Source organism: Leptosomus discolor, chromosome 5 (assembly GCF_034619465.1).
Source record: "Leptosomus discolor isolate bLepDis1 chromosome 5, bLepDis1.hap2, whole genome shotgun sequence".
Classification (NCBI taxonomy): domain Eukaryota; kingdom Metazoa; phylum Chordata; class Aves; order Leptosomiformes; family Leptosomidae; genus Leptosomus; species Leptosomus discolor.
The window spans coordinates 21,305,022-21,377,110 of record NC_141395.1 but is presented as its reverse complement, the minus strand read 5'-3'; the positions used below and the strand labels follow the sequence as shown (position 1 = coordinate 21,377,110).

The following is a 72,089-nucleotide window of genomic DNA, read 5'->3' as shown; positions in this document are numbered from 1 at the left end:
GAAGTTCCATTGTTCTGGCTTGTGATCACATGAATGTCTGAAAAAGACTGATAAATACTGAGAATTAACATTGTTTACAGAAGAGACTCGGTGGTCATAGGGAAAAATTTTCTTTTACACCAGAATTACGTCCCTTAACAAAACTAAGCAAAACAGATGGAGTGTAACAAACGCAGGGCTTATTTGATTGTGAAAGAGACCTGTGGTTATCATCCTAGTCTCATCGTGACATTTTCTAACACTTCAAATTCAAGCAACTGGTTTTCCCAGTTTCTTTCACAATCTTTTTTTGCTTTGTCTTTTACTTGTGATAGAAAGCAATTCCATAGTGAAATAGGCCTGACTGTTAGAAAGTGTAGGAAAACCAAAGGAAATGCTTCATATCCCTTTACTTCAGGCATTGGCTTAATAGTGGAAATAGTTTGGTTAACATTTGGGTTAGAAATGGTGATGATGGGAGTGCCTGTTTTTTTATAATAAATTTGGCATGAGGAAAAAGGCCAGTAATACTTCCTCTCATTCCATTACGTGCATTTGTTAACTGCTATGCTGTTTGTAATCTGTTACCATGTTCTGCATGTTCCTACATTGCGGTTCAGCTAACATGTATGTATTTGCTGTATATGTTTTCTGCTTCAGCCGCAGGAGTTTCTTTGAATCTCTAACACACTGGTTTATCTGTACCCTCCTGGCATCTTTGATGGACATTCCTGTGTGTATTCTATAGATGCAATGTCAAAGAGAAGGCACAATCTCACATTAGTGTTCATATTTATAAAACGTAGTGGTTTTTGTAAATTCATAGAAATGTACACAAATGTATGTGAATCTTCAGTGTTACTGTGCTGTAGTAATTGAATTGGTCAGGACAGAATATGCAGATGACAGGATTCATTCCTCTATGTTTACTGTAGTTTTGTTTGTAGATCATACTGCTTTTTGTTAGTGAAGCTGGTGTTAAATGTAACTGATGACATAGATATTAAAAGAAAAATCACAATAATAGTAAGATACTGCAGAAAGAGGAGGAAATAATCTAAATCTGAGTTTAATCAACAGTTCCAGCTTGATATAAAATTTTAGTGAAGTCAAAGGCTGTTCAATATGTTTTGATTCAAAATACTGATTTAAATTTAAACTAAAATGATAATGTTACAATATATGCAAATAGTTATTCCATCTATTCCATTTTGTCTTATATTTTAGGCTTTAAAAAAAGTTACTTGTTTTATAGACCTGCTAATTCAGAGTTGATAGTTTGTTTCCAGGCTTGGTCTGTTGCACATTCCTGCCTCTTGTATGTCAATTCATGTTCCTATACATCTGTGAATATCTATTTTCGTGTTCAACTATGGAACTGTTTTCGTTTTCTGTTTCAAAACCTATATATTTTTGTTTTATATCTAAATATAACATTTATATATAAATATGGACCCCCGTATAATTATATATATCAATATATAATTCAAAAATTATGTAATTACTAATTATAACTGAGGTCAGGTTGCAGTTTCTGGAGAAAAAGCTAGCTATCATTTTTAGCTTGGAATGAACTATCTGAATAGATCACCCAGGACTACATGTCAGATAATGTTCTTTTCAGATGTTACCAAAATCCCAGAAACTTCAAAGCCTAGGTCGTTTCAAGGCTTAAATGTGAATTCAAATATTTTAACTGTGCAGCCAGAACAAGATCTTTGTACTAATAGATTAGCAAGCACTTCTGTGTGTGTCTAATATGCTTACCATTTGACAGTTTTCGTATGAACTGCTTTACAAGCTAGGAAATTGCTGATACTTGTATTTCCTTATTTCAGAAATACATCTACTGATGCATGTTTATTTCAGGGTACAGTTTATTTAAACAGGCTTTATACTACCTTAGTGGGTGAGGGGAAAGAAAAAGGATAACTGAGATGGCCAAATAAGGGAGCTTTCCTTTCATTCTGTCCTTTCTAAGACCTTACATTGCCAAGAATCTACAGATTTTGGTGGCAATTGCTGTTCTGTTCCCATAACTCAGTTACCTCCAGGCAGGACATCAGGAAAACCAGCATCTTTGATAGACAACCATCCAGCTCCTGTGTTCTGACTTTAGTGAGGGGATACAGCTATTCTTAGGACACTCCTCTGTGAAGAACTGATCATGACTCTTAAAAGTGTGCTAGTATTTTCTTGCTGCTGGGTTATTGAAAAATGGAATTGAAAGCCACATTTGTTTGTTTTGTTTTGTGGTTGTTGTGTGTGGTTTTTTTGGTGGTTTGTTTTGGGGGTTTTTTGTTGTTGTTTTTTTTTTTAAGTGCAGATTCAAATATTTAGAAAGCAAAGCTTTCTACATACAGAGTGGATGCAGTATAAACAGTGGCATTAGTGTCACTCCAAAATGTCTCATTGCTGTGGACAGAACTTTCAGCTGGAGGTAGGTTAGCAAGGCTCTGGCATGAGGATTAAGTTTCTCTTACATGTGTGCCTTGGTCTTTATTGCCTGTGACCTCCCATCATGATGTCAAGTATTCTAGCATATTTTCTCTTTCCTTCTTATGCACTCATGCTCATTGGAAAGCAGATAGTGAACTTTGCCAATGTGGTTGACAGCTTCAAAATCTCTTGTAGCAACACAGCACTGCGTTTTAGGCTGTTGAACTGAAAGGGATTGTTGGTATTGAACTCTCATCTCAATTTTACAGGCTTATTCTGCTTCTGTGGCTTTTTAATGGATGCCATGAGTAAACAGGGTTTTTTTTCTGACGTGTATGAAATTCAGTAATATACTGGAGGTGCTAAATCCTTTTTGAACCTGACAGGTGAACCTTTTCAAGAAGGTATTCAAGGCAGGTATTCAAGAAGAATATCCTGCCATACGTTTCTGTGATGCTGTATGCTGATACAGTTTTCCATTTTCAGGATATTTGCACAAAGACACAGAATGGATTTGGAAATTTCGCCTCCATATCACTAACCCGAGCCAGGTTTTACCAATCACCCCCAGCCTGTATCCATTTGCAGAACAGCAGCTGAGCGTCACTAGGAAATTACACAGGCACAAAAGTGTACTCAGATTACCTAATGAGCCCATTAAGGGGTATAGGGAGCCTGTCTGGCCAGAATGAGGAACTGAAAAAGGTCTGGCTGTACTCCTTGCTTTGTCTTTTACATTACGTAGCCAGTTTTCACCTTCTGTATATGTAGGGGTGGGGGATGTAGGTGCTTTTTTCTCCTACTCCTTCTCTTCTGTATTCTCTTACTTGCAAAAAAAAAAGAAGTACCTTGTAATTTTCCAACCTTTGACAGAGAAAACTTGTCACAATTGGTGTTTTCAGGCTATAAAACTCATGACAAAGCACTAACAGAGCTCATTTGCTTTCTAAAATATTTCAAATGGTATGTCTGTTCAGTTATGTGCTCTCACCATTTTACAGAACTCCTTATTTACTGCATGGAAAATAAAAGTTCAACAAAACTACTAATTTTTGAAATACTCGTTAGAAACACCTAATAAAAATCCCATCATGTTTATTATGTCATAAAGTTATCCATAGCAGCAAATAGATGTAAAGATTGCTTCAGAATTTTAGCATTTTTCAGTTAATGGACAGATGGTTTTGTATTATAAGTAGACATGTGCTTTGCTGCCATGGCCTAAAGGAAACTGTAATGTTTTGAGCTTTCTGATAGATAAAAGGCAGGGTCTGTGCACATTTTAAGGATTTGAGAACATTATTTTTTACTGTTTCAAATCCAGTGAAACATAGGTTTGGATTCTGCAATGTGTTATTGACTTCTGTCTTGTTAGGTTTTGTCACCTTTTCTCCACCTTATTATTATTATTATTATTATTATTCAAGAGGGCTTTCCTAATGTTAAAGTCTTCTGGTTTTTAAACCTTGATTTGGGGTTCTAAAATGAACTCATTCTCTTTCAGTTTGTAATTAATTTTCATTGTTCAGGAGGGAAGCTTTCAGCTGCAGTTTTTTGGAAGCTGTGCAGATTTGACATTATTTATTACTGTTGCTTTGCGGTGGTGAATTGTGTTAGTGATGGCACAATACTTAAGCAGAAAAACAGAAGGGAGAATTTGATAACAGACCTGCAGCAAATACTCCAGAGCTCTACCTGGTAGAACAGAAGCCAGAAAGCTGGAGGTGCGGGTGGTGCTGAGGGCTAACAGACAGCTGCTTAAGGAAGCCTGCGCTTGCACGAGGAGCAGGTTGGAATATGGTGGGTGGAGGACAGACCGGTGGACGATCATGGGGAAGCAATGTGGAACAAACCCCTTGAGCGTACTGAGTTCTTAGTGTAGGTAATATAAGGTAGGTAATCTTGTCCTCATTTTGAGCTGGAGTTTGGACTACCTGACTTCCAAAGGTGCCTCCCAAACTATTTTTTTCTCTGATTTCTGTGATCTTATTTTACGTAATTGATTATAAATACAATACAAAAAATTTTATCAGAAACTGACTTTTTTTTTTTTCTGTAGCTGTAGTTGAAATAAACTAAATCTTCTTCACATGTGGCATACATGTTCCCTGTGTGGAAAAAACAATTTCAATGTTTTCTTCTAACTTTGATGAGATCAATCATAATTCACAATAATACTTTCTGCATTAATGAAATTTTTGATGATGTAAAGATGGTGTTGGTACAGTCAATCAGAAGGATCCAAATATTTTGACTTTAACTTGATAGAGGTAAGGCATTTAAGATAATTAATTTAATTTTAAAATTATTTTTATTTTAAAATCAATTTTGCAATAGTTATCAGAATGTTGATAACAAAACTGAACCATATAACAGTCTAAAGTCTACAAAATTTGTAGCAAGTGCTACACCTGCGTGAGTTGAAATAAATCACTTGGAGATGTTTCTGCAATGTCTGAGTATCATGTTCAAACTTTGAGAAATTTACATGGAGCATTCTGATGTACATGGCTCAACAGATGACTTTTTGATTCTATGCTTATAAGAGCCAAACTAATGAAAAATCCCATGTACGTGAATGTGTGCAATTTCTTTGCTGTGCACAGTGCTTATGTAGTTTATAATATTGTGTGCATGTAATTTATTTATTACTGTATTAATAATCCATTAATACTAAATTACAAAGTATGAACAAATTGTTGAACAGTTCTGATGCACTGCTGTGGCAGTCTGTCTGGATAGTAAATGAAATTTGAGAGGATATCTTCTAATGGATCAGCAGTGGATTCACTGTGAAAATTCCAGCACCTAGCTATAAAAAGGCAAAAGAAACTCTCAATTTCTTTCCTTCCTCCCAGCCCTAAATCGCTTAACTTGTAGTGAAAACACCTTTAAAGGTAGATTTATCTATTTATTTTTGTGAGAGAACTGAATCTGAAATTCTTGTTAGGTTGTGTAATTTTTCTATCAAAAGCTTGGTGTAAGTTATTTCTCTAGTAAACATTTTGTGTCTTTTGTAGCTATGACTGATTACAAGAATTATGCTCCTTCCTAAAAACTGATTTTCACAAAATCCAGTGAGTCACTTTCGAAAAAACAGAGGTTCGTCTTGGTGTATCCTAGTAACTACTGACAGCAGTTCTGTCAGATCTGAGGGTTCCCCCAGGCCGATGCAGACGCTCAGCCATGTGCCTTCAAGAATTCTTTTTCCAATAGTACCCTTAATGGAATAAGTAATTTATCTGAGGCATTTTGCTTCTATTCCAGCTCCTCCTGTTTAATGTCTTATTATCTAATGATTGGTAAGAACAACCAATCAGTAAATTTAGATTGTCTTCCAGAGTCACAGGCAGAGCTCTGTAGGTATTAGTATGATGATAATACATTGCTTACAGTATGAGGAATGTGACTTTTATAAACGAAACCAAGAGAAGTCATATTGTTGTTTTAGTCAGTACTGTGGACCCCAGTAAATGTTTGATGGTTAATGGAAAAATATATTTGATCATAAAAGTACATGGCTATTAGCAGTACCGCTGTATAACAAGGGGAAAGAAAAGTTAAACAACAAAATAAGTTATTGAAAACTCATACTATGTTTGATGTAACGGTCTTGCCAGGCTTTAGTTAGACTATTGTATCATATAGATTAACCTGAAATGCACTTTTGTTTAAGGAATGAATGCAGATAGTTGAGATAGGCTCACATTCTTTCATTTGCTACAACATGTTTGCTGACATGGTATGCAATATGACCTAACTCTTCCTCCTAAATGTACTTAATGTTGAGTTCTTCTCTCTCAGGGGAGATTCATTTAGAAGTTCAAGTACTTTAAAATTTCAGGTAAATCATATATTTGTCTAGAAAGATAACTAATTCTTTGCTTGCCTGCATTATATAGACATGAAGTCCCAACTGCCAGAGGCAAGAAATTCTGTGTTTTTCTCTTTGAAGGAAGGCAGAATATGAATAATTTAAAGAAGTGACTTGTTTCGGGAGGAATAGTATCTGTAAGTGGTAAATCATAAACCTCTTGTATAATAATTGTTTGCATGCAGATATCATTAGATTAATTATTTCAGATACTGCTGCTTTTTTCTATGAGGCCAGAAAATTCTTACCTGTAGAAATGTATAGAAATTCCTATATCCAATAAGAAATGCATGTTCATTTTGTCTAAGCTGTTTAAAATAATCGTATTGCCATTGTTTGTGGATTCCACAGAATTAAAGCTCTCGAAGTGGGGATAATTCAGAATTTCATTGGTTTGATTGACTGTTGTCTTCAGTTGCAGTATAACATGGGCCTTCTCTGGTTGACTGGTGCCTAGAGATTTCTGATGCTCAACTCTTTTCAGACAGTTTTTGGGAAAAACTTCTGACTATTCATTAGTGTTTCTGTCTTAAACAGCATGCTTTCAGTCCATCGCCTTTATTCACAGCCCTGAGTTTTGGGAGATTTAACTGAAACGTTCTCCTATAGTGTAGTGCTGGACATAGGACTGGTAGAATAGCTGTGGGTGTTTTTTTTTCTTCCTTTGGTTTTCATTTTACAAAGCAATAGTGAAAAAGATCTCTGACAACACTACAGTTTACACACAAGCTTAAAACTGTCTTGGATTTTGACCTAACATTAGTGTATTTAACAGAGAAGTGTCTGTGGTTTTGCAGTGAGACTTCTCATAACAGAATGTAGATGTTAGACCAAATGTTATGTACCTTGACTCCATGTCCATTTTATTTTGCAGGAAGTTTGCATTTTGTGCATGGAAAAATGCCTCTGCTTTTCATTTAACATGTCCTTCTCCAAGCATGTCACTTAATATGCTAAAATATTTTATCCTGGTTTTATGTGCAACTAATACAAAGCAAATTCACTTCTCATGAAAGTTATCATTCTCCCATTAATTCAGAAAAGAGATGTTGCTTATTGTCTCCGAGTTTATAATTTCCAAATGTAGTTTCTTTGTAATTGTTTGCTCTTGATAACAAAGACTATTTGGGAGACCTTAGCCACTTCAAACAAAATTCAGGATTTTTTAAATCTCCTTTCTGTGTTAATGGAAGTTGAGAGAGGCTTTGGACAAAACTAGTCATCCTGGTTTTGGCTGGGATAGAGCTATTTTTTCTTCATAGTAGCTAGAATAGTGCCATGTTTTGGATTCAGTATGGGAATTGGTATGAAAAGAATGTTGGTAATATACTGACATTTTTAGTTGTTGCTAGGAAATCAAGGACTTTTTGTTTTCGCATTCTCTGCCAGCGAGCAGGTGCACAAAAAGCTGGGAGGGAGCATGGCCAGGACAGCTGACCCGAACTAGCCAAAGGGATATTCCATACTGTGGAACGTCATGCTCAGTATATGAACTGGGGGGAGTTGGCCAGGCATGGGGCAGGTCACTGCTCGGGCATCAGTCAGCGGGTGGTGAGCAGTTGAGTTGTACATCACTTGTCTTTTGGGGCTTTATTTCTCTCTCTTTTCATTACATTCCTTTTAATTACAATTATTATTCTTATCATATTTTATTATTGTTATCAATATATTCTGTTTTAGTTATTTAACTGTTCTTATCTTGACCCACGAGGTTTACTTTTTTTTTTTTTTTTTTTTCTGGTTATTCTCCCCATCCCACTGGGAGGGGGGAGGAGTGAGAGGGTGGCTGCGTGGTGCTTAGCTGCTGGCTGGGATTAAACCACGACACTAATGTAACGTAACATAACGCTATATACAATTATGCTTATTCTTCTGCTGTGCAAGAGAGCAGAGTAGCTGAGCACCTTCCAATAAATGGTCCATTATGCAAGGAGGATCTACATAATCAGTTTTAGACACTATGTTAAAAGCTTTGGTTCTCATATATATGCTAAATCAAATAAGAATTCTTGATTTAAGAACTTGCACCAAATTCTGGGTGTTAAGTTTGTTGTAATGTAGCATTTGACAGATAATAAACAAACCTGTGAACTTGAAAGAAACATTTTTCCAGTTTCTGATAGTGTAATTTCTGAATTTGTTTGTACATGTATGTGAATGTTAAGCTCTTATTCTGTGGATCAGAGTCCTGCGAAGGACCATATAGCTTTGTCAGAATCCTATTTAGGAAAAAAAAACAAACCCAAACTAGTTTTTATTTACTTCTTTCCACTTCACCAAAAAAGAGGGATAAGTAGTTCCTGGAAAAAGATCCTTTTCAAGCAAAAAGGTAATTTTTTAAACTAATTTTAAAAATTGCATTCTGCAAGAAAATGTGAAGTAAGCACATATGCTGGTGATAGTCCCATGACTGCAATCCGTAAGAATTTCTTAAATGCTTGGATTTTATGTAGGCAGAACATTTTACAGCAAGGTTTCTGCCTGTTGTGGCAATTCCTTTCTTAATAATTTCATTTCAAGGATATATGCTTTTCTTTTTCAGCTGGCATTCATTCAGTGAAGGTGAAATCTGAGCCAGAGAGCTTCTGAAAATTTAATCTACAAGTACTGTAGTACTTTCTTCTTTTCTGAAAGTGTTATTTATTGACTTCTTGGAATCACTGAAGCAGATCTGTAATGTAAGAGAAATCTAACTCTGAAAACTAACTTGCAATGTTGTCATTGCCGTTCTTGTTTTTCTTGTACCTTTGAGGTCTTATTCTGTAGTGAGACCAGAGTAAGTAGTTCTGAAAAATCTGTTGGTGGGGTGCTTTTTTTATTTCTTGGAGTTTGTCGTCTTTTAAACATTTTTATTCCTTCTTTTAAATGAATGCTTAAGGAAACACACACCCTCCTGGAAACTGTTTTCAATTTCCTTTTAAACATCCTGCTAAACCTGCCTTTTCTAAACCTTTATTTTCTCTGTTGTACAAGAACAAAAACTCTGTTTCACTGTGTTTTCACTAACTTCTCTTTGTGCAAAAACTTAACAGGTTTTAAATGATACAAGATCAAGTCCATACAATTTCTGGATAAATTACATTTTGGATTATCATTTGGGGAATCTGGCAGTTAGATCCAAAAGAGTTCATATAGCTAAATCAAGTTTAAGTGGTGTATTCAGTTTTGTAATTGAATACAATAATTGGATAAGTACTCTGTGTGAAGAAAATAAATTTATCTTGTATGATGGTTGCCCTTCTTTCATACTCTTTTTCAGCTAATGAATACAAGGAAACTAAAGATTGTGCAAGTACCATAATTATCTGAAAATACATACAGAGTGTATTGTTTTATATCTTAATCTCTAAGCAGCTACAGTGTGTTATTATGTGGAATTCATGGAGATAATTTTTCTATTTATCTTTTAAGCATCAAAAAAAGGAGTTAGGTATATGGTTGTCTAAATCTACAGATAGTAATTGTATTTAAAAGCTTTGACCATTGTCTTTGCTATGAATTTGTACAGAAAAATTATCCAAACTTATAACGGTAATAATGTAATTAACTTGATGTCCTCATCTTTGGTGTCATAAAAATGTTTTGGAGCAAAGGTCACCCAGCACACACTATCAGTGCTTTGTGTTGGAAACTATAGAAAGTCTTATTTTGCCATAAACTGGTCTAATGACACATAAGTACAGCAGCAAATTGAAGGCGGAATCTGGAGAACTGAGGAGAAAAAAACCCCAACAACCTTGCAAGACCGAACACCAGGATTTACAAAAGCAAATCTGTCCCATAAAGTAACATAAACACAAAAAATATAAAAGTTAGGTTGCAGTGACTGGTATTATTTATTTGACTCAAATAAAGGTTCACTGAACTCCTATCACCAGATGAAAATTTAAGAGATGAGAATTTTTACAGTAAATACATGAAAGTCGGGAGCACCAGTGGCTGACAGGCTATTAAAGTGAAGTATAGTCATAGTGTGGGAGCAAATCTGATATAAACTTGTCTAGATTGTAAAAGGAATTAACAGTTTGAGGAAGCTTTAAATTAGGATTATTATCCAAGGACTTGCCTACATGACTTATTTGGACCTAACTTGAAGCAGGGTCTTGAAATTTTACTTCTGTGGTCTGGAAAAATGTCATTGTAGTCACTCCTGTGGATGACAGAAATATCATACTTGCTGGAATAAAAATATGTGTGTCACATTTCTGACAATGTAAATCATGTTTTCCACTGATTTTCATTGCGCTGCCAACAATAAAAAAACTTTCAGAGTTTTATATTTGCTATGTGTTAGCTCTATTCCAGATTTTCTGTTTGATACATCAGTGATTGGATTGTTTGTTTGTGAGGACTGAATTTCCGGGATCTGCACTTGATGAATGCATTTTCTGATATAAAGGAAAGAGGTAGATCAGTTTGCCTAAGTGGTTGCAGATTCTAAAACTGGGCTTATATTAGAGAAATTTTCTTTTTTTAAGAACAGCTGTAGTGTCCTCTACCTTTTAAACACATTGCTGTGCTGCAATATTAATATTTTTCAGCTATCTCCTGAGTATTACTGTGAATTCATACATTGAAATCAGGGGTTATTGTTTGGAATAACTTTGGAAAAGATACAGATCTTGTAAGATGAGTTTTGTATAAGAAGTTGAATCCCTAGAACTGAACAGAAATTCAGTCTGTCTTCCATAGGTGTTTGTTTTAGTCTTTAAAACGATTTTCATGAACAAGCTATAGAGAAAGAAACGACTTATAAATGAAGGACATGGCAAAATCTTTTGTTTAAAATGAGTTGTCCCACTTAGTGCTATTGTATTGCCACAGTCTCCTGCCAAGAAGTATCAGGGTGAAATGTAGCATAGGTATAATTTATTCAGTCTCAGAGCAATTAATAATTCAGAAATGTTTTAGTTCTTACTGATGTTTAGCATTATAAGTGGACAAATAGTGTATATACTGTTAGCATCTACACAGGAAATTATTTGAGAGGAGAAGGAAGAATACTAGACTTAATTGTCAGTTAGAGCAGATGCTTTCTGGATTTTCCTAAGAACTTTCTGGATTTGTGTTACAGCCTGCTTCTTGTTTTGCAAACAATCACAGAATAGTAATATTGAAGTAGCAGGGATAAAACCAGCTTATTTTCTGTAGAAACTGTAACAGTCTGAAGGCTGCATCATTGAATAATGACAATATAGTAGTTAATAATGTAAGTCTTAATTTATATAGTAAAATTCAATATCCCTGGGGAAAAAAAACCATAATTTTTTATATACACACATGCACAAAAAAAGAGCATGGCAAAGAAAATACGTGTAGGTTTCCTTATGGCTCATCAAATTTGGTCATCTGCCTAGTTGAATTTCACTGTACATCTTCACCCAACTGTCATGGTAACAGCTTCATATTTTTAATTAATTTTCATACATGTGGGATGTGTATGGTTATTGAGACGTACTAATTTCACCTGGCTTTTTTAGTATGCTGAAAACTTTATTTAAGTTATTCAAATAGCACTATGAAGTGTACTATAGTACAGAGAACACTGAAAATAATACTGTAGAAATTCATTGTTATGCTATGGAATATAGAGTAGTAAGAGCAGATGTGTTGTTTCTAACTCTGAAAAATATGATGATAAATATACTATGTCTGTATGGGAAAGACATTTCCTCAATACTGAGGGTTTGTTGCTGTATGATTTGTGTCTAAGCTTGACCGTTATTTTTGTAAATGTTAAACATTTTGTAGATTCCTATAGAAAATATAAACAATGTGTTCTTGCTTTTATATTTTAGCCTAGTGGACTCAAGCTCAAAACCTCAGACTTCAACCTGTAAAATAATATAGGACTAGATATAATACAACTTGGTGGAGAATGTGTTTGAGCAGCAGTCTCTTTACAGGTCAAATGTACAAAATGGAGTAATAAAAGAGATGTACTGTTTCTAAAATGACATAAATATGACCCTGATGCTTTTCATTGTATACATATTAAAAATATATTTTAAAAGATAATTTAAAAATTGTTCATGCTCATTCAACTGTATTGTATAAGAATATATTAATGTTTACATTAGTTTCATGTTGTTTTGTTCCTGGACCCAGGAGTTTCCATCTAGTGCTGTGCTACTAGATAGTGGTATGCAGCAGTTGCCTGTATGTAATCTTTCATTTGTAATTTTTTTTTTCTGTCCTCCTTGATGGAGAGAGTCTCCATTCAGGCTTACATGCAGAATATAGCTATGTTGTATTAGAAGCCTATTTCTTAATAGTAAGCTGAGAAAGCAGGGTGTTTTATGTGTTGGGTTTTGGTTTTTGCTGCTGATGGATTTTCTGATGTTTTTTGGGGGGACGTGGAAGCTTTCAGAAGGACCTTTGTGGGGTTTGGGAGTGGGGTGGGTGTCAGTTTTAGTTTCTTCAGGATTCATACTCTTTTGTTGTCTGATTTGATTTGTTATTACCTCTCAGTTCATAACACAGAAGCCATCAAGAGTGCAGAAAAGAGAGGGAGAAAATTTAAGTCATTAAACCAATCCATCCTTCTTCATAATTTTTTTTCACTCCATTTCTTTCTTGGGTAAACTGATTTTCATGAGGTAATGATATTAGTGGCATCAGTTTGCTCCACAATGCTACAGAGTTTACATGTTTGTAGTACTTTAAAAAAGTCATGACAAGAAAATATGGTCACTGAACTGTAACTCAGGATGTTTAATAGGTGTGGGAGTTTTTCCAAGCATGGGTTGTGATTAGGCTGTTAGGGTAAATCATTAATGGAAGACATTCCTGTTATGTATTGGAAAATAACTTTTTTTCTAGTTTATGTTAACACCGAGAGATGTGCTGCAGTCATTGGCTATGGTGTCTCTAGAGAGAAATACTGGAGTTCATCTCAGCCCTAAGGATACCACTTAAGCTTTGCTGAATAAACCAGTGGAATATGGACCTCCAAGTGGAAAGATTCGGATAACATCTGTACCAACTCAGAAAAACTGCCATAAGGCCATAGTGGTATTTGGTAAAATGAACAGTCATGAACTTTTAGTTTTACATATTATAGACTTCTAAAGAATAAATTTAGCCAAAATGCATAGACAGACATAACAGTTAGTGACATTTTTCAAGTGCGTGTTTGATAACAAGTAGTTTCTGCAGGCATCGTATTCATCACCTTCTGAGTCTACATTTGTAAAGTTGCATAGAAAACTATTTTTAAAGTTTTGCAAAGTCTTTCTCCAAGTAATGAGAACATCCTCCAGAAGACTAGCTGAATGTATTTGCCGTGTTCTCCAAGAGTACCTCCCCTTTTTGTTGACAAGGTTTTTTTCTGCCTGTTTTGTTTCTGAAGATAGTCGTCAAACCATGAAGTTGCATAAGTATTTCTTAGACTGCGAAGTATGCCCCTACTTGTTCGCAGGCATGATGAACTGGACAGTGATGTGTAGATGTGCTGGAAAACCTGTATTGTATTTAGCTCATGAAGGGCAGCATGACTGTAGCAGAGCAGCACCATGTGTACAGGTCTGGTTTTATTTGGTTTTAGGACAGAATTTGTTCTAATGGCTGTAGATCTTGCTCTCTTGCTCTCTTCAGACTCTAAAAGAGTTTGTGCAACCATCTAATCATTTTAGGTAATAACTGAGTGTGTATAGACTGATTACATATAGCTGCATATATATTAACTGTAGTTTGCATCACCCAATACAGAAAAGGCAAATTTTATGTATGTTCAGTCCTCAGAATCTGTTACAACACATACAGTATTGGTTAATATACCATTTAGGTATGGGGTTTTTTTGTTTTTGTTTTTTTTTTTTTTAAATCCACTATATAACTTAAAACTACTACCATCTTGGTGCAGGAAAAAGCCTCTGCTAGTAAGAATTTTCCGTGACTTAAAAACAATTTAAATGGACGTGGCTGCTAACTCTTAAGGAAAACCTTATGAATTTTCAGCTTACAAATAAAGAAGCAGATGATACAGAGACCCCCTCCCTGCTATTTTATTTCTGAAAAACAGAGTTGTAAGCTATATAAATGACCTAAGGATACTAAACAATACTTGCATTACTTTAGCTCTTAGGTAAAAATTAAGCTCATGGAAAAGGATCCCAGTGTCCTTCCTAGTAAGACAGATCTCTCTCTCTCTTTTTGCTGGTGCCTGTTCTCTGAGTATTTAGAGCCCCAGATGTCATCAAGCTTCTGAAGGAAAAGTACCTTTTGAGACACAGCTGGTTCTCGGTCCAAGTGTGGCTGGGAAGATATTCAGAGTCACTGGTACTATGAATTTGTGAAGGGTTCAATGGAGAAGGCTGGACAACAAACCTTTCAACTGAAAATGGTGAATCACTTCAAGATGGCACAGATTAAATTATTAATTTTGTAATAAGTAGGGGAACACTTGGCATTCTCAGGCTTGCTGTTGCAGAGAAAAAAAATTTCTGTGTTTTCCTAAAGTGCTTTCTGTCTGCCATGAAAAATGTCTGATTTCTATAGCTATTTATTAGGAAATTTCTGACCTCTTTACTAGCATGTCCAGAGACCCCTTTTTTGCATCTTTTTTTTCATGGTAAAGGGTATTTGCTGAGGACTCAGAAGCTGTAGTAGCTCACCTGAAAAAGCAGGGATTTGAAGTCTGTGCATATTCTTGACTGGCTAATTTAAAGGAAGAGATGGCTTCTGTAACGTTAGATTGCATGTTCGTGAGAATTTAGTTTCTGCTGCAAAATTGTTAAAAAATAGAAAATTTCCTCAACTAGTGTTAGGTTGGCCTAAATGTTACCTAAAAGTTGGTATAGAAGTAGTAGATTTCTGGGATTCATGGTCATGTGTTAATTGACTTTGGAGCTGTTAGACCATGAAAAAGCATGTAATCAATTTTTTTCCTTCCCAACACATCCCTACTATTGAGTCTACACTGTGATCAGAAAAAAAGTTCTGTCTTTAACCAACTCTTACCTCCTGGGTAGAACAGGCTCAGTCTGTGACATTTTTGGTGACAGGAGCCTATAGCAAATGGAGCAACTGATGTAAATCCACTTTGTTTTTTTCCTCTCCGAAATAGGCCTCACAGCACCCTGGCCAGTATTCATACTATTTCTGTACTGGGTGCCTGTGGCACCACCTGTTTCAGTGGGGGGCTGCAGGGGCAGCCTCTGTGAGGAGAGGCCAGGGCTGCCCCGTGCTGGACACAGCCAGTTCCAGCTGGCTCCAATGGCCCTACAGCAGGGCGTGGCTGAGTCCCTGGGCCAAGATGGTGGTGCCTGTGGGAAAACACATCCCAAGAGGGGGAAAATGTCACCTGTCACAGTAAGGAAAGAAGTGTGAGAAACAGCCCCGAGAACACCAAGGTCAGTGAAGAAGGCAGGGGATGAGGGGCTCCAGGTGCTGGAGCATACATTCCTTGGAAGTCTGTGGGACAGGCCATGGTACGAAGCAGGTATTTCCCTGCAGCCCACGGAGGAGCATGCTGGAACATGCTCCTCCGTGCGGCCTGTGGAGGATACACACTAGAGCAGGTGGATATTCCTTGAAGGAACTGTGGCATGTGGAGAGCCTCCGTTAGAGCAGTCTTATCCAGAGGCCCAGCAGCCTGTGGGAAGGACACACACTGGAGCAGGGGAAATGTGAGGAGGAAGGAGCGGCAGGGAGGAGCTGCCCCTGATTCCCTATCTTCCCTGTTGCTCAGGGAGGGAGGAGGTACAGGAGTTGAGAGTGAAAGAGCAAAGCTGAGCCTAGAAAAAAAGAGGCAAGCAGGGCGGGGGTGGGTTCTTTCGGTTTTGCCCATGACAGTAATTGGTAAGTGATCTCCCTGTCTTTATCCCAATGTGTGTGGTTTTTCACTTTGTTCTCTCCCCCCCCCCGCCATTGAGAAGTGGGAGTGAGAGCGCAGCTGGCTGGGAGCCAGCCAAGGTCAACCCACCACAACATTGTGTTGACAAAGGCTACAACACTTACCAAAGTCAGCAAGCAGGACTGGATTCCATTTTGTCTCTGTTCATAAAATTGGGTTTTTTTCTGAAGATACTGCACCCATGGGTGTTAACTGTGCTCTCACTGTAGAAAATAGAAACCTAGAAAGAAGTGATATATTACCGTTTGTTGTATTTCATAATTTTATTATTTTTAGGTCTTTTGAAAATACATTTTGCCTCAGAGAAATTACTGTAACTTTGGGGAGAGCATGCTGTGTTTTATGTGTAATTCTAAAACCCTTCATCCATCAGATCTTCCTTAAATCCATCATAACTTCCTTAATTATGGAGTATAGCACCACTGAAGTTACAATTAAAAATGAGGAAGATGCAAGTCAGGAAACGCAAAAAGGGAAAGACTAAACTTCAGCCCAATTGCTTTCTGTTTGTGCATATGGCTTTAAATATAGAATCTGTTATTGTAGTACCTAATAGTATAATATAAACATTAGTTTAGCAAGCATAGTATAAGCCACCAGATGGAGTAGTCTTGCCATCAGAAATGGAAAAGAGTAATAGAAAGGGCATGTGTTTTCTTTCTGCTTTTGAAATATAAGTTGCAAGGGTTTTTTAAGGTACTGTGCCAATTTCATGTATAATCCACGTTAGAAGTTGAAACCATTGACTGCAGTACATAGCTGTCTTTACACATTTCTCACTTTTTCACAATAAGGTATGTTTTAACAATATTTAGGCTAGGGAAAGTGAGAAAGTTCTTCCTTTTTCTTGTGAGGTTTGTATTAACTTGAGTTGACAAACTGTATGCAAATTTGATCACTTTTTTTCTCCCTTTCATTTTTTTCTTTGCCTCATAACTTGTATCTGTTTGCCATGTTGTTACTAGTAGCTAATTTTCTATTTCGTGTCTGACAGTTGTCTGACAATTCAGATACTTCTTGCTGCAGTGCTTTGGAATTAGGAAAGAGATGAATGATGACTATGCCAAAAGCTTTTATTTGTCGCTGTTGCCCTCTATTTTCTGTTTCTTTTTTTCTCCTGGTCTCCTAGGATCTTCTTGCACGAAAGCCTAAAAGCGTTTGAAGTTTGCAGAATGAAAAAATGGCACAGGCAATGCTGGTACCACCAGGGTCTGAGAGCTTCTTCTATTTCACCAAAGACTCTCTAGCAGCTATTGAAAAACGTATTGCTGATGAAACATCTCGTTGTGACAAAGACGAGCATAAAGATGATGGTGGTCATGAAGAAAATCACCCAAAGCCAAGCAGCGACTTGGAGGCTGGAAAGACACTGCCATTTATTTATGGTGATATTCCTCCGGGAATGGTGTCTGAGCCCCTGGAGGATCTGGATCCTTATTATATGAATAAAAAAGTAAGTGTTTTATATTAAGATTGTAATTAGAAAACTCCTATTGTATATCAAGTGATAAATGCTCTGGTGTGGAGATAGTCAGAAGCCCTGGTTGAAAGTATTACACAATATGGGATATTATGTTACTTCTTTTGAATATGTAAACATGACTATAACTCTTCTGCTTAAGTTGCCTTTTTTTTTTTTTTTCTGGAAAAAGAGCTTTTCTTTTGATATCTGAGGTTTCCTTATAATGATATTTTGAGTTAATGGATTTTGCATTAGATGTCTTTTAATTTCTTTTGAAACTGAAGACAAAATCTAAATTTGTATATTTGTACTGTGATGTGACTCAGGTGATGATTTTGTCAAGTACAAATTAAGAAAAAATGTTTTTACGTAGGCATGAGGAGTGGAATGATGTTCAGAATGAAAGCAAAATTGAGTTTGCATTAAAAAGGCAGTACAAAATAAGCAGCGAGTGGTTATTTTATTGTGTAAATTCATAAAATGCTTGTTGAATTGAAAACATAGAACAGGTTCTTGAAATGAGTCCTCGATAATCAACAGATTAGTATCTTGCATGTAAGTGACCAAAGAGCTATATTGTCTCTGTAAAAGCAAGTAAGTTAAAGCAGTGTTTTTTCTCATATGGAATGTTGAAGACTAATAATCAGATGTATGTTTTTCTAGTAATTTTAGTTTTTGTTGTTTCAGCTTGATGAATGCTACTGTCAAATGACCTATTTCTTCTACAGTGTCGTTAGAAAACCAAAAAGATTCAATGTTAAAACCTGCCTATTTCTGGATATTAGCCTTTTGGGAGAATAATCATAAGATGTAGATTGGATTAAGATTTCATTACGTAATATTTTCATTGTGTCTCCAAGTCAAAATCAAAAATGGTTGCATAAATGGTACTAGTGGTGACTGCATAGGCCTTTAAAAGACAAGGCTGTCTCACCTCAGAAGCAGTTTTGAAGTGCTGAAATGGTTAAATAGTTGCTTGTAAGTGTCCAAAAATGGTTATTTAGGTGCTTTGTTTTGCATTGCCATCTTTGATCTGAAGTGCAAGTAATATAGCTGAATTAATTTTAAATGTTTAAAATTACAATTTTTAGGTTATATTTTTTAATGCAATTATGTAATCCTGGAAAATGCTGAAATGAAGATTTTGTTTAAGAGCACAGAGACAAAGAATGCATGGTGGTTAGTTTTCTTTATTCATGTGAAAATTTAGAATTTGATTTTTGCTTGTATCATTTTACTGAAAATAAGTTTGTTACTTAGATCTGTGTAAGTGAAGCCTCTGTTTATGGCAAGATTGCTAACATTAATTTCCTTAATTTCCTATCCACCTCCCCCTTTTTTGTTTCTTTGTTTGTTTTAAGACATTTATAGTGTTGAATAAAGGGAAGACCATCTTCAGGTTCAGTGCCACACCTGCCTTGTACCTTTTATCTCCTTTCAATATTATTAGAAGGGTAGCTATTAAGATTTTGGTTCATTCATATCCTTTTCAAGTGGTTTGTTAAAAATTATTACTGGTCTTTTTTAATATTTAATAACACTGGATTTTTTTTTGGTTTAGTGTTTAAATGTGTTCTTGCCCTAAATTCTTTGTCAAAATGAGTCAGAGCTAAGATTTGTCACTTTAATCTTCTGATTAAATTCAGATGAAGAGATGCACTGCATGTACACCTAGATTATAGAGTTAGTGGTATAGCCGTCATTACTGTGAAACATCTTTACATTATTTATGACATTGCTAGTGAAAGTAAACTGATACGTATCATATATGTTGTCAGTATCTAAGAGCCTGGTGGATTTGTCATGTTTTATGCTATGCAAATTCACCATTAAAAAAAGAGTATGTTCCTTAACCACAGTCAACATTGTTCAGCATGCTCATTATGCTCACTATTTTGACAAACTGTGTGTTTATGACATGGAATAACCTTCCAGACTGGACAAAGAATGTAGAGTAAGTATACTTAAATTAGCTAATAAATTTTTAAGTGGTTTAAAAATGAAAAGCTGAATTAGGAGCTAGACCATATAGTTTTACTTACCCTTGTGTGTAATACCAATATTCTCCTTTTTCTAGCCTGGAGTTTGGTCGTAGCTGCAACTCAAAACAGCATAGACCCGCAAGCTCCAGGATGGAAAGAAGCTGTGATATTGTTAACATTTTTCTCTGAACAAAACTCTGATTAATACTCCTGTTCAGAATGTTTGTACAAGTAATGTTATTATGCATTCTCCCTCTTGACCTGTTCCTTTAGCATTTTTATTTTTAAAAAAAATTTAAAAAAAAAGAGGGGAAGAAAAAGGAAAAAAATAGCTATTCAGCCTGAAACTACTACTTTTCAGTGTGGAAGATACTTTCTGTAGCCCCTGTGAAGGTAAAAAATAGCTAAAAATAGGACACAAACCCTCTTTACAGAAAATACTTCTGCTGGGGATTTTTGTTTGACATTATCAAGTTTACCTGGTCAGCTGTCAAGTAACTTGAAAACACTAGTTTTCACTTATCTATGGATTTTATTTGTGACATGGCAACCATGCTGATATTTTATTTGAGAAAAAATATTTTCTTTATGTTAATCGTGATTATTATTATTTGTGCTGAAATTTCAAGATCTTATATGCAAGAAACTGCAAAACTATGTTTCAGATTAAATAAATCAATTATCTTGCAGAAGAATGGTTGGAAAACAGTCATAGTGTATGTGAGTTTGTAACTGCTATATCAGTGCATGTAATAATCACTGGGTTTTGGGTGATTTTCCTTTATGCCTGTGGTGTTGTATCACTGAATGACAAATCTTTAACTTTTGCTTTGATGTTTTCTCATAGGTACACTTTCACTGGAATTTATACTTTTGAATTTCTGGTAAAAGTCCTTGCAAGAGGCTTTTGTATAAATGATTTTACTTGCCTTCGTGACCCATGGAACTGGCTTGATTTTGTTGTAATTTCTTTTGCGTAAGTATATAATTTTTTATAGTTAAATATCAGTTAGAACTCTTTTTGAACCTGTAGTAGTTTGTTTGAGTTACCTTAGCTCATTTAAAATGAATTTTAGTTGAATTGTGTTTCAAGTTTTTTGCATGTTAATATTTTGCACTAATGTAGCACACAGAATTACTGGGCTATCCCACAGTACAAAAGAGAAGTTACCACTGAATAATCAATTTTAAACAGTATTTAAACAATAAAATTGGGGAAATCCATTTCATTTTGAATTGGGATTCAATGGAGATACTTAAGGGTGTGTTTTTTATGGAAAACTTAATTGAAACAGGAAAGTATGAATGCAGGTTTTTCATTTAAAGTTGCCCCTTCCAACAAAAATAGGCTGGATTACAGGTCCAGGTAAGTAGTATAAACTCTACCTTAATTCTGAATAACTGTGATTTAATCCTACAGGTATATAACAGAATTTGTAAACCTAGGCAATGTTTCAGCTCTTCGAACTTTCAGAGTATTGAGAGCTTTGAAAACTATTTCTGTAATTCCAGGTAAGAAGTAACTGTGTAAAATGGTAGGCGCTCTACATCACCTCTGTTTAATTTTGTGTGTGCTGTCATTATGTTTGTGTGTGGAATCCCTCACTACAGATATGTGACAGAGTTTGTGGACCTGGGCAATGTCTCAGCGTTGAGAACATTCAGAGTTCTCCGAGCTTTGAAAACAATATCAGTCATTCCAGGTGAGAGCGAGGTTAAACACTGAGGCTGACTGAAATTCCACAGAAGCTGAACTCATATTTTTAACAGGAGCATCCAGGTTTTAGTCTTAACTTCAATTTGATTCCCTTTTCTAATTCTCTAAAACACTCAGCCTCAGAGTTTAATACATTCTTGCATGAGAAATTGAATTACATAGCCTGTGTATATTTCCATTTCATGATGTCAAATTGTCTCTCCCACATTAAGGATCAAATTTTTTTGTTCATTTTTCCTCTTACTAATGTGAATGCTACTATTTATCAAAGACATTTGGTGCTGAAAATTTCAGTCTGTTATAAAAGTTCAATCCCTGACAAAGACAAAAGAATAATAAAGAGTAGCATGGGAATTGCATGATATATTTATTACGTTAAGATGCCTATCTTCACCAAACCCCATCTCCAGTTGAATAGGATGCAATAGAATGCAATCATTAAAGCTTCTACTACAGTGCAATTGTGTTCTGTTTTTGTTTGCTGTTATGGAACCAATATATTTTGTATTGGAACAGAACACTGGCAAAGGTTTGGAGCAAGAGGCATCAAGAAGAAAATAAAATGAACAATTTTCTTTACATGTAGTTTACATATATAGAAAGCATGAATAAAACGTTACTTCATTCGAAGAGCAGGTGCTTTGAAATGTGTACCGTTCATTCCCATTCATAATTTCAAATTAAATTGTTAGGAATTATGAGACTTACTGGTACTTTTTTTCTTTGGAAAATATTTTAAGACTATTTTTGTGAAGCTGTGCATGATATTTAATAGTGTATTGGAGTAGTTCACATTGCATTTCAGCTTAGGTAAGTATTTAGTATTATAGTAAAAATCTGTCTCTGTTTGCAGGCTTGAAGACTATTGTTGGAGCCTTAATTCAGTCTGTGAAGAAGCTCTCAGATGTAATGATTTTGACTGTGTTTTGCCTGAGTGTGTTTGCACTAATAGGACTGCAGCTGTTCATGGGCAATTTGAAGAATAAGTGCTTGTTTTGGCCATCAAAAAATTCAACATCTTTTGAAAAATACGTAGCTCCGTACTTTAATGGAACGGTGTTTGATTGGATGGCATACATTGAGAATGAAAGTAAGAAATACTGTTGTAATTTGCTAAAATTTTTGTGTATAAACACACAAACACACAAGATTATGGTTTCACACTATAGGCTAAAGATAAAAAACAATTAAATAGGATGACAAAGAGCAGGGATTTTTGTGTGTTACATCCCAAACTCATGCTGACATGATTGTTTTTTCCATTAACTGCACTTTAACGTATTTATAGGGTTAGGCTGGTTTTAGAATCACAAAATCATGCAGGTTGGACAGGATCTCCACAGTCGTCCAGACCAACTGCTGCTCAGCTGCAGGTCCAGTTAGAACAGACGGCTCAGTGCCATGCCCAGTCAAGTTTTTTGTATCTCCAAGGACTCAAGTACCACAGCGTCTCTGGTCAACCTGTTCCCTTGCTTATATCAACTTCTTCCCCAATTTGTTGTCATCTTACTATCTGTATTCTTTTTTCTTTTTTTTTTTTTTTTTCAAGGAAAGCACAGTTGTTAATAACAAAATATATTCCTTTATTTCTGAAGGCTACCACCATATAATTAAAAGAAAAATCCTGTGAGGTTGTTTATACTACAGCAGCTGTTATAACATTGTCATTGGAACATCCATCTTCCTTTTAAATGCTACCTTCATAATTTCAGTCACAGGATGAGCACATATTAATGTTGTTCTGACTTCAAAACTGTTAGACATCCACTGTAAATAGTTCCATTTTTAAATAACATAGGCTTTAATTATCTGATTACAATCTACCTACTGAATAAGAGGAGTAGTTTTAAGCTTTGTGCTTTCTTCCTGTCATTTATTGAACATCAGATTTTGGAAGGATATTCAGTGTTTGCTATGACTCAAGAAGAGAATATGCAATTTATGTTGTTCTAATCAGTGTTCTAGGAATTTGTTTTTACATTGTGTTTTTGTTTTATTTTTTAATTTTGCAACTTTACTTACCAGTATGGTTGTGCCAGTATTTAAACCCATTATTGGGAAAACATGAATGGGAGTCTGTGAACATTCAAACCATGAAAACTTGAACATAGGTTCATCCTCACCAAAAAAAAGAAAAAAAAAGAAAAAAAAAGAAAAATACTCCTGTTTATAATCATGTCACTTCCTATTTTTTCTTTAGGCCATTTCTATCGCATAGAAGGAGAAAAGGATTATCTACTTTGTGGCAATAGTTCAGATGCAGGGTAAGGGACATTGAAAGTTACGTACTACCTGTCTAAACAAGTTGTAAAAAATATCACTAAACTTAAAAAGCTGATTTAGCTACCTAACTTCACAATCAATAATATGTGGTCATGGTTCATAGTAAGCAAACATTTGAATGAGTGAAAATGTTAAATGAGAAAATAGTTCACTGTAAATTTATTTTGAAAACTCTTACGTAACTGGAAAGATACTGCATTATCAATGACTTAAGAACATGCTTCTTTATCATGGGTTTCATGCCATTTCTCAGCTCTGAAATAGGCATGGGGCACTGGGACTTATGATCAGCTTTTGGGAAGACATCTTCCGCATTCTTCGGTCTGTGGACTGCATGCATGGCACTGTCTTGCTCTCTCTTTGTGACAATTCTTTGTAACAAAAATCACATAATTCTATATTCTAATGATGTGTTGGTTCTTCCCTTGGGTTTGGTTGTTTATATCTTTAAAACAGATATAGTGAAATCTTTTTTTGTAAACATTTCCTGTATGTATGTAAGTATCTATTAGATACTTTTATGTATATGTGTAAATACACATCAAATATACATGCACATATATGAAAAGAAATCTTTATAGTGTTTTTCTATAGAGGTTTTGGAGGCAGGAACCTCTTCTAGTCTTCAAGAATGATATCATAACTGAAAAAGTATGCCTACAGTTGATATCAAGATTGGATCACCTAATATCAAAACTGATACGTAATTTCAGGAGATAAAAGTGTCACTGTGATGGTTATTTGCTGTTGAGGAATTGGCAGAATTTGTTAATCCGATTTGACTAACTTACAGACCTGAAGACACCAAGAAATCTGGTATGCCAACCCTGCTGACAGACAAAATTCAGCATAAAATATGTACACTGACTTTCTTTTTCTTTGCATGGAAGTATTCACCTTATGGAATCTCTGTGTTAAGTAAATATATTGTTTCTATAGAAAAGGTATCTGCAGAGGTAATACCAAACTGTTTGGAATGAGTTTCATTTTGTGTATAATGGTGAAAGAAGGTAGGAAGTAAGATTTTTGCTTGCTTGTTTGCTCTTTTCTGGCTTTTTTTTAAAGAACACTCTTCTATTTTCCTCACTAATTTTTAAAATGTTGTAAGCCACAAGTAACAGCCCCATTCACAGACTAGATCTAATGAACCTTCATTAGAAGCTCAAGGTACGATAATTTAAAAACAATATTAACGTTACATGATTTTTTTTATATGCATTGCTTTACTTTTTTTTTTCTATTTTTTTCTCCTCCTAGTAAATGTCCAGAAGAGTTTATCTGTGTGAAAGCTGGTAGAAACCCCAACTATGGATATACTAGTTTTGACACATTCAGTTGGGCTTTCTTGTCACTGTTTCGACTGATGACACAGGACTACTGGGAAAATCTTTATCAGCTGGTGGGTGTATAGTAAAAATTGTGGTTAGTGGCTTACTGGCCCCAAATCAAACATGGAAAGGCCATTCATATTTACATTATATACCATTGCTATTGTTAGCAATTGAAAATGAACAGTATTTGTGAAAAGAAGCAAATTCAGTTGCCGAATTAAGCAGACATGGGCACTTACTGCAGAATCTCACATGATTTCTGAAGAGGCACATGGGGATTTTGTGATCCTTTATTTAATTTTTACAGCTTATATTTAATTTTGTGCCTCATGATAAGACCTTATTTTCAAAAACTTTAATACTGAGTTTAAATTGTAAAAATAATCTGTGGCAGCAAAATCTGGGTCTTAATTTCTCTACTTTGAATCCTATTTTTGATAGCTAAGAATGCATGTCTTGATATAAATTACGTTTCTTACCATAGCTTTTTATTATATGGTGTGTGAAAAATTAACTCTAATAAATACTGTCTTTTAGTTATTGAGTCAGTTGTGCCATCTTTAATTCTTTTGGTTATTTCAAGGGTAAAGCATGCTAATACATGGTAAGCATACTAAGCATCCAATCTGTGATGTGTGATTTACATTTACTCTGATCCCACGTCCTTTTCTAGATTATTAGGCATTAAAAGATATTTCTCTCAAAGTAGCATGATCCTTAAACATGTTTTTCACATATATGAATGCTCCCTTTATTTTCTTCACTTCATGATTTAGAAAGCTTGTATGATCTTAGTACAGATGGAAGAACAACTCGATAATAGTTTTGCACTTTTCAAGTTCAGTAAATGCTTATGAACTGCAGAACTGATGCATGTCTTCACCAGATGGATAATTTCTCTTCTCCCATAGACACTACGAGCTGTTGGCAAAACATACATGATATTTTTCGTTGTGGTCATTTTTCTGGGTTCCTTCTATTTGATTAACTTGATTTTGGCTGTGGTTGCCATGGCCTATGAAGAACAAAATCAAGCGACTATGGTTGAAGCAGAACAGAAGGAGGCAGACTTGCAGCAAATGCTTGAACAGCTGAGGAAGCAGCAAGAAGAAGCTCAGGTATTTTCTAACAAGAGTTTGAGCTTTATTTGTTCAAAACCAATAATTAAATTAGCATATAAAAAAAAAGTTGTTCTTTTACATACCTCACAGGTACTTTGGACTACTTTCTCTATGGCTTTTTATTGCTTTTTAAATCTATACTATCTAAAGTGTTAATGAATTTATGAACTGAGAACAAAAAGTACTCCCCAAATCAGCATAATAGTTTTTTAAATAAATATTTCTTATCTAGGGGTAGTGTCTAGTAACCTGTCATGATGATTTTCCAAATTATCAGCTTAGAAATAATTGCAATACTTGTGAAATACTTGTCAAGCCTCGATTACAGTTTAAAATATTTTTGTCTATAGATTTCTGACTAATTTTTGTATCCTCTGTTACCACCAATGAATCAAAGACTGGAAGTAAAACCACAAATTTTTTTCCTAAAAGCAGCTTAAGAAAGCTAAATTAATACAGACCGAAGTATGACTCTGTTTAGCTCTTTAGTTTGCAATCACAGAATCACAGAACGGCAGGGGTTGGAAGGGACCTCTGGAAATCATCTGGTCCAACCCCCTGCTAAAGCAGGTTTGCCTACAGCAGGTCGTGCAGGATCGCGTCCAGGCGGGTTTTGAATATCTCCAGGGAAGGAGACTCCACAACCTCCCTGGGCAGCCTGTTCCTGTGCTCTGTCACCCAATTACATTTACTCTTAATTAATAAATTTATTAATGTTCAAGTTATTTTCTAATTAACTTTGTGGCTGTACACAATGCGGGCTAACTCCATGATAATGATGCAAAGTAGAACTCCATTTGAGCAGCAACTTTGATAACTGCCCTTTTATTTTAACTCATATTACAGAATTTGAAGTATTGCACAAATCCATCTAGGCTTTTGTTACACATCTAGAAGTAATTTGATATAAATCTTAGGAACAAGGACTGTAGCTTTCTTTAAAAAATGGTGTGGTTTGTAAAGCATCACATTAAATAATTGCTGTGGCAGGCAATAGCAGCAGCTGCAGCAGAGATGACTGAGTACAGTGGTGAAAGTGGGATTGGTGGACCCTCAGATAGTTCTTCAGAAGCATCCAAGCTTAGCTCAAAAAGTGCCAAAGAAAGGAGAAATAGAAGGAAGAAAAGAAGGCACAGGGAGCTCTCTGAAGAAGAGGATGACGCGAAGGATGAAGAGCTTCCAAAATCTGAATCAGATGGCAGTATCAGAAGGAAAGGTTTCCGTTTTTCTTTCGATGGGAACAGACTTGCTTATGGGAAGCCGTTCACATCACCGCACCAGGTACTGTAAATAGAGCGCTTGTCATTTTAGGGTTTTGTGAGATAACTGTAATATTCAACAAACTTCACTGCAACCTTGCAAATTAATACAACCAAGAAAAAATAATGTTGCATTGTTTTAAATACCAACTTACTGTTGGTATTATTTTCTAGAGTGTACCTAAACAAGTGTTTTGGTCTCCATCATTCTGTTGTTTAGGTTCTAGTGGGTCTTAACATGCACAGCAGCATTGCATTTTCCGACTTAGTTTGAAATAGAAATCCCTGTTTATTTCATAAAAGGAAAATGTAAATATAATGTGTCAATATAGAAGGCTAGGGGTATTGATATCTTCTAACATAATGCATAATCTACATGGATCATTAGAATTTCTAAAAGTCTTGATTTTTCTCTTTAATACAGAAATGGAAACTACTACGGCCTTATGCATGTTCATTTATTTTCTCTCCAACAGGTGTTTTAGGTAAACTGTAAATTTACCCATTCAGATGACTTTACTGTCCAGTGCACATGTCTGAAATCTACCTAAGGCACTGTATTAAAAATAATTTGACAATTGACAGATTCCTGGGGAATATAAGTTACAATTTTTTAATACCTAGACATGCATTTTGTATATTTAAGATTTTCAGCTGCTCATTTTGTTTTATGTTTCCTTTGCAGTCTTTACTGAGTGTTCGTGGCTCCCTGTTTTCTCCCAGACGTAGCAGCAGAACAAGTCTTTTCAGTTTTAGAGAATACAAAAGGGAGATAGGATCAGAAAATGACTTTGCTGATGATGAGCACAGCACGCTTGAGGATGGTGGGAGCAGAAGAGGTTCTCTCTTTTTGCCACGCAGACATGGTGAACGGCGCAGTAGTAACATTAGTCAGGCTAGTAGATCGTCAAGAAGGCTGGCAGTGTTTCCAGTGAATGGGAAGATGCACAGCACTGTGGATTGCAATGGGGTAGTTTCCTTAGTGGATGGACCACCAGGTCTGTTGTCGCCTACTGGACAGCTTCTGCCAGAGGTGATAATAGATAAACCGACAACTGATGACAATGTAAGGAACTTTTAAATTACTCCAGGTTTCATAGGCTTTCTTTATTGCACTAGACAATGTTTTAATGGAATTAAATGCTTTGAAAATGGTTGAGAAGTTGTGAATGCTTCTGCATATCTTACTATAATGAAATGGGTTTACAGGGGTTTACTCAAAACTGAGAGGCTGCAGCATGAAAATGGAAGAGAACAAAGTAGCAAATTTTTGGATATGCATACACCTGTATAGGGAATCAAATTAGTATCAAATTAGATTTTTTTCTTTGTGATTTTAGCCTCCCTTTAAATGTATTTCCTAATTCTCTATCAGTAATCTGCTCGTTCTACCTTTTTCCACCCTCCATATATTTGATATTGTGCAAATAGCCTTTAAGATTATGTTGACATTTTAGAAGCTCCGAAAACTTTTTTTTCTCCTGGGTCTCAGATGATCTGAATTTCTCAATGCCTAGGATCATGGTATAATTTATTTTTTAAAAATAGTACATGCAAATTCATCCGTTTCTCCCTCTGGTCAGTTTTCCCTTTTCCCTCAGTCTGATTTAGGAATGGAGCAGAGGGATCCGTTGCACGTTTTTTCCTAGAAACCTTCTTTTATTGAAACAAAAACTTTTGCACAGGTCACAGCATCTGAAGGTACATCAGACAAATTCGTTACATTTGTAATCTTCTTGCAGTATATTATACTTTCCTTTTCATGCATTTATTTAGTTTACTGGAAAAAATTACCCATGCTCATACACTCAAAACTTCTTTATAATTGAGGTATGTTCAATGATATAACACAACTTTCCAACTTTTTTTAAAAAGTATTCACTTTTTGGGTTAATTAAGTCAGACTTCTTTTATTTCTTCAGTTGAAATTCATAAAATAAATCAGAAATGATAGCTATTCAATGTAAAATATATCCTTTAAATTAGTTTTGAATGGGTATAGAGATCAAGACTGATCTATAAAAATTAATGTTAGAGAATAATTGTTATTGCAGAAAACTTCCTAGCATAAGTCACTTATTAGAAGTATCTTGTGATTGAATTAGTTTATGAGTGAAATATTGGTAGAGAAAGCATGGAACTGGCAGCAGCAGTCTTGGTTTGTTTCCTTGGCTATGGCCTCCTCCAAAACTTATGTCTAATGTGGAGTTAATAGTAGTTAACGATAATGCAGTGGTAATCTGGGAATTAAATATCAAAATCTTTTTTTAGTATTTTATAAGTATTAACAGTGTTCGGAAGTATAACAGGAAAAGAGCCATTAAAAAACCTCCCTAGGCTTATGTTAAATGTATAATGGAAAGCTTTATGTATTATGAATTCATTGAAACCAAAGAGTCTTGCTGATACCTGTTTTGCATTATTTCTAAAATTGAATTTAATTTATGCCCCTCTTTTTTTTTTTTTTTTTTTTTTTTTTTTTAATAGAGCACTACTACAGAAATAGAAATAAAAAAGAGGCGTACAAGTTCATATCAAATACCAGTGGAGCTGCTGGAGGATCCTAGTTTAAGGGAAAGAGCCATGAGTATAGCTGGCATTATCACAAATACAATGGAAGGTGTGTTATAACTGCAGATACATGAATTTTCTTGACATAGTCTTAGACTTGCTTGAAGGTATTACATCACAGTGCAAATACAGAAGACAGAAAGTATGTACCATTGCAACTACATAAACTGAACAATAGAGCAAAAGTGCATGTACATAGTGAAAAAAAAATGAAGTAATCTGATAAGCAGGATAAACTAAGAAGCACATTCTAATTAAAATAGATAACATGTACTTGTTTCATACTAGTTATTCATGTTTAGCAATACAGTTATTGGAAGAAATGCCTTGTGATAAATTTTCTACTAACTCTACGGTAAAAATGTTACAGAAAATTACAGGCCAGGCCTTAGTTAATAAGGAGGAGGAAATTTCTTGTAGGATTATTTGGAACAGTGAAATTATTACCTGTTCAGGGTGAAATGAATCTTATTTTTCCTTAAAATAAATAATTAAACAGTTGAGAGGACTGTGAAGTTGGAAGTTTTACTGAGACAACTATCCCTAAATGAAAGAATAAATAGTTGGTTTTTAAAAAACAAGATTGGATGATATTAAAAGTAGACAACTCTTTCAATTATTACCTCAAAACTCTTTACGTTTTTCTTCTAGTCTTCTAAAATATTTTCAGTCAGCAACAACAAGTTACATTCTGGGAAATCTGAGGAGGTTCCTCCAAACATCTTTAATGGTTCCAGGGATAAAGATTAAAATGTGAAAAAGCTGATAAGCCAAAATTTATCTTCACTTTCTCCAAAACTTGTTCACTATTTCTTTTTTTTTCCCAGAACTTGAAGAATCCAGACAAAAATGTCCACCTTGCTGGTATAAGTTTGCCCACACTTTCTTAATTTGGAATTGTTGTGAGCCCTGGTTAAAAGTAAAGAATGTAGTTGAATTTATTGTAATGGATCCGTTTGTTGATCTGGCTATCACTGTTTGCATAATTTTAAACACACTGTTTATGGCCATGGAACATTATCCAATGACTGACGATTTCAATAATGTGCTTAAAATAGGAAATCAGGTAAGTCCATCAAACTAGATCATTTGATATGATTGGAACCTGGTTTCTTTTTGAAACCTTTTATTATTTTTATTATCATCCCATAAAATTAATGTTAAAGGTTTGGTTGTACTAAAAATAGTCTAAAAATACCATTTGAGAGATGTTGTATGTAAGAGTTTGATTTTTATATTAAAATTTCTGCAAGTAGAATTTTCAACAACAATTTTCAACATGAATTACATGAAACCAAAAGAAATCTGACTTGGTTTTGTTTAGTGTTATAAAAATAGTAGGAGCCAAATTACATCCTTTCTACTGTAAGTATCATTGATAACACAAGAAGAGTTGGATGTTATCTTGGATTCTTATTTTGTAATGGGTTGGGGTTTTTTGTGTTATTTTTGTATTTCCATGAAGAATGTTGCTTTGATTGGCCCATAACACTTTGGAAATCGAAGAATGTGTGACTTATTCCGAGAGTGTCTGTTGGTACAGTTGGGTTTTTTCCCTGGTGGACACAGTCTGTAGGTTGGGTTTGGGGTGGTTGGTTGGTTTGTTTTACAATGGATAATACAGATAATTCTATCTGCTATGCTTATTGTGTGTGGTAATTCTGGTGATTGTGATGTAGCAAAATGATTAAGTTATTAGAATATATGAAATTCTAATACATGTTGGGAACGTATTCAGGTTTAATCCAGAGTTGTTAATGTGTCAACATTTAAATTGTATGCTGCCTATTTTTAGCCAATACAGACATAGTTCAATGTTTTCATCTTAACCTGGAGTCAGAGATCATTATCTGTGGATATGATAGATATACGTTATCTGTGGAAGATAGTCATGTCATGTTGCTGTTTAAAATAGATTCAGGATGTATTTGAGGAGAAAGGGAAGATGCATAGGTGAAGATCAAAAGCTGTTGCAGAGGATTGTCTTGTGATCGTACCTGCATGTTTTACCCAGGAAACACAACCTTTTTTTTTCTTTCATATGAAGTAGCTTAATATTAATCTAATTTTGTGCTGAGCGAGTATACGTGTTCCTTCATGCTGATAAGAATTTGTGTTTACACCCAGTCAGCTAAAATGCCACTGTAATACAGGTGTAGTTTCACCAGTTGATTTCTTGCTTTTTGAACTGTGTAGCACTATCTTTTAAAGACTGTCAAATGTTTCTGATTTTTTTAAAGTTCATCTTTCTAGTGAAAGATATTAATATATGCAGTTCAGTAAATACTGGTGGTCATACATCTACAGTAAATACAATTAATTTATTTCAGAGGTGTTGTTTGCCTTCTGCTTCAGGAGGCATCAGAGGCAGAAAGGCGTTTTCAAATATAAGTCTTGACATAATTGGCCTGGGTTTGGCAGCTCAAGAGAAAAGACGTGCTTACTGTATCTGTGAGTTCTCATGGAGGTTCATTAAATAGCACATCATTCTCCAGTTTCTGACCAATTCATGTTTTTCCACCACCTTTGTTATAGAAGCTTCCATTGTGGCAAGAGCAACTGTTACTCTCTTGCTGAGGAAAGTTCCTTTAATTAAATGAACAGCAGATATGAGGAGCAAACAGGAGCCCTGTTAGGAATAGTTTATTTTTCACTAGTCACTAAGTGTATCTCGGGTTTAACTAAAGTTAACAGAGTTATGCCACAGCTCATTACCTTCTCTGTCAGGTTCAGTTTATGATAATTTTCCTTACTGACATCCTGATGTAAGAGGGTTGTTATTTCTTACTTAACTTGTTCTTTATATGCTGGTTCAATTATTCATGGTCATCTACAAAGTAACAATAAATGTTCTTCCTTCAGGTTTTTACTGGAATTTTTGCAGCAGAAATGGTTCTCAAGATAATTGCCATGCATCCTTTTTATTATTTCCAAGTTGGCTGGAATATTTTTGATAGTTTTATAGTTATGCTTAGTTTGGTGGAGCTTTTTCTGACAAATGTGGATGGATTATCCGTTCTACGATCATTCAGATTGGTAAATAAATTAGTGATAATAATACATCTGCAATAATTAATGCATTATATTTGTATTTTAGCTGTATTTATGTAATTAAGACAAGTTTTAGTAATACTGTGTATATTTTTTGCTAAGTGTCACGGGATATCTCTGTAGGCATGTTTTACAAAATTATTTATGTTGTCACTGAATAGTGTGTGCCATTTTATGTTTCAGAAGCAACTAAGTATTTTTTAAGGGAAAGAGCTGTAGTTTTATTGAAATTGTTTAACATGGATGGGTAAAGCACAGTGAAGTGTACAATTCATTTACTGCATATTGAGAGATATAAATTAAAAAAACATTCGTGGTCTCTCTACTTCCATGTCTAGAAATAGCAAAAAGGCTAGAAGTGTTCTTTTAAAATGTAGGAATTACAAAATTTATATATTTTTTTGTTATTTAAAAAAGATTAATTTTTCTTTTCCCCTTTGGCAAACAAAGAATGCTTTATTTTATTAGAAAATTATTTTTATTTTTAAAAAAGAGAAATTAACTATGAGACGTTCTTTCCCTGTGGTCTCTTTCCATTTTGCATTTCCATTTTGCTTTTATCTGAAAACAAAAAATATTTAATACCTTTTTTATTCTGGGTTGGTTATGGGTAAGAAAGAGTATAAATTACACTTTTTCCCCTTCATAAGTTGAAATGTTTGACTTACAGCTTGTGTTTGGCTTTGGCTTTCATTTCCCATGAGTCTGTCTGATCCTTTTCAAGTTTATTGGAGGCATTATTCTTTTGGAAGACCCCATTCTCAAGGATTTCAGAATCCTTTACCTTCAGTAGAATCCTATTGAGATTTATTGGGTTTTTAAAAAATTATTTCTGCACATAATGGTTGAGATGTATGCCATGTTCAGAATTCACTATGAACAAATTCAACCAGTGTGCTGTTTCTTTGATGTAGAAAACAATACAGATATGCATCACAGAAAAAAGAACAAAGTCTAAAATTCATTAAGCTTTAAAAGCGTGGATTTTATGAAACTCCTGGTTTTGTGTAAGTTATGGTTGTTGGAATCATTGTTCCACACATGTATCGTTCACAATGTGTTTATTTCTATAGCATTTTTGTAACTGCTGCAAATAACATCTCTGTATTTTTGTTTTTCAGTTGCGAGTTTTCAAATTGGCGAAATCATGGCCGACTCTAAATATGCTGATAAAAATTATTGGCAACTCAGTGGGAGCTCTGGGGAATCTGACCCTGGTGCTGGCTATCATTGTGTTCATTTTCGCTGTGGTTGGGATGCAGCTGTTTGGGAAAAGCTACAAGGAATGTGTCTGCAAGATCTCTAGCGACTGTGAACTTCCACGCTGGCACATGCATGACTTTTTTCACTCTTTCTTGATTGTGTTTCGAGTGCTGTGTGGAGAATGGATAGAAACAATGTGGGACTGCATGGAGGTTGCTGGCCAAGCCATGTGCCTTACTGTCTTCATGCTGGTCATGGTGATTGGAAACCTAGTGGTATGTAGCCAAAATAATTTGAGAATTCATTTAGAGAAAGAATTGCAACAGAACCAGTAATGAAGTTTTAAGCATTATTAAATAAGTTATTTAAATGTATGTTTTATTATTTTGAAGTTGTTATGAGTATGGGTTCTGAAACAGTTTTCTATTTGTTAGATTTCTGATCCTATATAGAATCCTCAGCTTAGAGGATGGGCCCTTTCAGGGGTCTGGAGTGCAATTCAGAGGATGTGGGTGAGAGAGAGAAGCACAGTGTGTTCAGGTTTTTGTGGATGACTACTGGTTACCTAGAGATAGAGAGAAGAGCAAAGGCACCCCAAATGTTATGCTCCCAGGATGGGAGTTTGCAGAAGAAGACATAGCAGGGCCTTTTCTCCCTAACTGATTGAGGCATCACTTCCAATCATACATAGCCAGGTGTTGGCTTTTTTACTTTTCTACTCTCTCCTGTCTAAAAGACTGCTTTAACATGCTTAGACTCTGAAATTTATGCTATTTTGATCCCCGCTTGCTTCATAGCCAACTTTTTACACAAATGGGGTAAGGAAACTTGAATTGGAAGGCAGCCGTTCTGCAGAAAAGAAATATTCAAATACTTCATGTTTTCTTTCACCTCTTCACTTTTTTGCTTCCTATTTAAGTGCTTTTTACAGACACTTTTAAAGCTGTCTGTATAATATCTTCTTCTTTTTCTCTTTTAAAGGAAAGCATCACATCTGTACCAGTTTGTACATTACAATGTATAGATTTGTCTTTTTAAATATGTTTTATATTTATAAACTCCTCAGTATTTGAGGCCTTAATTGCTCCTCCTTTTGCTCTGCTTTTCTCATTGCCTATTGAGTCTTCCTCTATTATTCTACATCTTTTCTTAACTGTCAATAGCAAAAAAGATTTTAAATTAGCCATCCTGGAGGCATTCTTTAGGAATAAAATTTCTAACAACAGGAATAATTATCTTTTAACCAGTCATGCATTACTACTAGTAGCATGGCCACTTGCTCCAGGATTTTCTTCAAATCTTATAATGAAGACAACTGTGAAATTGGTTGACCAAAGAAAACATCCTCCTTAAATGGTTTTCTAAACCAGAAGATAGAATTTTGTGGAATGAAGTAACCATCTCTGTGAATTTTTCCACAGTATTTACTCTATTCCAATTTTATACCGTAGCTCTAATAGGATTTCTTACATAGGTAGACAATCCCTGCTGTACGTTCAGGGATCTGTTACTCAGTTGTCTTTCTGTGTTGCAACACATAGTTTTACCCTGTTGTTTTTAAAGCTACGTAGAAGAGCTGATCTGAAGGCTTTAAGAGCTGGTACTCTGCTACTTTGGCTATCCTAGTAACGTCTGAGCTCCTAGTAAACTCTGGGCTTGTGTAACTGATCCTTATTCTATGGTTTGTCTTGCCATGGGAAGAGGAAAACTTAGGGATTAGGAGATGGGGTGTGCTTCCCATTTTTTAAGTTACACACAGCAAAATATATGTGTGAGTTTGGACCAGCATTTAAGAAAGCTGTTTTCTGCACAGCTATGTCTTCTGTTGCAGAGTGCTTCCCTGTGCCAGAGAAGTAAACATTTTGGATCTGTTTGGTCAGTACCAGAGAGTCATTTATTTCTGACCTTCTCAAACATGAGTAGAAAAAGAATTTACAAGTGTCTTCATAGTCATACAGCAGTGCAAAACCACAAAAAAACCCTGCGTTGGGGTATAGGGCAGGTGGTGTGCTTAAATAGCATTTACATTTTATTTACTGTGTAATTTCCAGACTCGTATACATCAAAGGAAAACATGAAGGCTAAGTTCATAATGGGTGATAGAATCAGCATGTGAATGGAAAATTAAGTGAGAAAATTCAACTGTGGTTGTTTTTTTATTGTTGTTTTTTTTTAGGTATTGAACCTTTTTCTAGCCTTGCTGCTGAGTTCATTTAGTTCAGACAGCCTTTCTCCTACAGAGGAAGATAATGAAATGAACAACTTACAGGTTGCTGTTGCAAGAATTCAGAAGGGAATAGATTATGTGAAGAACAAAGCAGGTGAATGTGTCCAAAAGTCTTGTTGGAGGAAACAAGCTGTTGTAAGTCAAAGAACACCAACAAATCAGTTGGATGATGAGGGAGACCGTTGCATTTCCAACTGTACCATTGCTGAAATAAGGATAGATACGAATTATCACAAAAGTGAGAATGGAATGGCCACTGTTATAGGTGGCAGTGATTATACGTCATTCATAAACAACCCAAACCTTACTGTTACAGTACCAATAGCTGTTGGAGAATCTGATTTTGAACATCTAAATACAGAAGAGTTTAGCAGTGACTCAGATTTGGAGGAAAGCAAGGAGGTAATATTTAAATATTTTATATTTTGTATGACTGAATTATACCAAATGTATTCTTTAATAGTATGGCTGGCTCTTTCTGCTTAGAAATAGAAAGCAGTTGTGATTTGAGATTGTTGGACTGTACTGAGCATGAATAAACTGAAGTGGGAAAGTGGAGCTATAGAGAGCGGGAGATCCAGGCAGAACTGTATAAACGTAGATGGACCTATTTATAAAAGGGTTTTGAAAAACAAGCTTTTCCACATTTTTAGTTGGATAGATGAACTAGTATATATGGCAGAATAAACAGTGACAAAAGAACTTTTTTTGATATATAATTGTAATATTTCAATGATGTAAGGATGAAAGTAAACTGCTATATAAAAAGATTACAGGAGATATTAATAAGTAATATTAATACCCTTTGCATCTGATTTTTAAGGCTCAATGAATTCTACAGAAATCATCATTATTTGTACTGGATAATCTAACAGGTGCTAATGACAGCAATAACAGGTTTTGAGTTCTGAAGTCAAAAAGATGGGGGAAAGCCAAGGGAACAATGTCAGTATTATAAAGTGAATATGTCAAGTAAAAAAGATGAGAAAAAATAGAATTCCTCAATGAAAAATTATTAATATCTTGCTTGTTTGTGAGAGTTTTGAACCAGTCATTTCAAAGCCAACTGTCAGCTTTAGGAAAGTAGTCATTTGTCAGGAGCTGTAGACTGAGGGGGAAAGCAAAATCATGGATTTCAGCAGGATCCTGAGAGACACTTGGAAAATTCAGATTACTATGATGTGACTCCAGTGCAGACTGTATCTGGTATCAACTCTCCTGGCACCTGAAGACACAAGGACATTAATAGTGTGTCACTGCTTGTGCAGACAGCCATACTCCAGCCTGGATTGCTTTGTCTGGATTGTTTTGTTTTCTTTTGGGGTTTTGGGTTGTTTGTTGTTTTTTTTTTTCATTTGATTGGTTGTGAGCTTTTTAGGTTTTTGGTTGTTTTATTTTGAATTGCCAATGCATTTACCCATATTCTTTCCAAATTTTAGAAAGTACATTTGTTTTAGCAAAGTGTAGTTAAATTAAACTTAAATTTGAAAGGTGTAATAAGGTGATTCTTTAGGAGCTGCTTTTGAGTGCAGTGTTCAGTAGTATTACACTAATATGTTATTTCAGCAGCTCATTTCCTGACACTTGATTTGTTCCGTTTACTTTTTGGAGGTTCAGTTACTCCATATATATACTGTTGACCCCTCAGTTGAGAAGACCTTAGATTACTAGGAGGCCTCTTAAAGGGTTTAAAGTATTAGGTGCACTATGTAAAGAAGGTATCATGTCTGCTGAACAGCTGCTGCATCTTTTACATATTATTAATATGAATAAAGGATACTGGCCTTCTTAGTGTGTTTTAATAAAACTTGGTTTTGTGGAAGGAATGTCTCATGAATCCAGGTAATTTACTCTTGCTCTGATAACTGTGTTAAATCTAACACTTACCTGGAAATTGTCCAGCAATTGAAGACACCTGGTTCTTCACTAGTTTATATTTAAGAATTGGGTAACAAAATCTATGCCGTCTCACCTCTGATATTCAAGATTGAATATAAACATTAGCTGTTTTTAAGATACTCTTATCTAGTATTGATTTTAACCCACTCATTTGGAAAAGTGGCTAACGATTGGTGTAGTTGAAATACAACCATAGGAGATATGTAAATTAACAACAAAACCAAATATTTAATGTACACATTAAATTCAGTGTTCATTGTCAGTAAGGAAATTGTCTTTGATTTTGTAGATTATTTCGGCTGTTTCTTTCAGACGTCCCTTTTAAATGGGAGCACTTTTATATTGGAGTTGTTAGGTAGGCACATTATTTGACGAGCCTTAGACAAATCTGCGGTGAGAAGTGAGATTGGATTTATACCAGAAGACTAATAAAAGATAGATGTGAAGTAAATGAGGAAATGACAGGTTTATTGCTAGGCATGGGTTTTTGTTTTTACATTGCTATATATCTGTTCCAATCCATAATGCACCTTAAACTATTTGAAACCCTTTTTGTTTGGTTTTGTTTTGTTTTGTTTTTTTAAGTCATGCAGTTAAAAAAGCTAACAATGCCGGGAAAAATTGCTTACCCAGAAGTTTGCGTGTTTGACCTGGTATGAATGATTTGTTTTGTTTTGTTTTGCCTGCGGCTTCTTTCTGAAAGTGTATCCTAAACACATATTTAGCATCTAGTGAAGACCAGGAATAACCTTGAAAATTATATGCAAGGAAAAATATATTTCTGTTATTTTAAAGGTCTAATTACTACCATTTAGAGGATGCTTAAAGCTGTAATATACATAGTGTGGATGTATCTCTTTGTTTTTTTGGTTTGGGTTTGGGGGGGGGGTTGGCGTGGCAAGGTTTTTGGATGGGTGGGGGGTTTAAGTTCAGGCCCAAATCCAATATACATCTATGAGCTTCAGATATTCTACTAATTTTACCTCTTTCGGTATGTCTTTTGATATGCTTAAAGCTCTAATCAACAGTGGTAAATGTTACATTTTGCAAGTGTGTGATGTATCTAGAAAACACATTTTTAAATAAGTAGGAATCCATACTTCTGCTGTTTCCAGAACTCAAACAAGCTAAGGGGTACCGTGTTTTAACTTCATTGCGTACCATTCTTACTTCTCACAGGAGTAAAATCAAGCTGGATCAGTCAAGAATGCAGATCTGGTGCTTTTTAACCAGGCAGAGCAACGTGTCAGCATGTTTACACAGGTTACCTAAACAAATCATACATATACGATCACTTTTGAGATTGATTGGCCTGCATGCTATTCAGCTACAATATTTTTCCTCATCCATTGCAACGTAGTGGAAACATGCACAGCCACTCCGTAAGCTGAGTCCCATGACTCGCGTCACAGCATGGTTGAGGGCAACCCCAACATGTTCCTCTCTCGTTACATCTTTGGTATTTTCTGTACTACTTCTGTGGCTTAACCTGCATGCTTTGTAGGTGTTTATTGTTGCTAACTGAATTATTAAGCATCAAGACTCTTCAAGTTTAAAAGAGGTTAACAGCCTATGATTTTATGAAAATGAAAAGGTAATCTTCACTTGACTTTTTCCGTTTGTCTGTTGAACCATGTTTTTAGCTGTCATATAATTATGAACATTTTCCGATCACGTTCGTTTGACCAATGCCTTTGTAATATTACATGTATACTATTACTTGTATGCTAAAATGTTTATATCTTTTGATATAAATGGTTTCATGTTTGTTCACAATGTTCTTGTAATTTACATTCCAGCTTTCTCATATAAGAGAAGCTAAAATATAGGATGAAACAATCATCAGAACAATCAACGTGTCTTCTTTATACGTACATATGGATAGCCCTTTTGAATATGGGTGTAATAATTTAGTTATGTTCTACTCATGAAGTTTGTGTATGTCTGTAAGATTGAAACTTAGGGAATTATAACAGTTTTACTCTTCATCATCAATAATTGATTCTTTGTGAACTTAATCCAGTTGATTTATTTTTAGAAAGACTGACATAAAACATAATTTCAAGCAAAAATTCTATGTAGGTGTCTAAATAAATCTGGGTGTTTTAAAACGGTGTAAATAAGGAAGTTCATGCAACAAATAAATATAAAAATTAGGAAAATCCAGGATAAGGCTAAAATTAAGACAAGTGTTAAAAAAGACAAAATAGGAACTAGTACCCTCCCAAACCTCTAAACTCAGGAACTCCAGAACTGTAAAACAAATGTTAATTGTACCAAGTGATGTGTTTCTTATTCCCAAAGATCTCTTCAGAATAGTTGGGCCGTTCTGCTCCTTGCCATTTAGGGGTCACTGAGGTATTCATTTTCCAAATACAAATTTTGTTCATGTGGTTTTGTTGTGGAATTCTGCATTATTTTTCCTGTATTCTTTTGCACTTGTATTATATATTGGAAACATTTCAGGTCTTATTTTTGTGCCCAGGTGGCCTGTAAGCTATTCAGAAAGATGGAATGAAAAATTTTCTTTCTAAGGATTTTTCCAAACCGATTTAGAAAAGGCATTTAAATAGGGGAGAGTAGAATGCGGTACTTCCTACTGGTGCGAAGTATGGGGGGATGATTCTGATTTGATGGATATTGTTTATGTGACAATGCTCCTGCTTCAAGTTTCTGCTGTTACAAATCTGGGGAGGTGTAGAACAGCATGCAAAATCGTAAACCAGGGACTTGTGATCAGTTGACTGAAAAATACACGAATCTTTTTCATTTGGATGTCATGTTATCTTACTGTAACAATCCTTGCATAATAAGGTGACGCTTTTTTTAAAAAAAATAGATATGTGTGACTTTTTTTTTTTGCTAGGTTATGTAGAGTAGGAGAGGTAGGTTTTGGTTTTAGTTTGGTTGAAAAACCTAAGTATTTTCTGTGGGCAATACTTTTGGTTTCTTTAAAAGGTAAATAATTTCCAGGCTTCATTTATAGACATACTTCCTTTCATTCTTTCAAAGAAAGAAAAATAAAAAGATTACAGTAAAAGTCACTTTACCAGCTGTGCTTACACTGGAGTACCATACTCAGTGATGAGTCAAGCTGATGTAGTAAAGATGATGATCACAAAAAATGTGCTTTATGTCCTTTTTGTTGTTTAATTAATAGTTGAGACAATGGAAAAATTAGATTGTTTTTACTGAAGAAGTATTTCCTGCTGAAAATAATTCTGATTAAGCAGGAAAATATTCAATTGATGGAATATAAGTGGCGTAACACAGGTGTGCTAAGGTTTTCTGTTGCATTTCTATATCATAATTTTAGATCCTCTTTTCTAAGAGGTTCCTGAACATACTCACCAAAGCGCTGTTATCAACAGTGGTCGTTCACATTTTACTGCAGTTCTTTACCTCCTTCTCCAGCAAGAACATATTCAATCTACTTAAATTAGAAATAGAGAGGGAGAGAGAGAGAGATCCTTAGTAAATGAGAAGACGAGAATATGCAGCACAGTCTTCCTGTGGGTTTGTTGTTTTTTTAAACTACACAAGACAATGTTTCCCTTTTATTCTTCATATTAACAGCTGTATTGCTGGTACATTTATTGTTTGCTTTGGAGGCTGGGAAACAGATCAGATTTTCCTTTACTATTTGAATATCAAAATGTGAATATCTTGAGTTGAATGCACAGTAGGCTGCACTGTGTGTATAATCAGTGGCCTACTTCTTATTAGCTCTTACTACGGAGTTTTCTTTAAAGTCATTATATGCAATTTTGTGTGCACTTTCATTTATTATTTTTAAGTTGATGCTCACTAGAGATTGACTCTCTACTACTTACCTCAAATAATCCTAAATGGCTTCAGTGGGACAATTTGTAGTAGTAACATTATTCTCGCAAATATTTGTGCCGCCATGCCCTGACTCCTTCAGGAAAAAAAGGAATATAATGAACTCCAAATTTTGACCCTATAACAGTACAGTATATATTTATGTTGAATTAAATCTCTAACTGTTCAAGCACAGGATTATATCCTACGCTGTCCTTAGAAGAAAGAGGGACCCAGGCTACCTGTCCTGTATATCAAAATAGTTCATTAGGCCTCTAATTTGATTTCTTAAAAATTGCCTTTCTTAACTAAAAATAGAGTTCTCTAATCTCCGATTCTTCTACCATTTATTGAATGAGATACATAACTGCATGTTCTAAACACATTCATTCTTTTCAGTTTCTTTTCCAGTTATGGTTGTTCATCTTGTAATGTTGTTAATTCATAAAAATCTGTATTCTTTCAGTTGAATTCATGTCATCTGCTCAAGTGTGCTAGGTAGTTTACAGTTCAAATGACCCAGGGTACTTCATGTTGTGTTTAATTTTGATTAGGGATATGACACAAAACTTCCTTACTCTTAAAAAATATTTTTTGTAAATTAGTAATTTAATTTATAATTCAATTCATTGTTTCAGTTTAGCCAGCACTGCTGCAACATTTTGCAATAAGTATATGTCATGGAATGATGAAAGCAGCATATTAATAAAATGATGGAGGTATATACTACTATCCTCAGGTTCAGTAGAATTAGTGATAGGAAAAGATGTTTGCTCTGAATATTGATATTTTAAAATTAATGCTGCTAAAAATGAAGAGGTGTGTACATTAAATATGAGTAATTTGGGGGTTCTATTCCAGATAATAATTTTTTTAAGTAGCAGCAAAGTAGGCAATATTACTGAATCATTTTTAATAAGTTAATGCAGAACACTGGGTTACTTTTTCTTATTAAATTGTCTCTGTCTTCTTTCACAAACGTAGCAAAAAAAAAAATTGTTTAGTACCTAAAATAATCTTGTCCTTTCAGATTTTGCAATTGAGGTGTAAATATAGCTTGATTGGACAATGCCTGTAACTTGTCTGCTTTTGTATCTTAAATGTCTCTTAATTGTGCAAGTCTAGCTAAATTAATGAAAGTGGTGTAATTCTACAAAACAAAGGCTTACATCATTCCCTACAGACATTTAATTGTGTGAATTCATTACTGATGTTATATACGTCTTGATAATTCAACATTGTAAAATGTCAGAGAATGCTGTGACCAAAACTACTTTGACTTAGTTTGGTACTCATACTCAGATTAAGTGTACAGGACACCGCGTCTTCCTTTAAAACCTCTGGACTACAGATTTTTGCAACACACATGCAGATTACAAAATAAAAAATAAATTTAGGCTTATTCTTTGTTAGTAACTTTTTCATACTAATGGGACTTATGTAATTTTAATTATTAAAACAAAACAAAACCAATCCTTTCTTTCTGGGTGTTAACTGTACAGGTATGTGTACCAGAGTAATGGGTAGTTTCAGAATGCACGATGTATTACATACGTGCATTTGTAAAAAAGAATGCAAATTAATGCCAGTTGAAATGTAATCATACTTTTTCCTTTTTGAAACTTACCATTATATATGAAAAAACATAAAAGGTGTTTGTATGATAGTGATAATTCCGGGTTAAGATAGGGCAGGCTTACTTTGTTTTATAACTGTGTTGAGGGTAATGTTCAAATTCATATCTGAAACAATATTTCATATTAATCCTGATTTTACTTTAGCATTTTCCAATCTAGATCGTAAGAATTATATTGAACCAAAAAATAACTGCATTATCTGTGGTCAAACCAAATTTTATTATAATATGTCATATGTTCCAGAAGTGGTTAGCTTGCATCATACTGATGTTTAAGATGCCAGTGAAAAAGAACTGATAATTCATTTGTTTTTATATTATGAATAGTGGGCACTGAATTAAAATCAGTCCTTAAAAATCTGCTACATTTTCTCCCTTGGACAGTTTACCCTGACAGTTCACAATCTGAAGTTTTTTGCTGTCAGGATTTACTGTCTTCAGCTTGATGAGACTGCTCTAATGAAAGCAGCTACCAACATACATCATCTTCATGTGTATAAGCATACAGTATAACTGGTATTGGTTTAAAATGTAGCAAGAGAAATTATAGTAGTAAAATAATAGTAGAAAACAAAATAAATAGAATATGTATCAGAAAATATACTTAGTTAACCTTGAGTGGTAACATGGTACTATATTTAGACCAGAAATTCTGAAATTCAGTGAAAGATTACATAATACGTCTTGCAATCGCTAGGTAGGAAGTGGATGATTTATGCACATTTCAACAGCATTGACTGCTATATGTGGATGTTTGTGTGTATATTTCTGGTGACAAATATTGTTCTTATTACTTGCACACAGTGTTGCATGCTTAAAGTTAGAGTTCTAAAAATGTAAACATTAGTAAAGTATAACTGTTACCGAATTTAATTTTCAGAAGCTAAATTTTTCCAGCTCATCTGAAGGAAGTACAGTTAATTTAGCTCTCTTTGGAGAAGAAAAAGCTGAAACCGAACCAGAAAAAGCATCAGAGCTACAGGCGTGCTTTACGGAAGGTAAGAAAATAAAATTTGGGGTTTGCAATTACGTTTTGGTTGTTTGCAGCAAGCATTGGCGGTTCAAGGAAGCTATTTGCTACAGCAGTCCTGGATCCTAGTTTGATAAGTCTCATGATATGATTGATTTTGCCTGTTGTAGATAGTTGTACTGAAGTCCATGGACCCATTTGTGTGGTGCAAAGTTAAATATGTGTGTATGTGATAATTCATAATATTTTAAAATAAACACTAGGCACAATTCTATAAACTGATTCTTAGCAGTCAGTATTGCTGTTGATTTAAATTACATTCTCAGCAGTGAAATCCAGAAGACCAAACCCTACAGGTTCACCCCACTGAGAAATTTAAACCAGAATCATGTGATTACCCATGGTTCCTTCATAGTGCTAGAAAGCAATCTAGTAGATGATTCAGATCTTGGAAAGTTTGACTCAAACAATAGAGTTATTATCATGACATTACACCATTAATGGAGGGAGGGGGTGCATAAATATAACATGGGGTGCAACAGGTGAACGAGGTCCTATGTTTTTGCTAAGTTAAGAAGTCTTAACACGTACTTCATGTCCTTAGAAGTTTTGGTTTATTTTAGTTCTGTACAGCTATACAGGGGACTACTGGAATTTACTGTATAGGAGTGTGTTTCCCTTTTTTATGATATTACAGATTTTACTTTTGTCGTGATTAAAATCATTCAAAACAAAATATGTTCCTGGATTAACTCTCCTATCCTGTCTATGCTTTTTGATTTACTGTTGTGAAGACACCTTTGATTTAGGCTAGGACTCTTGTCCTTTGAAATTTTATTTCACTTATCTTTAAAAAAAAAAAAAAACAAAATTGTTTTGGAATGTGGGGCTATATTGAATATCAAGCTCGATTAAAAAAAAGTACACTTCTCAAATAATTTCACATTGTATTACAATTATTCTTTATATTATGTGATGTCTGTTGATCCTTGGGCATAAGATTAATTTTTCCATATTGTAGGTGTTTTGAGTAGGTAAATCATGCTTTTCACAGTGGTAGCTGTTTATCTGAGCTGATGAAATATAGTGTAACTTACTTGTAACATATAAACTCAATGACACACACAGGAAGTCTAGAATACTGCCTTTAGGACCCATTAAACTAGTTTAAACTTGGTTATGTTTCTATGTGATTAATCATTTTTATAGCAATAAGGAGACTACTATTAGCCAGGCAGATACTGAGGTTTATTGAAAACTGTGCCTTGAGGCCCCCTTGTAAGAAAGGGAGCTCTCCAAGGTGAGGCAGAGTTCTGTGGATGGTTGCCGCAAATCTGTACCACATGGAGAAGCTCTCGCAATCTCCAGTTAACTCAGTTGTTTATGTCATGAAAGAGGTATCCTTAGTCAGCCCTTGAAACAGAGGTCATTCCTCAGTATAATAAAATAATGGGTGTTTACATCTGTGTGATTTATTTGAACGTTAGCTGAGAGACAAAAGTACTTTTAAAAGAAGCTGCTGTACTCTTGAACTAGTTCATGTGAAAGTTGCTATGTATTTATGCTCTTTGTTTCTGCTCCCTGATAATTCTCATTTATTCTTTGATAACCTTTGTATAAATGAAAAAAAATTTTTTAAAATGTGTTTATGAATTAAAATTGGGTCGATTAGATGGCACTTCTTTTATTCTAAGCTTAGTGTAACATCAAGATAGTAGAAAAATTATGCACATGCAAATTTTCCTACATCCAAAGTACCAAATTGAGAAGGTGAGGATGCTTTAAGTAGCATGCTGTAGTTTGAAGCATAAATTGAAGTAATTTGAACCTCATGAAAGAGGAGATAGTTAAGAGTGGTTTTGTTTTGTCATTATTTGTATTATTAGGTTGTATACGGAAGTTTAAATGCTGTCAAGGCAGCGTTGAAAGCACAAAAGGAAGAATCTGGTGGAACCTTCGAAAAACCTGCTACAAGATAGTAGAACACAACTGGTTTGAAACATTCATTGTCTTCATGATTCTTCTCAGCAGTGGTGCTCTGGTAAGTAGAGCTTGCACCCATAGCAACAGTGCCTATGAAAAATGTTTTATCAAAGATAGTGTTACAACACATCTTTGTTCATTAAGAAAAAAATACAAAGTTGGCTTGAAAGAGAGCTTGGAACTAAATTCCCAGAATATTTTGGGTAGTGCATATAAAATAAGTCATTAAAATTTTGCTGTCTAATAACATTCTGCAGATGAATTTTTGATTAATATAAGGTGATAGGTGTGTGTGAGGGTGCTTATGAAAAGTATTACACTAAAAATCTTGTTTAAGATATTACAGAAATGATACAAAATGAATCGTATGCAATAACTGGAACAATTATTCTACTTTAAATTAAAATTGTCCCCAAAAGCAATACAGATACTGAATTAATCATGTTCTCAGTTAATTTTTTGCTTTAGTTTTAGTTACAGTATTTCTAGACTGTTACATATGACTCCTTGAATTCCTTTGTACTATTCTTAGTGACATTTAGTCCTTCATAGAGCTACTAAGTATCGAGTTCTTTCTGGTTGTTGATTGTCATAGGATTTGGTATATACTGTCGTTATTCTCTGCTCTGGCACCTGGAGCACCATGTCCCTTTCTTCTTGTATGATCTTGGTGTTCGCAGGGCAGTTTCTCTCACTTTTTTTTTTTTTTCTTCAGTTCTCATACTGCCATGCGGTGTTTTGCTCTTTCTTAAGTATGCTTTCCCAGAGGCAACACCCGCTTCACTGATGGGCTCAGTTGCTTCCTGTGGCAAGTCCATTGTGGAGCTGGCATAGGGCAGCTCCTGGCCTCTTCTCACAGTGGCTGCCCCTGCAGCCTTCTGCTGCGAAAACCTTGCCACCAACACCCAATATTGGAATTCAGCAAAGATCAGCAGCAACATAATATTTGGTCACTCTAGCTCATTATTCTCTTTTGTTAGTTTAAGTTGTTATAGTCAGGAGACTACCTTCTGCCTGAGCCCAACTGGGCTTTGCAGGGTCACAAATTGTAACTCTGTGTTGACTGTTACTAGCGTTTCTAAAAACCTTTTAGGCAACTTCAGTCATTATATTGTAATTCCATTATCAGGCAATGATAAAATCTAAAACTCAGAAAGAATGCAATTGTAGTCTCTGCTTATGCTGACTTTTCAAGGTAAAACATCTAAAGTTGAAAGTGATCTTGCTTTGCCATTTTTAATTCAGTTGTTTTGGCTTAATTTGTAGTTTGTAAAGACCTATGACTATGTGACTTATATGTAACTCGTTCTTCACAGGCTTTTGAAGATGTTAATATTGAACAGCGCAAGACTATAAAAACCATACTGGAATATGCTGATAAAATCTTCACTTATATCTTTATTCTGGAAATGGTACTAAAATGGGTGGCCTATGGTTTTCAAACTTATTTCACTAATGCTTGGTGCTGGCTGGATTTCCTGATTGTTGATGTAGGTACTATACTTTCCAAGTAGCCTACTTCTGTTGTTTAAGCAGGTTCTTTTATGTAACTCTAATCTGATACATAAATATACAGGGAAGTAGATAAATTTGGTTTAAAGGAACAGAAAATTACGTACCAGTGAATCAGATTCTATTGTAATTATTCAGTGGGTAACTAAATCTGCCTTTATGTTTATGCTTTCATTGACTCCGTGTGTTGTGTCTGTGTTTTACTGCGCTGGGTCCCAACCAGTGAGTGAGGACTATTAGCTGATTGGACTTCAGTTTTCTGGATTTGGTGACAGAGAACAAGGAGGAAGCAGGCACGGAAAGGAGAAGGGAAATTTAAGTGACCACATGTGGTTGGGGTAGGACAGTTGATCCTGGGCTTAATAAGTCACTGGCAAAGAACTGCAGGGGAGAATGGTATCAAGAAATGAAGAAGACAGCAAAAGAAGAGGGGTGGGGGTGAGGAGGCAGCAACTGGAGTAAGGAGCAGGATTGAGGAAAATGAAAAGTGGTGGCCTATGGATGAATATAAAACGGAAGGAATCATTCAGTCGCAATCCTCATTTTGATTGTTACAGTGCTCACTGTTGTGCTAGGCTGCAAGGCTGATTTCAGTGCAACTCTTCCACTTTTCAGTGACACATGACTTTCTAAAGATTCTTTTCTGGAAGCTGAAATTATTTTGCTTTTGTTTGGCTATGTCTCTGATCAGAGGGGATACCTCTTTTGCCTCTCTGAGTTCTTGTAAAAGAAAAAAAGCCAGGTTTTAGGTGACAGAATTAATGTTTTTCAACAAATATGATAAAAAGTAGTGTTGAAATTGTACTCCAAAGAAATTAATTACATTAGTGACATTGCATGATACGTTCTTATAAAGGAGTTCTTTAGTGGAAATTCAACAAATGGACACAGGAAAACTGTTCATCAGATGGAATCTGGGACAGAAATTTTGTCCCCGATCAATGGAATTAAAACTTACCTAATGCTCTTTTTTAAATGCTTTTTTTTTTTTTTTTTGGAGGGAAAGGCACAAGTGTGTTGTCTGTCTTCCGTATTTAACTGTGCTTCACTTTTTAGCATCAGTTATGGGGCAGGGGTGCAGAATTTCCATTCTGAGTAAATGGGCTAACTCAGTGACATGAGATAACATGTGTTTTCATGGGAAATGCAATTTTCCACTTTCTCCTTTCATGTCCTCTCCATTTCTTCTGTCGTAAACACACAAGATATACAAAGTATAAAGTCAACATGTGTTCCCAGAACAGGTGTATTGATCTCTAAGAAACTTAATAAGCATAAGATGTTTTCCCTTTCCTTAAGATTAAATTCTGCAAAACAAGATGCCCTCAACAAGGTAAAGGAAAAAGAATTGAGACTCTTTGAGTGATGCTGAATATTTTAATATTTTTAATATTTTCTTTCTTTATGGATGCCGTAGACTTCTGATATTTGTTTTTAGTTGTAAATCAAATGTTGAATGAAAAAGTATATCCATTTCGTAATTAAATGGGAAATCAACAGCAATCATCCAGATGGATTTTGTCACCTTTGCATAAAATTGCTGATACCATGCTTTAGTCTCCTTTCCTCTTAGAATTCCAAGACAGTATGTTTCCAGAACCTTGTGATACTTAAATTTGTGTGTCTCCTTGTCCATTAGAGTTGTCATTTGTGAAAATGAAAGAAAATAAATAAATAAATGTGTTACCATTTAAGAAATATTCAGAATTAGTGTCTTTGTACAAGCCTGTATTGTGAAAGGTTGATCTGGAATTGTGTTTAAGATAAATTTGTAAAGCATACCATGTCTCCAAATGGATTGCTATGGGCTATTCATTTTTTTGAGTGATTTCAGTGCTTTCTGGTATCTATGTTCATCCCTTGCTTAGAATGCCTATGTCTTACAATCTTATAGTAGCAGATCATAGATAACTTAGGTTGGAAGGCACTTCTAGAGATTTTCTGGTCTAGCTTCTTGCCTATAGCAGATTAGAAATTAGCTCTAACCTCAAGGCTAGATTAGGCTGCTCAGGATGATACCCAGTTTTGAATGGAGATTGTGACACCTTACTTGGCAATCTGTTTCCAGTGTTTGACCACCTGTATTGTAAACCTGCTCCTCCCCTCCACCCCCATCCCCGTCCCCTGAAAGACTCAGTGGTGGTCTGCTTAGTCTTTTCTGACTTTATTGCCAGATTTACTTGTTACTGTTTTCAGCCAGTAGCAAGCAACTGTAACTCTTTCTCTTACTGATGGTGTTTTACCTGTTGGTTTAGGTAATGGGCAGTGTGCTGCCCTCAACTGTTTGAATCTATCTTTGCTTTATCTTCCTATCCTATGTCTTTATCCAGCTAAACATTGAACAAATTTGCCATACCAGTACCAGTCTACTAAACGTTTTACAGTGAGGCAAGATTTTATAGGATCTTTTTAGGCAAACTGTTCTGTACTTGTTAGTCTAAACTCTCTAGCTGTGCCCTATCTGGGAAAGAACTTAGAGCATACAAACAGAAATTCTTACCCATGTTCACAGTGTTTCCAGAAAAGGATAATTAGTGCCAATACAAGTACAGATGCTGGTTTTACTCACCCTTCTGGGTGCAAGTTCAAAGTGTGTAATGATAAGAACAAACGTGGAATTGTGTAGTGTTTGACAGCTTGCTTGAACCACCCTTAGAGGAAGGAAATCTGCATAAGGTTTCCTCCTGTGTATATGCAACAGGAGAGCCATCTGGAGTGAAGGACTCTGTGAGGAGAGAAGTCATTGATTCTCACTAGAAAACAGCAGGACAATCAGCTTTTGAGCTGTTAATCCATCTGTACTGAAGGTTTCAAAAATTCTTGTAGATTAGACCCTCTGTTCCACAAGAGTAATAATGTTAAAAGAGGAAGTAAATCTCAAGGCACGTTAATTTCCAAAACACAAACAGTTTAACAAATCCAAAGTAATATATTTCCACGTAACGCTCCCAATGTGCTTTTCTGCAAATGCCCTATTTGGTAATTACAAGAACAGAAAATTGAAAGGAAGCTGAGGATGGATTCTATCTCACATGTATCATTTTTTACATTTCCCATTCTTTTTGTTACAGTACATCTTTTGAATTTACTGTATTCATGAAAGTATATAATATTATTTTCTAATTTTACATCAGAGAAATATTACAGTTAGTAATTTTATATGTGGAAGAAAGTTCAGAGCTGGTATTAGGAGTTGTCCAAACCATGATCATACATAAGGAAGATGAAGAAATTATTTCTTAAAAAAAAAAAAACACCACAAAAATGCTTGCATGCACATGCACACACTTCCACAGATGATACCAGAAAAATTAAGCTCTAATTGCCATCAGCACCATGTCATGAGATGAACTATACTCCCTCTCCTTTCTCCCCTTCCAAAAAAGAAAGCAGAAAAAAGCAGTATGTTAAATTGTATTGTAGTTTCCAAAGAAAGATAAAATTACAGCATCATTAAGATCATCCTAATCTTGCAGGAAGAGGATTTCTTGCAATGCAAATATGCAAATATAACAACTGCATTATCTAAAAAAATCAGGTTATCTAACAGGAATACTTGAAACAGATTTTCTCTATATCTTCTCTAGAATTACAGAAGTAAGGCATAATGATCTTAAGGTCTTGATGGATTCATATGGATTAAGGCTTTCTATGCTAAATGTTTGTCCAGCATTTGAACTGAAAGAAGGCACAGTCTTCTGAAACTGAGCCTAATAGTTGAGTTTGTATAGGAAATCAGATTGGTGGCATAAACGAAGGTCATTCCACTCAGTGAATGTGTACTTTTTCTGGATCTTCTAGTTTTCTTTTTTCCTTTTTTTAATGACATTTTATTTTCTTGAATTATGTGGCCTAATTATAATTATATCAGTAGCTGAATTATCTAAAGTTTTAGATGGATTATTTTGTAAATACAGGTATATAGTCACCAATGGTAAAGGACTGTAGTGATCACTGACTTATATTTCGTATGTTGCACGGATGTTGAGTTCCCTGAGTTAATTTGGTTTCATCTAGTTTGTGTGAGTTACAAAAAACATTTCATCTTTTATTTCATTTTAAAATATCCAGATTGCACTAGTCTGAAGAGACAACAAGCCACAGATCACAATTAAATTGTTAACTCTGTCATAACTCCGCTCCCCAGGAAAGTGCTGTGTACTGTTCTATGCATTTCTGTGCATTGCTTTTAGGTAATTGTATTGACATTGGTATTTCTTTGTGTCCGTTGTACAGTTAGGAATCATGCATGTCAGCATCCTGTCTGACTGAGTATATACCACTTCCAAGCCTGTAATCATCTGCAGGCAATATGAATTGCTAGTTGTTCGTATATCTGCTACTATGTGAATTGTTCTAAGTGCAAACTAGCAGAAACAAATGCTGCTGGCTCACATTTTATCATGACTATAGTAATACATCTGTAGGAGAGCACTGCTTAGTGTTGTAACATGTCATGTGGAATAGGATTAGGTTTCAATGCATCTCAGGCTTCAGCTGAGTGTATTGGGAAGATGAACTATTCAAATTCTTTTTATCCAAATTGCCCTTCATTTTGCAGAGGTATGACATGCATTCTAACTAGTATGCATTCTAACTAGCACTGTCTGTGATGAAAATTCCAGAGATTAAGGTCTCTTTTTGCTTAAACTGTTCTGAAATTTACACACAAGGTTCTATTAATATTTTTTGTTGTTAAATTTTATTTGTTCTTGCTAGAAGCTTAGGGTCCTTATGAATTTTTTTTCTAATATCCCGATCAACATTTTTCTTCCTTGAGGCATTGCATTTGTATTGTGAGGCTATTTATAATGAAAAAAAAAATATTTTGTTTTCTTTTGTCTCCTCTAGGTCTCCTTGGTTAGTTTAGTAGCTCATGCCCTTGGTTTCTCAGAACTCAGTGCAATCAAATCCCTCCGAACATTAAGAGCTTTGAGACCTCTAAGAGCTTTGTCACGCTTTGAAGGCATGAGGGTAAGGAAAAAAGAAATAGTGTGTAAATCAAATCCATAAATATGTGCCTAATTATAAAATCATGGAGGAACACTGAACTGCATGTCTGTTTTCAAGGCCAGCAGTAGCACGTTTGCTTGTATTACATGTGTTATTCCTTTTCCATTTGCATTACTTCAGAGTATTTTAGTGGTTTACATTGAATCTTTTGCTATATTTGGAAAAAAGTAATCTTTTTACTGCTCTACATATATATTTAAAAATCTTTTTTCTTTGTTTATTTACTAGGTGGTTGTGAATGCTCTTACTGGAGCGATCCCATCCATTATGAATGTACTTCTGGTTTGTCTCACATTCTGGCTAATTTTCAGCATCATGGGAGTAAATTTGTTTGCTGGCAAGTTCTATCACTGTGTTAACACCACAACTGGTGAGCCATTCTCACCAAAGAAAGTCAGTAATGCAACTGAGTGTAAAAATCTTATGATTGCTGGTGAGGCTGCTCGGTGGAAAAACGTGAAAGTAAACTTCGATAATGTTGGAGCTGGTTATCTTTCTCTGCTTCAAGTAGTAAGTGTATAAATTTTGATAAATTAATTTTTGAGCTTTAAGTTTTGTAGCAGTAACATTTAATTCTGTAGTTTTCAGTGTTATTTTACAATTAATGAACAGATATGGGATTTGATTTTATAATTGTCCTGTGAAGCTAATTAATATTGCTTATGGTAAAAATCTGATATATTCTATGTCCATTTTGGAAAAGGAGGAATATCTAATATCTACTAGGTGGATATAAAGTTTGTTGGCACCCAACCACTAGTACCTTTTCAAGTTCTACAGAAGTAGAACAGTATTTATAATAAAAACAAAATGCAGCTTTTATTTGCTTGATCTATTAGGCATGTTGACTTAGATTTTTACCATGGTAGACAAATAGATACATTCTAGGGCTCATCTGATCTTCAGAGAAGAAGAGCACCAACTATTGATTTAGAAAAAGGTTTTTAATTGACTTTTTTCTTTCTCTTCTTTCCCTTTTTGTTATTCTTATTAGTCCCACTCCAGTCATTGTCTATTATTGTCAAATGTGGTTTTTGGAGATAGTTTTTAGCTTGTTTGTAAACCCTAGAGCAGTTGCAGAATTCACTAGTGCTAGATATGTAGGCATAAGCTTTTTATAAAGGCAGCATCTGTAAACTGGAGCTAATAGGACATATATATATATTCCTAATCGGGTTCACTTGACAAACTGCTTCTGGGAAAATATTTGTGCTCATGATCACTTGGTAATTATTCTGTCTTTAAAAATCTCCAACTGATAATATTTAGTAGTTAGTATTCTGCTAGCAGGCTACCATCTGATTGCTCCAGGGAGTAATAGTAACTATTGCTAAATAGCACTAGGCAATTGCATAAATTACCAGCATAGAGGACAGCAGTGCTTTTAGCTTTTTTAACATATCTTGAATAGAATGGTTCAGCTCTGTAATGTTTCCAGTAAACATACCATTCATACCTTGTTTTTGCTTAATATCATAGCTCACAGGAGTGGGTTTGATAGAAGGCTCACTAGATGATAAGGCATTGGCTGGATGGCTGTGTCCAAAGACTTAACAGTCAGCAGTTTAATGTCCAAGTGGGAACCAGTAACAAGTGGTGTCTCTCAAGGGTCTGCACTGGGACCAATACTGTTTAATAGCTTCATCAATGACACAGATAGTGGGATCAAGCGCACCCTCAGCAGTTCACAGATGACGCCAAGCTGAGCGGTGCAGATGATATGCTTAGAGGGATGGGATGCCATCCTGAGGGACCTTGGCAGACTTGGAGTGGGCCTCTAGGAACCTCATGATGTTTAACAAGGTCACATGCAAGGTCCTGCACCTGGGACAGGGCCATCCCCAGTATCAGTACAGACTGGAGGATGAATGGATTGAGAGCCCTGCAAGGAAGGACTTGGGGGTACTGATGAATGAAAACTTGGACATGAGCCATCAATGTGTGCTTACAGCCCAGAAAGCCAGTCATATCCTTTTAATGATAAGGTGGTGAGACACTGGAACAGGTTGCCCGGAGAAGTTGTAAATGCCCCATCATTGGAAGTGTGTGATGTACTGGAAGATGTCCTTCCCCATGGCAGAGGGGCTGGACTAGATAATCTCTAAAGGTCCTTTCCAAGACAAACCATTCTATGATTCTATTATTTTCTCAAGATTGGGACTATGTAACTTCTGGAGTTTCTTCTAGGGCTATTTGCATATTCTGTCTGAAAATGCCAACCCATGGTGGCTGATTTTTGGAGTCCTTCTCCATTTTTTTAGTAGTCAGAAAGTTAGAAATGAGAGCCTTGTTATAAATTGCAATCTTTCTGTTACGCTCAGATATTGAGTTTATATGATTTGTGTGAAGATTAGAATTTATTCCATATTTAAGTACTAGGGAGAAGTATTCCACAGTAAATTAATTCCTGTGAATATTTCATTCGCGTCTTACCAGACTTTTAACATTCCACTTTATTTTTGTGCATGCAAATACTTTGCAGAACACAGTGTTTTATTTAGAATGTATACAAAATTGGAGCTTTGATAGAAAATGTTATCAAACTTTGTTTTTAGGCAACATTTAAAGGATGGATGGCGATCATGTATGCTGCGGTTGATTCTAGAGATGTGAGTGCACTATAAAATAGTGGAAACAAATATAAGATTGATATAATGCTTCTTTAACAGCAGTTAAAATAAAGTAAAATATAAAGAATAAAAATGTAAAACCTTGAAAATTTTTCTATGTAAATCTATGCACTATAAAGTAGTTAAGGGCATATACTTTTAATAGGTAAAAAAAATTGTAGCAGTAGATCTACATAAAGTATTACTAATTTAATAAGTCATCTGTAAATAACAAAACTAATGAAATCTGATCACCTATTAATTTATGTCCCTGAAGTCATACAGATTAGGAAACAATCTTTTCCCGTGTCTCCAAAAATAAAATGGCTGAGTTTTTCCTGTTCTTCTCTTAATGCTAGTATTTGTTTGCATGTCTTCTCTACCCGGCTCCTAATTTGCCTGAAGTCCATAAGAACTGAATTGCTTTTGAGATTCACACACTTCTGTCCAATTTAGTAGGAATTATATGAAACATCAAATGTCATTAGAGAGGAACTGGCAGACAGAAGGGGGAGGAATAGAAGGTCTGTCTGTGCAGTTACAGACACTGGTACTAAATAGATTTTCTCAAATATAAGGCAAGTGTAGGGTATGCTCCAAAACTGCTGTTTTCCCCTGCTTGTCAAGTAGTTGCTGTACAGCTGCATGCAACTTCCCTCCCTGCTCAGCATTCTGTAATTTGTCTTAACTGTTATTTGTGATGTATTGCTGGTTTTCTGTGTTACATAGACAGAGAAACAGCCCAAGTATGAGGACAACCTGTACATGTATATTTACTTTGTTGCCTTTATCATCTTTGGATCGTTTTTCACCCTAAACTTATTCATTGGTGTCATCATAGATAACTTCAACCAACAAAAAAAGAAGATAAGTATCACATGTTTCATTTTCACAAGACTTCATTGTTATTGAGCATTCAGCAAATGTATGCAAGGATAAATTTGAGTGTCTGAAATTTATCATAGTAATAGAAAGAATGAGACAGAAGTCAGCTATTAAGATTTCCTTTTATGAAAAAATAGTCTTTTCTTTTTAAGACGTTTGAAGTAATTTAAACTTACACTGAGTGTCTGAGAGTTCTCCACCTCCCTGTACAGCCCAGTGATATGCTGTACATCAGAGAATTATGTATTGGGTTTTGCTTACCCTTACAGTGCTGTGACAAAGCTATGTGAAAAGGCAGGTGACCTAATTCAAGCAAGTAGGTGACAGGGAAGAAGAGAATATACAAAACTACAAATACAAAAATCGATAAATAGATAAAGTGTCGCAATACTTTGAAGGCCTTCTTAGATACAAAGAGACTAATACAGATAAGCTCAGTGCTAGAGCTACTGCTCTGTATTGTAAGATTAGAGGGGCTTGGGAAATTGTGTAATGAGTTAGTATTGAATTTGCAAAAGAAAGAAAAATGTTGACTTCTGAAAATAGATAGTTTTTCTTTCCAGCTGAATTTTTTTCTATTATTCAAATGAACATGGGATTGTGTCAAGAACTCCAGGAGTGTTTAAATAGATTAAAATGCGGAGTATGATGACAAATTAGATGCTACTTGCTATTTAAACTATAAATGCTGTCTACAATAGTCTTATTTTTCTATACACATTTGGAGCAGAATCATACTGGAATATTGATTGATTTTTTTTTAAGTGAGCTAAGTGATAGCAAGACAGTACATAATTTCTTCATTTGTGATTCTAGATGGTTTGTCAAGTTTGATGCATTGTGCTGAAAAAAAGATATTGCTAGACTTACTGCAGTGGAAACTTCCAGTAAATCTTTCCACTTGAGACTGGAGTATGCAGCTTCGTATGTTGCTTCTTCAGATCCTTTGAGCCTCTTGTCTGCAGAGCCACATAATAGAAAGGATGAGTTTGTCATTCCAAACCTGATGACTTCTTCATCCTCCAAGATGTTTGCACCTCCCTTGAAGTAAACATCAGGGGCTTCCAGTATTTAAGAGGAAGGTGGTTCAGTTTCTTATCCTTGGAGAGGAAGAGTAAGGTTATATACATGCTATTGGCATTTTTGGCAGTCTGTGTGTAACAAGGTGACCTGACTCAGTAATGAGGTGATTATAAATTCTATTAAGTTCAGTTGGCAGACACTGTCTACTGTAGTCATTATGACTCAAGGCAGAGAAGAGTTCCTGCTAAAAAGCTTTTTCTGGCGGTGTGATATACACCCCTTGTACATTTGTAGCTGTTGTACTGTCACCAAGAAAGTCAAATACTACAGATATCACAAAGGACAATAATTAGGCTGACAAAAATTCTATCTGCGAGCTATTCTTCAGTTTCATGTAGCAAATTAACGAACATTAGTCATCCGTCTTTTGAATTTATAGTTGCAGTCATGCTCATAGAAATGAGCAGGTCATGCAGTGACTACCCAGTAGTATTTTACTTGTCTTTGTTATGCCTTCACATCACTGACATCTCTCCATTTTGGGCAATGTTGTTGGGATATGAATAGGAAAGACCTCATGTTGCAATACACTGTCCCTGTGTAGTCAAACTGTGTGCATTTCTTTGGTCCCTGTGAGCATCCTACTTTCATTACATTAGTTTCCCTGGGGAAAAAGATGTTCCTCTAGCTGTCAAATTCCTAACCATTGCAGTCCTCAAAGGCGTATAAGGTGTGTCTTTGAGACTGCTATTCTCTCTGTGGACAGCACGCAGAGACAATGATGACTTGTTCACTGATGATAGCCATTACATCGATGAGGCAGAAAATCTCCAGTTAAATGCCAGTTCCTTTATAACTTGTTTGTTTGTTTGTTTGTTTGTTTGTTTTTAAATTTCCCACTGGGTAAAATCTCCTGACAGAGTCACATCACATTTCCACCATAATCAACAAATTAATTTCTTGTTTTTCTTCCAAACCCCTTAATCTCTAAGAAATGAGTTTTACTTGGACGTTTGGCTTATGAGCAGAACATGCTAAGCAGAATCTCTTTGAACTTCTAAATCGTCATGTCTATATGTAGCCACAGCTGAAAGGTTCAAACACACCTTCATCCAAATTCATCATAAGATTGACACTTCATTTGACACAGTCACAGAACCACCTGTGACTCTGAAATTTGTTTCCAAATGCCACAGCTTTGGCATCATGCATACCTGGAATGTACTTACAAAAAAAAAAAAAAGCTTGAAAGAAAAGGATAAGTTACTTGTGAAGATACATTGTATTTCTGACAAGTATTTCCATATGTGTATCACACATACCAGTCTAGATACCCTTCTACTCAGACTGCTGTCCTCTTATGCTATGAATTAATGGATTTAAATCCTTGGCTGTAATCAGTTCTATTTTTATTATTTTACCTTGGAGGTCAAGACATTTTCATGACAGAAGAACAAAAAAAATACTACAATGCAATGAAGAAGCTAGGATCCAAGAAACCACAAAAACCTATACCTAGACCAGCGGTAAGAATGTGTGATATTCTTATGTCATCTACATTTGGGAAGAAATTGCAGCGGTACATTAACTGTGAAAAAATTTCTCCCTTACCTCTAAAATGGATTAGGCCTAATTAAAGTTAGCCCTTCATTCTGAAACATGAACTGAAACATGTACAATACTTCTGTTCTGCAGGAAAAATATCTCATATGTGTTATGCCTGAGGAAGTAAAGGTTCAAAGAATCTGAAGAAATAGAAGCCTGTTGGGTTTTGAGAGGAAAACAGAGCTGGCAAATAAAGAAGTTACTGGACAGTGCTTTTTTTTTAGATTTTTCAGCCTTTTGCTTGGTTATATATTTTGGGAGAGGAAGAAGGAAGTGGGAGGGTGGAAAAAGATGTTCATTATGTACAAGATATCACCTTTTCTTTTTTTCCCCTCAGAACAAATTGCAAGGTCTGGTGTTTGATATTGTAACAAAGCAAGCATTTGACATCGTCATTATGGTTCTCATCTGTCTGAACATGGTCACCATGATGATAGAAACAGATGACCAGAGTGAACTGATGCGAAATATTTTATACTGGATTAACTTGGTCTTTGTTGTTCTTTTCACTGGAGAATGTGTCTTCAAACTGTTCTCACTCCGTTATTATTACTTCACCATTGGTTGGAATATTTTCGATTTTGTAGTTGTTATTCTTTCAATAGTAGGTAAGAAATTCTTATATTAAAATGAAATATAGTAAGGCATGTATTAGATGCTTTATCTCTGTCAAGTTTTGCAGATTATAGGAAATACTTAATTTTGTTTTCTCCTGATTATTTAGGAAATAATAATAGAGTAGTAACTTTCTTAATAATTCTATATCAATTTTAATACTCTTTTTTTTTTTTTTTTCCTAAGAGTGCTGGGAAAAAAGCTAAAATTACCCATAGCAGATAAAATTTATCTCCGATTATAATTCCTACTACTTCCATGGGTAGAGTTGTTTGTTACTCATACTTTGTTGTGGAAAATTCAATCTGTGATAAAAGGTTACCTTTTTAATTTTATTTTTGTTTCACAGGTATGTTTCTGGCTAAGGTGATTGAAGAGTACTTTGTGTCCCCCACTTTGTTCAGAGTCGTACGACTTGCCAGAATCGGTCGAATCCTGCGTCTCATTAAAGGCGCTAAGGGAATCCGCACTCTGCTTTTTGCTTTGATGATGTCCCTTCCTGCTTTGTTCAACATTGGTCTGCTGCTCTTCCTGGTCATGTTCATCTATGCGATATTTGGCATGTCCAACTTTGCCTATGTTAAGAGGGAAGCTGGTATAGATGACATGTTCAACTTTGAAACGTTTGGCAACAGCATGATCTGCCTGTTTCAAATTACCACATCGGCTGGCTGGGATACTTTGCTAGACCCAATTCTTAACAGTGGGGAGCCAGACTGTGACCCTAACAAAGCTCATCCAGGGAGCTCCGTGAAAGGCGACTGCGGCAACCCTTCCGTTGGGATTTTCTTCTTTGTCAGCTACATTATCATATCATTTCTGGTGGTGGTGAACATGTACATTGCTGTGATTTTGGAGAACTTTGGTGTTGCCACTGAAGAAAGCGCTGAACCCTTGAGTGAGGATGACTTTGAGATGTTCTATGAAGTTTGGGAAAAATATGATCCCGATGCAACACAATTCATAGAATATAGCAAGTTGTCTGATTTTGCAGCTTCTCTGGATCCTCCTCTTAATATACCCAAACCAAACACAATTCAACTTATTGCAATGGATCTGCCCATGGTAAGCGGTGACAGAATTCACTGCCTTGACATCTTGTTTGCTTTCACAAAGCGTGTTTTGGGGGAAAGTGATGAGATGGATGCCCTCAGAATACAGATGGAAGATCGGTTCATGGCAGCCAATCCTTCCAAAGTCTCCTATGAACCGATTACAACTACGTTAAAACGAAAGCAAGAGGAAGTGTCTGCCACTGTCATTCAGCGTGCTTATAGACGTTATCTTTTAAGACAGTCAGTAAAGAAACTTTCATTTATGTATCGGAAAGATGGGGTTGATCTGCTTATCAAAGAAGATATGATTATTGGTCAGCTAAGTGAAAACTCACCTCCAGAGAAAATGGATATTTCTGCATCCACCACATCTCCACCTTCTTATGATAGCGTAACAAAACCAGAAAAATATGAAGATGACAAATCAGAAAAAGAAGACAAGGAGAAAGACAGAAAAGGAAATAAAAAGTAAAAGATAAAGAGGTTGTCCATGATGAATATTCACAAGCCTGGGAATATGACATTTTTATCAATAGCACTCTTATTAGAGGACTATGCCAAAATTACAAGTTTTTACGTATTTACCCACTGCTACAGTCAGTGTCTGTACCAAGACAATGACCTTCACTAGCAAACACTCAGCCTGTAACAGGGAAACAACCTTGCAGAAGAATAGTTTTTACTATCAGCTGGCCCTAATGGAGAGGAGACATGAAATTCCTACTTGGACAGTAGGAACCCTTAATGGAGTGCAAAATTACCAGTCCTGTATTTTTGTGGAATAAGTGTATCTACTCTACATTTCTTCTCCTATTTATGTTCTATATGTGTCAATTTTTTGTGATCTCATTTGCTTTAATTTGTGTACTGTTATTTGTAATTCTGCTGTGCTGAGAAAAAAGCCTAAATACTCTTGCAGAGGAACACAAATGTCAGGAATACATAATTATACCATCATAATGTGAATGTAGTTCTCTTCAAGCCACTTGTAAAAGCAGAAAACCAAAATTCCAGATTATAGACTCTCAGGATCTAGATCAAATCAACAGCAAATGATAAAAAAGAACAGATTATAGATACAGAATTTATCAGAAAAAAAACAAGGGAAAAATTTTCACAGAAAAGAGGTTGGTAGTTTAATCTCTTGGTTTTAATATACTTATGTTTAATACTTTTTAGTAATTCTTAATTTATTATAGAGTCCATTTCAGATACAGTGATTTAAATTTCCTGCACTTTGGTCACAACCATCCAATGCAGCGCTACAGGCTTGGGGAGGAGTGGCTGGGAAGCTGACAGGCAGAAAAGGACCTGGGGGTGCTGGTTGACAACCAGCTGAACATGAGACATCAGCGTGCCCAGGTGGCCAAGGAGGCCAACAGCATCCCGGCCTGTATCAGAAATAGCATGGCCAGCAGGAGTAGGGAGGTGATTGTGCCCCTGTACTCGGCACTGGTGAGGCTGCACCTCGAATCCTGTGTGCAGTTTTGGGCCCCTCACTACAAGAAGGACATTGAGGTGCTGGAGCCTGTCCAGACAAGGGCAACAAAGCTGGTGAAGGGTCTGGAGAACAGGTCTGATGAGGAGCGGCTGAGGGAACTGGGGTTGTTTAGTCTGGAGAAGAGGAGGCTGAGGGGAGACCTTACCACTCTCTACAGCTACCTGGAAGGAGGTTGTAGTGAGGTGGGGGTCAGTCTCTTCTCCCAGGTAACAAGTGATAGGATGAGAGGAAATGGCCTCAAGTTGCACCAGGTGAGGTTTACGTTGGATATTTGGAAAAATTTCTTTACTGAAGGAGCGGTCAAGTGCTGAAACAGGCTGCCCAGGGAAGTGGTGGAGTCACCATCCCTGGAGGTGTTCAAAAACCATGTAGTTATGGCACTTTGGGACATGGTTCAGTGGTCATGGTGGTGTTTGAGTTGACGGTTGGACTTGATGATCTTAGAGGTCGTTTCCAACCTTAGTGATTCTGTGAAATAAATGATGCTACACACAACTCCTCTTTTGAAAAATGTGTAACTATGAAAAAAACATAGTTTCAGAGTCCAAGATGTCTTGTAATTCCTGAGATATTTGAACTGTTCTTTTCACAAAAAAAGCTACAAATGCCAGATTGTGCCTACAGGGAATTACTGAAATTAAAAAAGTGGCAGCCTTTTTTCTTTTTTTTTTTTTTTGTAACTGTAGACCCTGTAATTTCAAGAGTAGCTTCCATACTTCATTCCGAAGTCTGTTTCTACACTTCTTATTTCACACTAATATATCCCACTTACAACAATAATCAAAGCTACGTGTATAAATTGATAAGAAAGTACGTTTTGGGACAAATAGTACATTAATGTATACCTCAGACTTAAATTTCCATACTTTGGAAGGATAGGTCATGCCAGAGACACAAAATACGTACATCAGAGGCGGTTTTGACCCCCCTGTGGCACTTAAGTTAGGCTTTCACTGTATGTAATGATATCTTCCATAGAAAGCTGAGATGACCAAAAGGATGTTCTTAAATTATCTTTGTCCTGCATCGTGGCTTAGATGACTTTTTTAGCATCAAGGCTGACACAATACATGTAAGTAAAATATCCTTTGTTATTTAATCAATTGTTTTATGCAGTGGCACCTGTTTGAACAAAGAGACAATGACTGTATTTATTGCAGCGTATATGTACCCTAGTAAGTGTAGCTTATAACATTTCAGTAGATAATACAATATATTCTGTAATACTCCAAATAATTGGGAAGCTTTAACTGATGCATGCTTGATGCTATTACCCTACAGCTATTAAAGTATAAGATGGGAAGACATGTGAGTGGTAAAAAGAAAAAAACTGTTTGATGAGACCATCATTCCTCATACCAGGAAGCAATAGTTTGCTGCTATTATAGATTTTACTTTGTTTGAGTTTTGTAATCAGCAAATATGCACTAAATAAGCAGACTACACAGGACAAATATAATGCTTAAAATGTGGGACTAGAAAAAAACTTTTGTAATATATATCTATTGATCTATTCTTGTTGTTTTGAAAATAGTTTTATTTTATAACATTTTATACTTACTATAAGAAACCACACGTATCTTCATGGTTTTAGTAATTTTTATTGCTGTCTATCTGTGACACGTTGCTGTTGGGAAACCTAAGGTACAATGTGAATTGGTAACTGCAAGTTTTTGCTAATTATATTAAACATATTTTAATAAGGAAAAATTTTAAAATAAATGGATAGTACGGTTCTTTTTTTCTGATCAGTGGGTAGGTCTTTGTATGTGAAACAAGATAGAAGGGTTTCTTTTAAAATTATAATCCTGTCTGTCAATTTTCAGGGTAATCTTAGTCATATAAACATTGCTTTTCCCCAGCATTAGTCTCACACTGTCTGCTTTTCTTGTTGATTCATACTGCAGTGGAAGTGCTTTAAATATGATTTGTTATTCAAAATCTTTCTTCATGAGAATGAATATAGTGAAGCTGTGCAATGGACAGTGGAATACCTTGCATTTCTTATGAAATAACTAGAATATAGATGGGCTCTTGCTTTTATAGAAACTGTTGGCTCGTAATGTACTGAAGTACTGCATGCAGGAAGTTGTTTTACCAAAAATAACTACATTACTAACATCCCAAAAGAATAAAAATAACCTTTTTATGTACTTGTTTTAGTCTTTGTGGTTTTTATTGCATGAAGTTGATACAGATAACAAATTATGGTTGGTAAAACTAAGGGGGAACCACTTTAGCAGTGAGGCAATGTGGTTTAAACATCTAGATCACATGTTGCTTTGTGACTTAGTTTGATATCACCTTGTCTGTCACCATCTAGATGAAATGAAAAATGCTTATGCTGTCCTGACCGGAGAAGTTTTTCTGGAGTTCAGAAAAGAATCCCATTCCAACTATGTGGGGTTTTGTCAGATTTTTACGAGTTGCCAGGAAGAGCGCCGGTGGTGTCCTCTGGTGGCCAAATCCAACAGAGGATGTCTCCACATCACTTGCTGAGCAGCGGCTCCAGCAGACACTGCTCACCCTGGGGTGGGTGACCTGGTATCTGACACTGAAATAGCCCTGCAGGGGGATAACAGGGTCTCTTTAATCCCATCGGCCCTCAAGAAATCCATGCTTGCCAAGAGAAGGGATAAAGACCTGTTGGAGGTGTTCATGGCTGCACCACAGCTGTCTTGGGGCAACTGATGCCATCACAGAGTCTAACAGGCATGGTCCCTGGCAAGAGATCACAACATCCAGGTGGCAGGATATGAGGCAAGGTGTGTGCCGGTGGACCTGTGCATGGAGAAATTAATGGGTTTTGTTTGTTTTTTTTTTTCTCCCCATTCGCATTTCTATTGTGAAGAGTAGCTGCTGTATACTTGAGCCAGTATAGCTAACAGGAAAAAAACCTCAGCTATGCTGTGCTTTGAGGGACAATGTGAATTTTTTTAGTGACTGTATCTGATTTGAGTTAAAACTTTTTTTTTTTTTTTAATCCAGAATACTTCTTATTTGCTAACAATAATTAAACAAAGTAGTAATGTAAATGCTGTAAAAAATCTTGGTCATACTCTTGAATTGCTGTTTAAAGGACAAAATTGTCAGTGCTGGACAAGTACGTAGTTAACTTAAAAATTCTATGTGGAATAAGCATGAAATGTGTATAACAATTTTTCTACAAATTAGGTAGTGTGCAGAAGTGTATGAGGTCATTTATAAAATCATTTTACCCTATAAAATTTCTATCATTGTTAAAGTTATGTTTATGAAAACCATAATACAACTGAAGTCACTCTCCATTTATGTTGACTCAAATTCTAAACTTTTTGGTCCTTTGCAAAAAGATTAACATATTTGTGGATTTCAAGTGTGTATAAACTTGTATCCATTTATATTTCTTTGAAATTATTTCAGTGTATCTGGAAGTTACCTGCCTTTATGGAAGACGCAGCTGACTTGCAGTCTTCCTCCTTACCCTGCAGGTATAAAACATATTCATGTTTTAATGTTGATATAAGACATATTTCAGCGCAGTCACTCAGTCATACATGAGTATGCAAAGCATTGAGCAATATTCCTAGCACAGGGGAACACTGCGCTCTCTTACTGTTGTAGTTCACAAAGAATGAAAAATTAATGAGAAAGGCTCCCTTAAAATTTTCTCAGAAATGACTTTTCTTTACTCTCTCTTACCTACCCAGGAATGTAAGTGTATTTTATTTTATGAAGGTTCCATCAACCCTTTGAACCACCCCGCCCGCCCCCCCCCCCCCCCCCCCCCAAATCAAAAGAAACCAAACTATATTATGGCATAGAAAGGGAAAAGTTCTGGGTTCTTTTTAAAATCTTGGCCTCGCTCAACTCTATAACAAAATTCTGTTTGACTTGTAAGGACAAGACTTTGCATCCATCATACAAAATTACTTGCATTGTAAGAATATAAAAGGGAAAGATGGCAAGGGGAGGATATTGCTCATTCGTTTTTTTTTTGTAGAGGGGCCTGAAATGTGTTCTGGGTGTTGTTGGTATTACTTTCAAGCAACCATGTATGTGGCTACGTGCCACGAATCCATCAGGCTGGGTAACAGAGCCGCTCTGCAGCCGCCAGCAGCGCGCGGTGGGTAACAAGCGGTGGAGGTTGCCTGCGGCCAGCAGGGGGCGCAAGCCCCGCGGGGGCCGGCCCGGCTCTGGGCCGCCGGGGGGGTGGGAGGGACCGGCGGGGGGCGGGGGCGGGGGCAGCTCACCGCCTCCTGAGGGGGTAGAGGTTCGTACTTGTTTTGTTCTAGCGACCTAATGAAGTCACGACATGACAGCTGGGCTGCTTGTGTAGGGTGAGCTTTGTCGCCAATGCTTTGGGGAGTGGATCAGCAGTTTTTGGATTTAGGTTCTGTACCCTATAGGGCACGTGGCCCTATATCCAGAGCTGACGCCATATTGATTAAGAACTGCCACACTTATCTGAGCTTACTAAAATACAGCTGAAGGGTGTTGATGCACTGGGGAACTCCACAGACCGCTTTAGCTTTACTTTTATTAATGGGCATTGTTCATTTAAGCTCACGGTGCACCTATGAAACAGCCACAACCTCCTAAAAGAATCATATGAAAGTATCTGCCTCATTTTCATGGCAAACAGTCATAATTAACATGAAGTAGTATTAAAAATGCAAAATTTTTTTTAATGTAGAAGATTCTTCCGATACTCATTCTGTAGCGTATATTCAGAAAGGCTTATCTAGCTTTATAATGCATTAGGAGAAATAATCTGAAATATCTGCAGTGTAGGAATATTTAATGGCTCACAAACCTCTGCATTAGCAACATCATTTTTGGTGGGGGATGGTACTCATCCCTTTCATTCTCTGAGCACAGCTAGGTTTTGTCTGTGTCATACAGCATGCAGTCTCTCTTAGCGTTTACTTTTCCTTTTTTCCTCACTGAGCAGTGGGAGCTGTTGCACAGTGAAACAGACATATCCTAGTGCTCACCTTAAAAAAAAAAAAAAAAAAAAAAAAAAAAGAAAGATACTGCAGTGTAACCCAAGCAAAGTAAACTGCGGCACATTCTCATCCCTCCGGAGAGGGAAAATTGCATGCTGAAGCACACATGATCTCTGCTGCAAGAAAAGCTTTTGATGAAAATAAGGACTGACAAATCATAAACAATTTATAACAACCAAAACCAGCAGTGCCAGGCGTGCTCTGCACTGCATTTTCTCCTGTCTTAAAAGCATGTTACTTTCTCTTTAACAGCAAACTTGATATTAATCTTTGTAGAGTATGATAGCTGATTTAAAAAAACCCACAATATGCTTTTCAGAAAAGGTGTATCTGAAATAGAAAGTAATAAGCTGTTTTCATTTTCAAAGTAGTAAGTATCTGTAACATTCATGTCTAAAAATGGTCAGAGAATTACATGCTGTATTAGCATTTGCAGTATTGCTTTGTAAAAATGTCATGCTTGCAGATACCATAGCAACCCCTGTCTTGTGGTACTTTTTGATTGCCAAACTATACAGTAGCTTTATGCCCATATTCTGCAGCAATATTTGCCTTAATGTCTTTATATAATGTTTAGTAAAAACTGCATCTGCATCCACTACATAAGGCAAATTGGACTATGCCAGTGATGATCATGTGCATGGTCTAAGGCAGGCAAAAATTTAAAATGCTTTTTCCATGTTGCTTTTTCTGTTCAGAGTTGGAATTGTTGGAAGGCAACAATTGGCATATTGGAAAAGCCAGCTATTGGAAATAGCATAATTTTAGTGAAATAAGGCAAGCATTAATAACATTTAGTGAATTTTTCAGTATGAAATGAACGTAAATAAGCCCTTCTAAATGCTCTCAAGTCCATTGGCAATTAGTCAAGAATAAATTAGCTACTCTTGGACTACCAAGGTTAGATTGTCATGTCATTGGCATGATAACCCAGATTGATTAGCAACAATACTATGCCTATTCCGTGAGTAAATAATAGAAAATTAAAAACTTATTGACAACTGACAAATATTGGGTCAATTCATTATTTTTGGTTTATCAATATTGTTGTAAAACGAAAAAAAAAAATCCCACTTTAAAGCTTTTCTTGTATTAAGACTTCCTGTTCTTGTATATAAAATGTGGATTTCTGCAAGATTATAAATCATTAGAATCCGTAGGTTTGCTGTGTGAAATATAGCATCTCTAACAGCTTAATTTCTGATTTATTGTCAACTATCTGATCATGTAAAAGGATAAATGAAAGCAATTACTTCATGTACATAAGACCCATTTTTCCAAGGCAGTATTTTAGAACTATCTCTTACCAAAGTAAATACACAGTTAAGGTGTACAGAAGCTGTACTGTACTTTTTATAATATCTATAGTCGTCACTGTTACTCTTTCAACAACCGACGACTGGAACCCTTCAAAAGTAAGATTTCTTAGATAACAGCTTTCAAATTTTTATCAATGGCTCTTTTCAAAATCTTTACCGGTAACTTTTCAGGGCATAGAATTATGTGCTACATACTGGAAAGAGGTGTTTATTGCTTTTAGATACTATTGTAATTTTGCTAATGGTTGTTTTTGTAATGTTTCTTTAATATTAAAATATGTCAGCTTGTACCAACAGTCGATTTTGACGCTGCTGTCCATGGTGGTAAAGACTAAGACAATTTGTGTGTCATCATCACATTAGTTTTATACTGGATTATGCCTACAGCCTGATTGTACTGCCTTGCATAGTTTCCTGACTTTTACCTTTTATCATTGACAGTGATTTCATAGGTAATGGAAATGTCTGAATGTTTTAAAAAGATTCCCCTGACGCCTGGGAAGCCAGGTCTAAGGTTTGATTAGTTAGGGAGCTCAAAAATAGCAGCTGTATTGAGATATTTTTGAGGACCTGATATCTGTGCATTCATAACAAATCTAGAGAAAGAATATGTAAAAACTTACTTTTTTGCTAAAAAGGAAAAAAAGTAGAAACTTGAAAAATGTTAAAATACAATCTGTTGACTTCTTATTTCTCTCCCATATCTCAGAGTAGTAGACATTTTCAGAGAACCACCTGATTAAAGCCCAGAAGAAATGGAGATGCTTGAACACAAGCGAATATTAAAAGTTCTCATGAGGCTTAGGTCTACTCAAAGAACAAAGTTTAAAAGTCAAGAATTCAGAAATTCATACTTTTATGGAACTGCTTTATCTATAAAGGCAAGGGCAGCAGATGTGCATAGGTGGTGTAAGGTTCAAAAGACTACTAAAGGAAATATTTTAACGTATTTTAACAACCAAAACCAAAAAACAAAAGCAGTAATCAGGGTCCTGTGTAAGAATTTAATCTTAAGTGTGTCATTCTCAGTATGAATTTTCTCATAGACTTCTGCTCTAAGTTGCTAGTTGTGTAGGAGAGATGCATTTGAAATGCACGTCCCTTTGGTTGAACAAGGAATTCAAACAAGGTGTAGCATTGGTTGTTCAAATGCTCAACGAGTAGTCTGTTTTTGAAGAAAGTGGGAGTTGGTATACCATAGCGTGCTGCATCTCAAATCCCATTTCAGATGCCTAAATTCTTTCCTAGTCCTGAAGTTTTGGTTTTAGGGTATCAAGTCCAGTGAAAAGATATATTAGAAGGCCAACTGTAATTGAACCAAACAATGGATTACATTATTTACTATAAGTTCTCTGTCTTCCTCAATTCCGATACTACTCCTCTTCACAGGTAAAGAATTACTGAATTTTTGAGATTAACGTCTAACAGTTGAAGAAAATTTTAACAGTTTCAAAATTCGTGTAACTCCTATTTGATATTACAGGGTCAATACATTTACCTTTAATGCCACATCTAAGAGGCTACACCTGTTCCTTTAGACGTGGGGTTTTTTCCCTTCTGACTTTAAGGCAGCTCTAGTAGAGTATAATGCAGTCTCCATCTCTTTTCCTTCTCCTTCCTGCTCTATTCCCAGTCTGGAAAAGAGAAGTGTTGCCTTTCGAGCAGGAAGACTAGAAATCAATTTATTGCAGCAGATGCTTCAAACAGTGGAGCTGAAGAGTAGTTGGATCAGCTGTAGCAGTTATTTCACATATGACAGCACCAGCAAATGGTGGTAGGTAACCTCATTAGCAAATAGACTTCAGCAGCAATTAGAATAAATGCTAAAGAGTGAAGAAAGAAGACACTGTTGTTTAGAAAAACAAATTAGAGACAAGTTGAAGTCATTTAGGTTTTATAGGTAATTGTATTCCACATGAAACAACAGCTTTCCACATGAAACTACAGCTTTGTGTATGTATTCTTCAAAAGCAGATGCACGTTACTCAGCCCTCCTTCATGGAGATTCAAGACACTCCAGAAGCAATTTAAAAAAACTCTAGTGGAAGGTGTCCCTGCCTATGGAAGGTGTCCCTGCTCATGGCAGGGGTGTTGGAACTTGATGATCTTTAAGGGCCCTTTCCAACCCAAACCATTCTGTGATTCTATGACAAAAATGCCTTAAAATGTCCTGTTTAACTGTAAGCAGAAGCAGATAATAATTTAGAGACTGATAACCAGCTTACTTCCTGTTTGTACTTTTTTTTTTCATGTAGGTAAGTTGCTTCTATCGTTTTAAAACATGTCCTATCTGATGAATGTGCTAAGGACTTTTGGAAGGTATCTGGTTTATCAATAACCTTGTGAGAATATCTTTAGGTTTGACTGCAATTTCTTAACAATTTCAAGATTATAGCTAAATGTCAGGGCAATTTCAGCGATGAACTTCTCTAGGACTTTAAAAGTTTTCTCATGGTGCCTAATGACTTTTCTAAAATCTTACTAATCTATGCAGCACTAAGTGTATAAGTGTATTAAAAACCAAAAATCCAACAACCAAAAAAAAAAAAAAAAGAGAATCTGGCAGTGCCTCATCTAAATATCTAGTCTTTCTGAGCACAGCTGAGAAACTGGACTGGAAAACTTTCCTTGGAGATCATAGGCTGCTGGCCATTGCAGTGGTGAGAAACCTAGGGGCACCTTTAATGCCAAAAAGCTACCAAATGTATTACCAAGCTAATCCAAGGCTTAGCTGATTCCCTGGACGAGAGACTGACCAATCTATTGCTTTCTGATTGTTCCCAGCCTATTCATTTCCAATGCACTGGATGAGTCATGGTAGTTACTGAGCAGGTGGAAAATTCTGTCTTTCAACACACCACAAACAAGAGCACAGCATCTTAATCCTTCAATATGTTTGTCTGTGAAAGCACAACAGTTAACCAGTCATTCCTCCACCCTGCACGCTGTGATGAAAGCCTTTAGTGCTGAACTGGCAAACTCTGTTGTGGATGAGATGGAGTTTCTCCATCACAGTTTTCTACTCTTTACTTTACTTACTCACATCTTTACCAGGATGTGAGGTGAGGGAAATGAGGGAAAAGATGGAAAGGAAGAGGAGAAGCAACTCAGTTCAGAAAGCCCACAAGGAGGTGGACAGAGTAGGGATAAACACAAAGAAAAAGAACAAAATCAAGCTGGGCAGTAACTTCTGTTCCAGACTGTCAAAGACAGAATTAGCTGAACAGGTTTATGACTAGTATTATAGACAATCCACTGTTTCATTTAGCATTAAGAAAAATGATTTAATAAAATCATGA

At 35.6% G+C, this 72,089-nt stretch overlaps 1 protein-coding gene across 16 annotated transcripts; it reads left to right on the top strand.

Moving 5' to 3' along the window:
* Window positions 1–17,328: 17,328 nt before the first annotated feature.
* LOC104343899 (sodium channel protein type 2 subunit alpha) lies at window positions 17,329–61,454 on the top strand. Of its 16 annotated transcripts, XM_086465665.1 has the most exons (27): window positions 17,329–17,601; window positions 18,972–19,090; window positions 19,475–19,564; window positions 20,440–20,568; window positions 21,204–21,295; window positions 22,163–22,399; window positions 23,510–23,573; window positions 24,850–24,991; window positions 25,835–26,041; window positions 27,035–27,325; window positions 27,989–28,336; window positions 29,512–29,517; window positions 29,791–29,923; window positions 30,702–30,940; window positions 32,737–32,910; window positions 34,047–34,403; window positions 36,305–36,757; window positions 44,593–44,710; window positions 46,569–46,723; window positions 47,982–48,155; window positions 53,029–53,151; window positions 53,419–53,700; window positions 55,746–55,803; window positions 56,533–56,666; window positions 59,129–59,233; window positions 59,650–59,920; window positions 60,277–61,454. In XM_086465665.1, the coding sequence occupies exons 1-27, from the start codon at window positions 17,329–17,331 to the stop codon at window positions 61,452–61,454; spliced, it is 5,952 nt and encodes a 1,983-aa protein (XP_086321791.1). The 16 variants fall into 16 exon arrangements, with proteins under 16 accessions (XP_086321791.1, XP_086321797.1, XP_086321795.1 ...); XM_086465671.1 differs by lacking the exon at window positions 29,512–29,517 and having other exon boundaries at window positions 27,989–28,209; window positions 29,793–29,923; XM_086465669.1 differs by lacking the exon at window positions 29,512–29,517 and having other exon boundaries at window positions 27,989–28,285; window positions 55,746–55,799; window positions 56,529–56,666.
* The last annotated feature ends 10,635 nt before the right edge of the window (window positions 61,455–72,089 follow it).

Excerpts from the sequence above, each read along its gene's own strand:
- LOC104343899 (XM_086465656.1), top strand. The coding sequence starts at position 17,329 with ATGGCACAGGCAATGCTGGTACCACCAGGGTCTGAGAGCTTCTTCTAT. Across the intron at positions 30,941-32,736 it reads TGCTTAAAATAGGAAATCAG|GTTTTTACTGGAATTTTTGC; the intron begins GTAAGTCCATCA and ends TTCTTCCTTCAG. Across the intron at positions 32,911-34,046 it reads TTCTACGATCATTCAGATTG|TTGCGAGTTTTCAAATTGGC; the intron begins GTAAATAAATTA and ends TTTGTTTTTCAG.